At 35.9% G+C, this 68,319-nt stretch overlaps 9 protein-coding genes across 11 annotated transcripts; 5 read left to right on the top strand and 4 right to left on the bottom strand.

The window, feature by feature from the left end:
* The first annotated feature begins 24,085 nt into the window (after positions 1-24,085).
* On the top strand, positions 24,086-28,042 carry LOC149951954 (uncharacterized). Its single transcript, XM_090168403.1, has 10 exons — positions 24,086-24,199; positions 24,270-24,966; positions 25,027-25,316; positions 25,389-25,507; positions 25,578-26,006; positions 26,075-26,305; positions 26,373-26,493; positions 26,544-26,666; positions 26,732-26,944; positions 27,619-28,042. The coding sequence occupies exons 2-10, from the start codon at positions 24,297-24,299 to the stop codon at positions 27,916-27,918; spliced, it is 2,496 nt and encodes an 831-aa protein (XP_090024529.1). The 5' UTR covers positions 24,086-24,199; positions 24,270-24,296; the 3' UTR covers positions 27,919-28,042.
* A 12-nt stretch (positions 28,043-28,054) lies between these two features.
* Positions 28,055-33,664, bottom strand: Klp98A (kinesin-like protein 98A). The gene is made up of 24 exons (XM_090168402.1): positions 33,447-33,664; positions 33,292-33,361; positions 32,953-33,189; positions 32,857-32,889; positions 32,625-32,790; positions 32,497-32,566; positions 32,282-32,422; positions 32,109-32,209; positions 31,930-32,043; positions 31,699-31,868; positions 31,575-31,625; positions 31,268-31,502; positions 30,888-31,025; positions 30,726-30,814; positions 30,586-30,668; positions 30,060-30,523; positions 29,892-30,000; positions 29,672-29,825; positions 29,194-29,357; positions 28,942-29,134; positions 28,749-28,874; positions 28,600-28,692; positions 28,461-28,544; positions 28,055-28,400 (listed from the first exon to the last, which is right to left on the bottom strand). The coding sequence occupies exons 1-24, from the start codon at positions 33,491-33,493 to the stop codon at positions 28,245-28,247; spliced, it is 3,288 nt and encodes a 1,095-aa protein (XP_090024528.1). The 5' UTR covers positions 33,494-33,664; the 3' UTR covers positions 28,055-28,244.
* A 137-nt stretch (positions 33,665-33,801) lies between these two features.
* On the top strand, positions 33,802-35,444 carry LOC149951952 (NAD-dependent protein deacylase sirtuin-5, mitochondrial-like). Its single transcript, XM_090168400.1, has 7 exons — positions 33,802-33,914; positions 33,979-34,117; positions 34,184-34,387; positions 34,449-34,717; positions 34,773-34,890; positions 34,952-35,067; positions 35,191-35,444. The coding sequence occupies exons 2-7, from the start codon at positions 34,007-34,009 to the stop codon at positions 35,255-35,257; spliced, it is 885 nt and encodes a 294-aa protein (XP_090024526.1). The 5' UTR covers positions 33,802-33,914; positions 33,979-34,006; the 3' UTR covers positions 35,258-35,444.
* Positions 35,107-37,304, bottom strand: LOC149951951 (protein IMPACT-like). Its single transcript, XM_090168401.1, has 8 exons — positions 37,166-37,304; positions 36,931-37,053; positions 36,751-36,866; positions 36,543-36,685; positions 36,296-36,482; positions 35,989-36,079; positions 35,556-35,693; positions 35,107-35,492 (listed from the first exon to the last, which is right to left on the bottom strand). The coding sequence occupies exons 1-8, from the start codon at positions 37,199-37,201 to the stop codon at positions 35,445-35,447; spliced, it is 882 nt and encodes a 293-aa protein (XP_090024527.1). The 5' UTR covers positions 37,202-37,304; the 3' UTR covers positions 35,107-35,444.
* A 127-nt stretch (positions 37,305-37,431) lies between these two features.
* Positions 37,432-39,629, top strand: BORCS6 (BLOC-1 related complex subunit 6). Its single transcript, XM_090168397.1, has 9 exons — positions 37,432-37,885; positions 37,967-38,122; positions 38,188-38,330; positions 38,386-38,553; positions 38,616-38,847; positions 38,912-39,087; positions 39,150-39,233; positions 39,293-39,369; positions 39,440-39,629. The coding sequence occupies exons 1-9, from the start codon at positions 37,726-37,728 to the stop codon at positions 39,495-39,497; spliced, it is 1,254 nt and encodes a 417-aa protein (XP_090024523.1). The 5' UTR covers positions 37,432-37,725; the 3' UTR covers positions 39,498-39,629.
* Positions 39,630-39,636: 7 nt separating this feature from the next.
* Positions 39,637-41,634, bottom strand: LOC149951949 (heparan-sulfate 6-O-sulfotransferase 2-like). 2 transcript variants are annotated; one of them, XM_090168396.1, is made up of 3 exons: positions 41,109-41,634; positions 40,553-40,976; positions 39,637-40,492 (listed from the first exon to the last, which is right to left on the bottom strand). In XM_090168396.1, the coding sequence occupies exons 1-3, from the start codon at positions 41,140-41,142 to the stop codon at positions 39,808-39,810; spliced, it is 1,143 nt and encodes a 380-aa protein (XP_090024522.1). In that variant the 5' UTR covers positions 41,143-41,634; the 3' UTR covers positions 39,637-39,807. The 2 variants fall into 2 exon arrangements, with proteins under 2 accessions (XP_090024522.1, XP_090024521.1); XM_090168395.1 differs by having other exon boundaries at positions 40,553-41,632.
* LOC149951948 (heparan-sulfate 6-O-sulfotransferase 2-like) lies at positions 41,606-43,487 on the top strand. Its single transcript, XM_090168393.1, has 3 exons — positions 41,606-42,213; positions 42,366-42,714; positions 42,775-43,487. The coding sequence occupies exons 1-3, from the start codon at positions 41,886-41,888 to the stop codon at positions 43,442-43,444; spliced, it is 1,347 nt and encodes a 448-aa protein (XP_090024519.1). The 5' UTR covers positions 41,606-41,885; the 3' UTR covers positions 43,445-43,487.
* A 2,626-nt stretch (positions 43,488-46,113) lies between these two features.
* Positions 46,114-47,369, bottom strand: LOC149951947 (uncharacterized). Of its 2 annotated transcripts, XM_090168399.1 has the most exons (6): positions 47,249-47,369; positions 47,052-47,149; positions 46,783-46,971; positions 46,620-46,713; positions 46,485-46,548; positions 46,114-46,362 (listed from the first exon to the last, which is right to left on the bottom strand). In XM_090168399.1, the coding sequence occupies exons 3-6, from the start codon at positions 46,947-46,949 to the stop codon at positions 46,202-46,204; spliced, it is 486 nt and encodes a 161-aa protein (XP_090024525.1). In that variant the 5' UTR covers positions 46,950-46,971; positions 47,052-47,149; positions 47,249-47,369; the 3' UTR covers positions 46,114-46,201. The 2 variants fall into 2 exon arrangements, with proteins under 2 accessions (XP_090024525.1, XP_090024524.1); XM_090168398.1 differs by having other exon boundaries at positions 47,052-47,369.
* Positions 47,370-49,194: 1,825 nt separating this feature from the next.
* LOC149951946 (ATP-binding cassette sub-family C member 4-like) lies at positions 49,195-61,456 on the top strand. The gene is made up of 20 exons (XM_090168392.1): positions 49,195-49,462; positions 54,819-54,929; positions 55,958-56,081; positions 56,139-56,357; positions 56,420-56,673; positions 56,754-57,246; positions 57,309-57,398; positions 57,468-57,659; positions 57,724-57,905; positions 57,959-58,055; positions 58,133-58,363; positions 58,421-58,593; positions 58,646-58,956; positions 59,015-59,094; positions 59,155-59,305; positions 59,367-59,597; positions 59,664-59,764; positions 60,237-60,683; positions 60,748-61,026; positions 61,086-61,456. Exons 1-20 carry the CDS (start codon positions 49,386-49,388, stop codon positions 61,329-61,331), a joined length of 4,089 nt encoding a protein of 1,362 aa, XP_090024518.1. The 5' UTR covers positions 49,195-49,385; the 3' UTR covers positions 61,332-61,456.
* Positions 61,457-68,319: the final 6,863 nt, after the last annotated feature.

The following is a 68,319-nucleotide window of genomic DNA, read 5'->3' as shown; positions in this document are numbered from 1 at the left end:
TAGCGGCGCTAAGGTTTTTTCACAGGTGGGCTAATTATTTTGTGGCCCCTAAGAATTTTGTGGCCCTTATACAACTAGTGAGCCCTTAAAAATTTTCCAGGAAGCGAGAAGAGCAAGGTCGTCGCGTTTACTGACCTTGTATCCGACACGTGCATGCCCGGGGTATTTCCCTAAAAGCCTAAATTCCCTTAAGCCCCTTTCTTTTCTTTCTATTGTCCATTCAACTTTCTCTCAATTTCTGCTCCCTTGCTCCCGAATCTATCTGTTTATGGTCTACTATCTTCTTGAGTAAACGGATTGATTTTGAAAGATTTTTTTCCAGAAAAACGTTTCTAGAGATAAAGAAAATTAATAAATTCAAATATGTGGCCTCTTAATTATAAATATGTGGCCCTTTTAATATAAATATGTGGCCCCTCTCAGAAATGCAGGGGGGCTAAAGCCCACTTCAGCCCACCCTTATCGCCGCTACTGGTGATATAGGTTTGGTAGGTGTAGTGGACGTCAACGGGGCTGTGTCAAAAGTGTTGATCACCTATAGATGAATCCGAGACCGTTGATATATCTTGCCACGAGCAGTACGAATCACGTATGATCGAGGTTAAGGTGCATGCGAGAGGACAGGTAGCCAATTTCGAGGTTTTCTAGATATAGTATTGGTTGTCCCGGGTAAAGAGCGGGAAGATCATCAGAATATTTTTCATTGTGACGAAGAACCATCGCATATGTTGTTGTTCTAGCAATGTTTGACGGTCCATTTTAGTAGGATACCTTGGTTGCAATGTGTCGCTATGTGTGGTAATGGGAGTACGGATACGACGTCCCATACACATTTCAGCAGGAGATGGCAATGAGCCCTTGGGAGTCAACCTATATTCCATAAGAACCTAGGAAAGATCCTTGTCACCTTGTTGAGCCTTGATGAGGGCATTTTTGATGGTTTGCATAGTTCGTTCCGTCATCCCATTGGATTGGAGGTAATGGGGAGATGAATAACGCCCCATTGTTCTAAAAAGTGTTTGAAACCCGCAGAATTAAAAGGAGGAGATAAGACGTTGAGGAGTGCCATGACGAGCAAAATGAGGGTTTAACAAGTGGGCCCGGTAGTCCCAAATAATAGTTTCACACGAGCCAAGCTTTACGAACACAACGAATAGCAGTATAAACTGATTAAAGTATGTAAGATAATTTTATTTAGCGTAAGAGGTGTCCCACGTAAGTAGGATGTGCTAACGTCTTCAGGGTTTTTCCATGTAGAGGAACATGTAGGGGTCGGCACCGGAAGTCTCCGCTTCCTTCCCCCTGTGTGTAAACTAGGTTACTTGTGGCAGGTGGCACGGGGGGGTCGACATTTCCTCCCCCTCGGGTCATTGACCCCCGCCGAGTGGCGCGTGTACTGCGCGCTGATTGGCTGGCGCGGGGACCACGTGGTATCTACGCGGCGCGTGTACTGCGCGCTAATTGGCTGACTCGAAATTATTCAAAATGGCGCTGATTGGTTGGCGTTTTGGCGCGAAAAGGGGTCAGTACTCCTTTAAAGGAATTCCCAGGCTCGCTATACTCGGTCCCCGTTTTCCATTGTTAAGGCGGTGACAGGTTTTGATTGATTACGAGTAGGTGTAGAAATAACTTAGCGGCGCAAATACCTTTAGTGACAATACCGAGAGAATCTCAAACACCTATTAATTATGTTATATTTCTCGAATTATTACGAAAATTCACGTGATTTGGCCGCCATCTTTAATGTTGCATATTCAAACGGGTTCTGTAGGGTGGCTATCTTTGTTATTTTTAGGAAATTTACCATATTTACGTAAATTTTTTAACGCTTTTTAAACAAGTTGTTCCTAACGGATTTTTATATCGTTACGTACCTAGATGACTTGAACTTGATTATTATGACATATGCATAAATATTACCGTCACGTAACTTTTAATAACGACGCAAGGGAAAGCTTTCTAATTAATATTGAATACATTGCCACTATACGAAATATTTACATAAATTAAACAAGGTCGGTTCGCGCTCATGAAATTTAAATAAACGTAATAAGTAATTACATTGGTATAATAACAAACAAAACGGGTTTTAGTTCTTTAACAATTAATCTAGTTTACATCTAAAAAACCAACTTATACCGTCAATGTGTTGCTTATTTGAATAAAATTGATAATAAAACTTTTTTACAAAACTCAAAAATGAATAATACAATGTTATAAAATATTTTTTAACTCTGAACCTGAAATTAAATATGTTTGTAAAATTGTTATCATTTTTTTTTAAAATTATCTTACATCCTTCTATGTTTAAAATAAAAAACTCTGATTTAAATTTAAAACTTTATTAATATTTTACAACATTTGTTGTTGACACAAAGGAAATATCGTTATTAACCTTTAACACGCTATCAATAAAAACCACTAACTCGTCTATCGTCTTTAAGAATCCAGTTTTTGGGGCACGTTCCAAAAGAATTTCGTGAGAATTATGCTCTTTTTGAAAATATCTCATTCTTTGTGCAATTAAATCCATTTCAAGTTGACGATTAATTTTTTCAATTCTTTATTTATATGTTTAATCAGTTCATAGTCCTTGTTTTCTTTATAAGTCATTATTCCACAACAAAAACAAAGCGAAACTAGTTTGTATAAAACGCGATGTGGTTGGTTTTTCTCTTACAGGTCGGACACAAAGGAATCTGATTACCGCGAACTATCTCTCTCCACGCCGTTAGCGCTCCTCTGATTACCGCGAACTATCTCTCTCCGCGTTTATCTCCATTGTTAACAGGTTTTGAATGATTAAGAGCAGGTGTTGAGCGGAGAATCCCCCCGTTGCTATGGTGACTTCGGCGCGACGTTTATTTGAGTATCAACAAACTTAGCAAATACCCTTAGATTGTTTCAATATTAAATTCGTTAACCTCGCATGGTTTAAAAGTTCTCCACTTAAATATACGAAGTTTGAGAAAAAACTTTGACCAATTTTGTGTTTATTCACAATCAATTAACATATCATTAGATGTAATTATACTAACTGAAACTTTTCAAATTATGGAAAATTATGAGTTCTACATAAATGGTTATAATTACGGTTTTACAAAAATGTGTTAAAACCGAAACGGTGGCATAGTTATTTCCGTAAAAAATGATTTAAGTTTTGTTGAGAATGTATTTACGATAGCCGAAGCAACTATCAAAAGTATCGCCGTCAAATTAACTAATAATAAAATTTACAGGATTATAGGATGTTACTGATCTCCTAGTAACAGTGCTCTAGAATTTATAAGTGATATGAATTCCAAATTGTCTTATTATACGAATATTGAAAATTTAATTTGGGCTGGAGATATAAATATAGATCTTTTATTGCCACGCTAGAAAATAGTTACTGAGTACCTAAACGTACTACACGAAAACGGCTTTTTTCCATGTATAAATAACCCTACTCGAGTAACTTCCACTACTAAAACGTGTATTGACCACTTTTTCATTAAGCAAAACGTAAAAAATTAAGTGTTATCCACTACTCATATAGTTAATATTACAGACCACTACCCAATTTATATTAGTATCCATAACATACGCGAAACAAATAAACTAAATAATTCAAAAGAAGTTATCGAAATTGATTATGAAATTTTAACCAAAAATATCGAAAAACAAACGTGGAACTCAGTTTTTGAAGAAAACGACCCTAATGAAGCCTCGAAACTATTTGTTGATGTATTAAAAAACATATTGATCTAACGTCAAAAAAACGACATATTTCTTTCTCTCATAAAAATAAATAAAACCTTGGATAACAAATTCAATAATTGTATCGATAAGGAAAAGAGATGCATTAGCTAAGCGTATTAAAAAAGAACCATTTAACGTTGCATTAAAAATTATTTTAAAATATCGAAATAAATTAACCCAGTTAATCAGATCCATAAAAAACGATCACTTTAAAATTAAAATAGAAAATTGTAACCGTAACTCCAAATTAATATGGAAAGCTATAAATGAATCAACAAATAACTCTAAAAAATTCAACCCAATAGACAAAATAAAATATAAAAATAATATTTATATAAGCGATAAACAACCGAAAGAAATAGCGAATTCTTTTAATGAATATTTATCTTCTATTGGTGAAAAATTAGCTAATGATATCCTAACGACTAATGTAAATGCATCCTCTAACACAGACCCAACTGAAAATAATACCAGGTCTTTTTTTTCTCGCCGGTTATTCCGAATGATATAAAAATAATAATTGCATCTTTAAAAAATTCTAATTCTAATGGCCACGACGACATAGATATTAAAACCTTAAAAAACTAAACCCGTACATAGTAACTCCCTTATCTCATATTATAAATTTATCATTAACCTCGGGAATTTTCCCAGATATATTTAAAAAAGCAATAATTATACCAATATTCAAATCAGGAGACAAAACATAAGTGGGAAACTACCGCCCTATTGCCCTTCTTAGTAACATTTCTAAAATATTTGAAAAAGTTATAAAAAATCAGTTAATTAACTTCCTGGAGAGCTCAAAATATTTATCGAAAAATCAATACGGTTTTAGAAAAGGTCTTAGTACTAGCGACGCTATTTTTGAGCTAACAGAAATGCTATATAAAACTATTGATCAAAATGTAAAATCTATTGGCGTGTTTTCGGACTTAAAAAAGGCATTCGATACTGTCTCCCACCCTATATTAATACAGAAATTAGAAAAAGCTTGTATAAGTGGAATTGTATTAGATTGGTTTAGAAGTTATTTACTCGAGAGATATACAATAGTTAAAATAAATAATACCATAAGTAACTCACTAGTAATGAAATTTGGTATACCTCAAGGTACAATTATTGCCCCGATATTGTTTTTAATATACATAAATAATTTATGTAACATCGAAATTGATGAGAAACTCGTATCGTTTGCGGATGATACTGCGGAAGCAGTTGGGCAGAAGTTTTTTCCAAGACACAAAGGGCTCTAAATAGAGTTTATATGAAACTTAAGGAAAATTAATTAACACTCAACATAAATAAAACTAATTACATTTGTTTCTCCTCGAGAACGACTATAGATTTGTTACATTAATTAAAAATTCACGAAAATAATAATTGTAGAAACTGCACTGGAAAATGTTTAAAGTTAGAAAGAGTAAATAAACTAAAATATCTGGGGGTAATAATAGACAGTAATCTAAAGTGGAATGAACATGTGACCTATATCACTAATAAAATTCGACTATGTATAAATTCCGTGAAATTAAAAACTTTCTAGAAATACCGTGGTTATTCAATCAATTATATCATACCGAATAATCGGCTGGGGTGGTACTTATGATACTACAATCGTAACATTAGAAATATTACAAAGAAAAATTCTACGCATATGTACGAAATTATTATTACCCAAATAAATTACTATATGATGAATTTAAAGTTTTTCTGCTAAAGAAATTTTATTATACCCTTTCAAACACAAACAACTTATCGACTTGACTAAAACTTACGACAACAGATATGTAGAAGTAAGAAATTTATTTACGCCAAGATCATATAAAACGATCGGTCAAAAACATGCTCGCTATCTAGGCCCTAAAATATATAAGGCAAAAAGTTTTGATAAAGTGTAACAAAAGATGATAAATTTGACTATTGAATAAACGGGCTGTATTCAATTGATTGCTATTCCAACATTTTTAAATTTTCATGGTTACCTTCTCTGGTTTTATTTAAGAAAATAAGATGTTAAATGGTTGCAGATTGTTAAAATGTTAAGGTGTTGGTTGCACGAAAAATCTTTAGCGATAAAAACGAATGAATGCCCTGGACGTTCTCTTTAAAAAAATGTCATTGTCGAAACAAATTTCAAGTCTAAGTGTACTAGTAAGTGTCACACTTATTTCTTATTTCAGGTCATACGTTGTAAGCATCGCGAGAGATAAGGGAGTGCGTATACCGATAAGGGGGCACCTGCGGGCGGGGGAAACGGGGGTGAAACGGGTCCCTGTGGGGGTAAGCATTCCCCCCCATTTTGCGTACATTTTCGGCAGGTCAAAAGGGTCATATGATTTATCGATAGTTGGAGGATCTCCCCTTTAGCGTCCCTATTCGGTAGGGATGGTGGAATCATCTGACATGATGTTATGCAAACAGCCAGTAGCTATAAACCCTAGTAATGGGCCTATTTACCCATAGGTCAATGGGTCCATCATTATTTCTCAACCACTTGTCAAAAACCTATCCGTCTTAGGGAATGTCCCCCTACGGCATCTGTCAAACACTTTTCTCCACGTGCGAGTGGTGTTATGTAATAAATCCAAATAGTTCAATGGGTCGAGCCTTTTGTGTTTTCGCCGACAAACACTTTCCCCGTGTAACATTATTTTAAAACACTTTCACGATGCGCAAAGTGGGCATGGGGGGTGGGTCCTTTTGGGTATAAAAACCCAGGGATTTGGTCCCTAAGATATCACAACTCTGTTCTTTTTTTGTATCCAACCAAGTCCACTAGAAATCCATCTCCGCTGTTCTCGGATGAGGACGTACCAGGGGTAAGTTTTATCAATTTTTATATTTTTAGCTTGGTGATCTATTCCAAAATTAAATGGTAACCCTGTATGCGTACCAATTTCAATATGCAAGATACTCGAGAATGGTAAAATAGTCTATATTTAAAGTTAAAATGCGAAAACTACATTTGTAGTGTTCAATTTAAAAGAAAATTACTTCAGCTTTTAAATAAGATTTTTTTTGTATCTACCCTATATCATTTACATATTATTTTTTTATTCTAATTTAACAATCACTTTAAAAACTTAGCACGTCTGAATACCTGTGTAGAGTACTATTAACAGATATAAATATTTCTGGGGTCAGTTAATGTGATGATTCGAGCGAAACATTTGCATATGTTAAAGTTATTGGATTGAAGGAAACTTCAGTGTTTTCAGAGTGATAATTAAGGGAAGTTGCCTTACAATATAGTTGAAAATTATCTTTTTAAGTCTGTGTCCACCCATTGATTATGTTAGGAAGTGAAAAAATTTCATTTAGCAAGCTTTTCTTAAATTTCGGTATCCACCCTGTATCATTTAAAAGCTCAACCATTGTTTTTATCAAGTTAATTTTAAACATATCTTAAAACAAGCTTCCCTAAATCCGACTAGCTTTGTAGGGTAATAATAAAATAGCTAAATATTTTTGGGGTTTAATAATTGTGCTTCTTAGTGAAAATTTTGCATATATTACAGTATTAGGTTGGCTAATTATTTTTTTCACCTGCTACCATTCTCAACGGGTGAACATAGAATAACAAAGATAATTTTCCACTATATTTAAAGCCAACTTTCCTTACATTTCACTATGAAAACACTGAAGCTTCTTTCAATGCGATAACTTTATTACACGCAATTTGTTCCACCCCAGAATTACATTTATTGAATCGAAAAAAATATGTAACCCCCCCTTAGAATTAACCCACACAGGTATTCAGAAGAGATGGTGTTCAATTTAAAAAAATTACGTTTTTTTTTTGGAACCACCCCTATATCAGTTAAATAAAACCTGATTTTTTTTTAATTCTAATTTAAACATCACTTTAAAAACCTTATGCAAGTCAGAATAGTTGTGTAGAGTACTAATAACGTAGATAAATATTTATTGGTTCAGTTATTTGTAGGGAAGCTTGTTTGAAGATAAGTTTAAAATTAATTTGGAAAAAAAACTTTAGCTTTTTAAATATATGATACAGGGTGGATACCAAAATTTCAAAATAACATTTAATAAAAAGCTTGCTAAATGAAATTTTTTCACTTCCTAACAAATTCAATAGGTGAACACAGACTTAAAAAGATAATTTTCAACTATAGTTAACGGTAACTTCCCTTAAATTTCACCTTGAAAACACTAAAGTTTCATGCAATCCAATAACTTTGACTTTTGAAGATTTTTCACTCGGAACCATCACATTAAATATGATCCACTCTGTATCGTAAATTTAAAAGCTCAAGCAATTTTTTTTTCCAAATTCATTTTTAACTTAGCTTAAAACAAGCTTCCCTAAGTCTGACTAGCTCTGTAGGTTAATAATAAAATAGCTAAATATATTTTGGATTCAATAATTTTGATTCTGAGTGAAATATTTGCATATATTACAGTATTAGTTGAAAAAATTTCATTTATGTCCATTTTAAATTTTTTTGTTGTATCGCATTATAATATTTTTTGGCTCGTAAAAGAAAAATAATTTTTGTAATATATCATCTTATAAAATTTTTTGTAAAAAAATAAATATTTTTATTATCTTATAGATCAGACTCGTTATTTCTCCTTGATCGCGTCATTTTTGTTTTTAGATTACGTAATTAATAGTTCATTGGGTCCATAATAACGTAGAAAATGTTTTTGGGTTCAATTGACCTGATGAAAAATTTCCATAGGGTAAAGTGACTGGACTGATGGAAGCTTCAGTGCGAAGTCTTAATTACATGTTCTAAGTTTTTTTTTAAAACAAGTTTATTTCTAGAAATGAAAAGGACATGTTTTATCGAGGCAAACTTTTTCCGTGTGAATGGAGAAATGATAATTAAAGAGTTAGCTATTTACGATGCGGAAACGGAGAAGCATAACGTCTGGACCTTTAAACCACCATATCCATATTCCAGTCTTACGGAAGAAGATAAATGGCAGTGTAGATGGTTGTATTGGAACATTTGCGATCTCCGTTGGGACGACGGACGGGAAGACTACAACAGCCTAGGAGCCATCGCAAATTATATAAAAGAACAAGGGTTCACGTTTTTTTTTGTAAAGGTTTAGTAAAGGCCAAAGTTTTATCGGATTTCATAGGAGTTAACGTCAAGAACGTCGAGGATTTAGACTGTCCTAAATTATCTACCATTCTTTGTATAAGTGCGCCTAAACATTGTCATTTTCACCGTGACCCTAATAATTGCGCCGTTGTGAAATCTCACAAAATCGCTGTGTGGTACCGAAAAATCGTGTGCAAGAAAATATAAGTCGTTTTAATATTATTTTTGTTTCATCACATTGTTTTTACGTTATGTCTGTTTTCTAAAATTACGTTTCTTAAATAGCGTAACGTATTAAAGTTGAATAAAGAGTTTTTCATTTAATTTTAATTTTAGTGTTTTTATAATATCTTTCTGACTATAGGTGTATTGTTTAACTTCTTTCATTTTTAAAAATGTAATTGCTTGACTTAAATAAAGCGTGAAAATTATTAGTTTCGAAATGATATTTACAAATCTTATCCACTCTAAAGTCCATCTTTCGGGTATTAGTAAGTATTTCATACAAACTAACTTAAGTAAGTATTTTTAGAAGTGAAGAGAAACACATTGTGAAAAACCAAATGAAAAGAGACTTTAAACGGTTTTATTTAACCATCACTTTAAAAACGGTAACTTCCCTTAAATTTCAAACTGAAAACACTAAAGTTTCATGCAATCCAATAACTTTGACTTTTGAAAATTTTTCACTCAGAACCATCACATTAAATGTGATCCACTCTTTATCGTAAATTTAAAAGCTCAAGCAATTTTTTTTTCCAAATTCATTTTTAACTTAGCTTAAAACAAGCTTCCCTAAGTCTGACTAGCTCTGTAGGTTAATAATAAAATAGCTAAATATTTTTTGGATTCAATAATTTTGATTCTGAGTGAAATATTTGCATATATTACAGTATTAGTTTGACTAATTAATTTTTTTTCATCTGCTACCATACTCAATGGGTGAACATAGAATAACAAAGGTAATTTTCCACTATATTTAAAGCCAACTTCCCTTACATTTCACTATGAAAACACTGAAGCTTCTTTCAATGCGATAGCTTAATTACAGGAAATTTTTTCCCCAGAATTACAATAATTGAATCGAAAAATTATCCAACTCAGCTTATCAGACTTCGGCAAAGTGTTTTTTAAGTGAGGGTGTTAAATAATAAAATATACTTCAGCTTTTGAATTAAATTTACTGTTAATATAACGGTTAATCGACGAACAGGACTATAACTGTTGCGTACAGCAACTATTTAGTAACTCTAACGGTAAAAGTTGGTACTGGAATTTACCTGTTAAAATTTAACAGGAATTTAACAGGAAGCTACAGTAATTTTTCACAGTGTAGCATATGAAAGTATTAATTTTCAGAAAGTGCATTTAAATTGAAGTGAGTCCTATTTTTGGATTCCCCTTGTTCCTCCTTCTTTCATCCCAGCATGTATCCCCTTTTATCATGGTTTCTCTCCAAAAAATACCCAAAAATCTTAAATCAGTAGGTCTCGTTCCTATTTATCTCCCACCATCCCAAATTGTCAGCTTTATTATGTAATAACAAAGAACCAACTACCCTCCTCGACAAGGCCATCATTTATAAAATCTCCCGTGCTTGTGGTGATAATTACATTGGGCAATGCCGTAGCCCATTTCTTCAAAGGCGTAAAGAGCCCCAAAAATATAAACAACCCGTACAATAATTCTCCCCTTAACGAACACCTTCGTGTTTTTGGGGCCATAATGCTAGGTGGGACTCAATAGATATACTAGCTCGACCCAAAATTATATAAAACAAATTTTAATGTACGCGAATCCATCGAAATTTAAAAAAATTAATCTGCGCAATGTTTAAACCGTGACGATGGTCCCTTTAACTTATACACGTTTTCTCCACTTTTTAAATGTTTTTATGGGCCTCACCCTCTCACACAGACAACAAACCAATTCCTCTTCTCGCAGAATCCACCCATTCAGACAATAGTAGTCTCGAGCGCGAACGAAGATATCGAGCCCATATAACACTTCGACGGGGTCGACTCGCCTTTGAGAAAAAACGCTCGCGGCTAAAGAACAGTGGCATCCACTATATGTAGGCATAAATATTTTTTCGTCCCAAAGTTTTACCATCGTACTGTCAGACTTGTAAAAATCCCATGAAGAAGGAGGAACAGTTCCTCCGAAACGTTCGATTTTTTAAATAAATATATTGTGAATTTTAAAAACGGTTAAAGTCTCTTTTCACTAAGTATTTTTAAATATTTGAATATCGGAAATGTATTTCGTTGCGTTAAAAGTAGAGTTTAGATGTATAGTCGTTTTAAGTCAAGTGCCAAGCATATTTAAGTACTACAATGATATTAAAATAAAGTTTAAAAATATTTCCATTCTACGTTACTTTAACAACAAATATTCTATGACGTCAAAACACTCAAATCCATGTTTCAAATTCAAATTAACCGCGAAAAACACTTAAATCTATGTTTTCATTTGATTTTTAAATTAACCGCGACGCGCCCCCAGACCGCGTCCCCCCGAGAAATCCGCGCCCCAGACCGCGTCCCCCCAGGGGAAATCAGCGCACGCGCACCGCCCCTGGCTACGGCGAGGTGGGGAGGGCTTCGTATATCAACATATTGTGTTCAGGCCAACTTTTTCACTATGTTATATTGTTTTACTAGTCACTATATAATGTCTGAGTTTTACGCACACTGTGATTTTCGCAACTTACCATTAATATATTAGCATCTCTGTATAATGTATATAAACAAGGTATTTAACAATGCGTCGGTTAACGCCTTGCATCGCTGCAAAATATCGCTCTAATCATTCAATCAATCAGCTAAAGCACATATCGTGATGACTACATGTAAGTAGTTCCGGCATCGTAGGTATGTCTCTTAAATAAATAACTTAATAAATAAATCTAACCGTCATAAAAACATTTGTACCTACACATATTGCACTTTCATTACTTGAAACTTCAGATTAGTTAGATTGGGGCGCGGATTTCTCGGGGGGACGCGGTCTGGGGGCGCGTCGCGGTTAATTTAAAAATCAAATGAAAACATAGATTTAAGTGTTTTTCGCGGTTAATTTGAATTTGAAACATGGATTTGAGTGTTTTGACGTCATAGAATATTTGTTGTTAAAGTAACGTAGAATGGAAATATTTTTAAACTTTATTTTAATATCATTGTAGTACTTAAATATGCTTGGCACTTGACTTAAAACGACTATACATCTAAACTCTACTTTTAACGCAACGAAATACATTTCCGATATTCAAATATTTAAAAATACTTAGTGAAAAGAGACTTTAACCGTTTTTAAAATTCACAATATATTTATTTAAAAAATCGAACGTTTCGGAGGAACTGTTCCTCCTTCTTCATGGGATTTTTACAAGTCTGACAGTACGATGGTAAAACTTTGGGACGAAAAAATATTTATGCCTACATATAGTGGATGCCACTGTTCTTTAGCCGCGAGCGTTTTTTCTCAAAGGCGAGTCGACCCCGTCGAAGTGTTATATGGGCTCGATATCTTCGTTCGCGCTCGAGACTACTATTGTCTGAATGGGTGGATTCTGCGAGAAGAGGAATTGGTTTGTTGTCTGTGTGAGAGGGTGAGGCCCATAAAAACATTTAAAAAGTGGAGAAAACGTGTATAAGTTAAAGGGACCATCGTCACGGTTTAAACATTGCGCAGATTAATTTTTTTAAATTTCGATGGATTCGCGTACATTAAAATTTGTTTTATATAATTTTGGGTCGAGCTAGTATATCTATTGAGTCCCACCTAGCATTATGGCCCCAAAAACACGAAGGTGTTCGTTAAGGGGAGAATTATTGTACGGGTTGTTTATATTTTTGGGGCTCTTTACGCCTTTGAAGAAATGGGCTACGGCATTGCCCAATGTAATTATCACCACAAGCACGGGAGATTTTATAAATGATGGCCTTGTCGAGGAGGGTAGTTGGTTCTTTGTTATTACATAATAAAGCTGACAATTTGGGATGGTGGGAGATAAATAGGAACGAGACCTACTGATTTAAGATTTTTGGGTATTTTTTGGAGAGAAACCATGATAAAAGGGGATACATGCTGGGATGAAAGAAGGAGGAACAAGGGGAATCCAAAAATAGGACTCACTTCAATTTAAATGCACTTTCTGAAAATTAATACTTTCATATGCTACACTGTGAAAAATTACTGTAGCTTCCTGTTAAATTCCTGTTAAATTTTAACAGGTAAATTCCAGTACCAACTTTTACCGTTAGAGTTACTAAATAGTTGCTGTACGCAACAGTTATAGTCCTGTTCGTCGATTAACCGTTATATTAACAGTAAATTTAATTCAAAAGCTGAAGTATATTTTATTATTTAACACCCTCACTTAAAAAACACTTTGCCGAAGTCTGATAAGCTGAGTTGGATAATTTTTCGATTCAATTATTGTAATTCTGGGGAAAAAATTTCCTGTAATTAAGCTATCGCATTGAAAGAAGCTTCAGTGTTTTCATAGTGAAATGTAAGGGAAGTTGGCTTTAAATATAGTGGAAAATTACCTTTGTTATTCTATGTTCACCCATTGAGTATGGTAGCAGATGAAAAAAAATTAATTAGTCAAACTAATACTGTAATATATGCAAATATTTCACTCAGAATCAAAATTATTGAATCCAAAAAATATTTAGCTATTTTATTATTAACCTACAGAGCTAGTCAGACTTAGGGAAGCTTGTTTTAAGCTAAGTTAAAAATGAATTTGGAAAAAAAAATTGCTTGAGCTTTTAAATTTACGATAAAGAGTGGATCACATTTAATGTGATGGTTCTGAGTGAAAAATTTTCAAAAGTCAAAGTTATTGGATTGCATGAAACTTTAGTGTTTTCAGTTTGAAATTTAAGGGAAGTTACCGTTTTTAAAGTGATGGTTAAATAAAACCGTTTAAAGTCTCTTTTCATTTGGTTTTTCACAATGTGTTTCTCTTCACTTCTAAAAATACTTACTTAAGTTAGTTTGTATGAAATACTTACTAATACCCGAAAGATGGACTTTAGAGTGGATAAGATTTGTAAATATCATTTCGAAACTAATAATTTTCACGCTTTATTTAAGTCAAGCAATTACATTTTTAAAAATGAAAGAAGTTAAACAATACACCTATAGTCAGAAAGATATTATAAAAACACTAAAATTAAAATTAAATGAAAAACTCTTTATTCAACTTTAATACGTTACGCTATTTAAGAAACGTAATTTTAGAAAACAGACATAACGTAAAAACAATGTGATGAAACAAAAATAATATTAAAACGACTTATATTTTCTTGCACACGATTTTTCGGTACCACACAGCGATTTTGTGAGATTTCACAACGGCGCAATTATTAGGGTCACGGTGAAAATGACAATGTTTAGGCGCACTTATACAAAGAATGGTAGATAATTTAGGACAGTCTAAATCCTCGACGTTCTTGACGTTAACTCCTATGAAATCCGATAAAACTTTGGCCTTTACTAAACCTTTACAAAAAAAAACGTGAACCCTTGTTCTTTTATATAATTTGCGATGGCTCCTAGGCTGTTGTAGTCTTCCCGTCCGTCGTCCCAACGGAGATCGCAAATGTTCCAATACAACCATCTACACTGCCATTTATCTTCTTCCGTAAGACTGGAATATGGATATGGTGGTTTAAAGGTCCAGACGTTATGCTTCTCCGTTTCCGCATCGTAAATAGCTAACTCTTTAATTATCATTTCTCCATTCACACGGAAAAAGTTTGCCTCGATAAAACATGTCCTTTTCATTTCTAGAAATAAACTTGTTTTAAAAAAAAACTTAGAACATGTAATTAAGACTTCGCACTGAAGCTTCCATCAGTCCAGTCACTTTACCCTATGGAAATTTTTCATCAGGTCAATTGAACCCAAAAACATTTTCTACGTTATTATGGACCCAATGAACTATTAATTACGTAATCTAAAAACAAAAATGACGCGATCAAGGAGAAATAACGAGTCTGATCTATAAGATAATAAAAATATTTATTTTTTTACAAAAAATTTTATAAGATGATATATTACAAAAATTATTTTTCTTTTACGAGCCAAAAAATATTATAATGCGATACAACAAAAAAATTTAAAATGGACATAAATGAAATTTTTTCAACTAATACTGTAATATATGCAAATATTTCACTCAGAATCAAAATTATTGAATCCAAAATATATTTAGCTATTTTATTATTAACCTACAGAGCTAGTCAGACTTAGGGAAGCTTGTTTTAAGCTAAGTTAAAAATGAATTTGGAAAAAAAAATTGCTTGAGCTTTTAAATTTACGATACAGAGTGGATCATATTTAATGTGATGGTTCCGAGTGAAAAATCTTCAAAAGTCAAAGTTATTGGATTGCATGAAACTTTAGTGTTTTCAAGGTGAAATTTAAGGGAAGTTACCGTTAACTATAGTTGAAAATTATCTTTTTAAGTCTGTGTTCACCTATTGAATTTGTTAGGAAGTGAAAAAATTTCATTTAGCAAGCTTTTTATTAAATGTTATTTTGAAATTTTGGTATCCACCCTGTATCATATATTTAAAAAGCTAAAGTTTTTTTTCCAAATTAATTTTAAACTTATCTTCAAACAAGCTTCCCTACAAATAACTGAACCAATAAATATTTATCTACGTTATTAGTACTCTACACAACTATTCTGACTTGCATAAGGTTTTTAAAGTGATGTTTAAATTAGAATTAAAAAAAATTCAGGTTTTATTTAACTGATATAGGGGTGGTTCCAAAAAAAAAACGTAATTTTTTTAAATTGAACACCATCTCTTCTGAATACCTGTGTGGGTTAATTCTAAGGGGGGGTTACATATTTTTTTCGATTCAATAAATGTAATTCTGGGGTGGAAAAAATTGCGTGTAATAAAGTTATCGCATTGAAAGAAGCTTCAGTGTTTTCATAGTGAAATGTAAGGAAAGTTGGCTTTAAATATAGTGGAAAATTATCTTTGTTATTCTATGTTCACCCGTTGAGAATGGTAGCAGGTGAAAAAAATAATTAGCCAACCTAATACTGTAATATATGCAAAATTTTCACTAAGAAGCACAATTATTAAACCCCAAAAATATTTAGCTATTTTATTATTACCCTACAAAGCTAGTCGGATTTAGGGAAGCTTGTTTTAAGATATGTTTAAAATTAACTTGATAAAAACAATGGTTGAGCTTTTAAATGATACAGGGTGGATACCGAAATTTAAGAAAAGCTTGCTAAATGAAATTTTTTCACTTCCTAACATAATCAATGGGTGGACACAGACTTAAAAAGATAATTTTCAACTATATTGTAAGGCAACTTCCCTTAATTATCACTCTGAAAACACTGAAGTTTCCTTCAATCCAATAACTTTAACATATGCAAATGTTTCGCTCGAATCATCACATTAACTGACCCCAGAAATATTTATATCTGTTAATAGTACTCTACACAGGTATTCAGACGTGCTAAGTTTTTAAAGTGATTGTTAAATTAGAATAAAAAAATAATATGTAAATGATATAGGGTAGATACAAAAAAAATCTTATTTAAAAGCTGAAGTAATTTTCTTTTAAATTGAACACTACAAATGTAGTTTTCGCATTTTAACTTTAAATATAGACTATTTTACCATTCTCGAGTATCTTGCATATTGAAATTGGTACGCATACAGGGTTACCATTTAATTTTGGAATAGATCACCAAGCTAAAAATATAAAAATTGATAAAACTTACCCCTGGTACGTCCTCATCCGAGAACAGCGGAGATGGATTTCTAGTGGACTTGGTTGGATACAAAAAAAGAACAGAGTTGTGATATCTTAGGGACCAAATCCCTGGGTTTTTATACCCAAAAGGACCCACCCCCCATGCCCACTTTGCGCATCGTGAAAGTGTTTTAAAATAATGTTACACGGGGAAAGTGTTTGTCGGCGAAAACACAAAAGGCTCGACCCATTGAACTATTTGGATTTATTACATAACACCACTCGCACGTGGAGAAAAGTGTTTGACAGATGCCGTAGGGGGACATTCCCTAAGACGGATAGGTTTTTGACAAGTGGTTGAGAAATAATGATGGACCCATTGACCTATGGGTAAATAGGCCCATTACTAGGGTTTATAGCTACTGGCTGTTTGCATAACATCATGTCAGATGATTCCACCATCCCTACCGAATAGGGACGCTAAAGGGGAGATCCTCCAACTATCGATAAATCATATGACCCTATTGACCTACCGAAAATGAACGCAAATGGGGGGTCTATATATAAGGCATTCACCCCCGTCATCCATCGGCAGTACACTACAAACCGTTTCTCGAGCATCATGTCTAAACGAAGCTGTGTAGATAACGTTCCTGGGCCTACTAAAATGTCTTAATTTGATCCGACTCAGCGGAAAGTTAACCCTCGGTATTCACTTTCATCCGAGCTTTTCGTTACTACGGGGTTCACGTCTGAACTCGATATATCTGTAGCTCTATGCAATAAAATCACACACCAGGTCTTTGAAATGTCTTCGCGCGCCTGGGATGATTTATACGGCCACTGGGAACAAATATAAAATAGCTTAATATAGAAGTAAACACATTACGTAAAGCATATAAAGCATAATTATTTATATGTCTTATTAATTAACTATTAATAAGGTTATTTTTTTACTTTATAAAAATTAATTATGCAGAGAGTTCTTAGTTAAAGAAGATTCGAATGCGACTGTGGGGTGTGGTGGGGTGGGAAGTCGCTGTCCCTCGTATGTCAGACGATACTGCGGCTAGACACTACAAATACGTGAGTTAGAACTTTTAATTAAATTATTTATACAAGTTGCAGAAGGTAGTTCGTTTCAACCCTTTAAAATGTCGAATTAATTACAATTGTATAGATAAATTACGATTTAAACGGATTATATATCATATCGGATTAGTCGTAATCATGTAAACAAAAGTTCTAAATTAAATTTAAATAACTTGTCCTTATTAATTATATTCTAGGGTTCGCCAGCGATAAATAAATTATAGCAATAAATTTAAGGAGTTTAGGGATGGGTGGAACAAATTACGGCTCTTCGTTTTTCCAATTGCAATTCGGATGTACCCAAAAATGGACCCAAATGGACCAAATGTACCCTAAAAACGACCAAAGTCACCATTTTCGCCCCTATGTACCCCATTTTGGACCAAATGTACCCCAAACTGGACCTTTTAGCTTTATTGTAATGTTAAACGCCCATAGAGATCCCCCTAAAAAGAATAATAAACTGGCGGTCCAATTTTGGGTACATTAATTATTTCGGAGAGATAAAACTAATTCTGGCAAACTGCTGCGATTTATAGTGAATGGGAAAAAAAGCCAATTTCTAGCGATTGGGAGCAATAATAAAACCTTATAATTTGTATACACTCTGCTCTTTTTTTCCAAAACACTTTTACCGATGACCACCCGCTATTTTACGGTACCCTTTTACAACCCTTAGGGGCCCGAAAGTGTTTGAAAGTGTTTGTCGGCGAAAACCCATTGAACTATTTATTACCAGCTCGAAAGACAGGTGCCCTAGGCCCGACATTCACTATGACTGAAACTATTTAACGGCTGTTTGCATAACATCGTTGTCCACACCGTCTGCCGAATAGGGGCAGATAACCTATTGACCTAAAATGGGTTAACACCTGGGTTTTATGGGTTATAACATCGTAAATCATCTAACCTCGTAAATCAGCTAACCTTTTGACCTAAAATGTGTTACCACGCCAGATATTAACTATGACGGGCCCATTTAACGGGCTGTTTGCATAACATCGTTGTCCACACCGCCATAGATAACCTATTGACCCAGGGTAACATCGTAAATCATCTAACCTATTGACCTAACCTTTTGACCTGCCGAAAATGTACGCAAAATGGGGGGGAATGCTTACCCCCACAGGGACCCGTTTCACCCCCGTTTCCCCCGCCCGCAGGTGCCCCCTTATCGGTATACGCACTCCCTTATCTCTCGCTATGCTTACAACGTATGACCTGAAATAAGAAATAAGTGTGACACTTACTAGTACACTTAGACTTGAAATTTGTTTCGACAATGACATTTTTTTAAAGAGAACGTCCAGGGCATTCATTCGTTTTTATCGCTAAAGATTTTTCGTGCAACCAACACCTTAACATTTTAACAATCTGCAACCATTTAACATCTTATTTTCTTAAATAAAACCAGAGAAGGTAACCATGAAAATTTAAAAATGTTGGAATAGCAATCAATTGAATACAGCCCGTTTATTCAATAGTCAAATTTATCATCTTTTGTTACACTTTATCAAAACTTTTTGCCTTATATATTTTAGGGCCTAGATAGCGAGCATGTTTTTGACCGATCGTTTTATATGATCTTGGCGTAAATAAATTTCTCACTTCTACATATCTGTTGTCGTAAGTTTTAGTCAAGTCGATAAGTTGTTTGTGTTTGAAAGGGTATAATAAAATTTCTTTAGCAGAAAAACTTTAAATTCATCATATAGTAATTTATTTGGGTAATAATAATTTCGTACATATGCGTAGAATTTTTCTTTGTAATATTTCTAATGTTACGATTGTAGTATCATAAGTACCACCCCAGCCGATTATTCGGTATGATATAATTGATTGAATTAGGGCGTAATATACTGTTTTTAACCACGGTATTTCTAGAAAGTTTTTAATTTCACGGAATTTATACATAGTCGAATTTTATTAGTGATATAGGTCACATGTTCATTCCACTTTAGATTACTGTCTATTATTACCCCCAGATATTTTAGTTTATTTACTCTTTCTAACTTTAAACATTTTCCAGTGCAGTTTCTACAATTATTATTTTCGTGAATTTTTAATTAATGTAACAAATCTATAGTCGTTCTCGAGGAGAAACAAATGTAATTAGTTTTATTTATGTTGAGTGTTAATTAATTTTCCTTAAGTTTCATATAAACTCTATTTAGAGCCCTTTGTGTCTTGGAAAAAACTTCTGCCCAACTGCTTCCGCAGTATCATCCGCAAACGATACGAGTTTCTCATCAATTTCGATGTTACATAAATTATTTATGTATATTAAAAACAATATCGGGGCAATAATTGTACCTTGAGGTATACCAAATTTCATTACTAGTGAGTTACTTATGGTATTATTTATTTTAACTATTGTATATCTCTCGAGTAAATAACTTCTAAACCAATCTAATACAATTCCACTTATACAAGCTTTTTCTAATTTCTGTATTAATATAGGGTGGGAGACAGTATCGAATGCCTTTTTTAAGTCCGAAAACACGCCAATAGATTTTACATTTTGATCAATAGTTTTATATAGCATTTCTGTTAGCTCAAAAATAGCGTCGCTAGTACTAAGACCTTTTCTAAAACCGTATTGATTTTTCGATAAATATTTTGAGCTCTCCAGGAAGTTAATTAACTGATTTTTTATAACTTTTTCAAATATTTTAGAAATGTTACTAAGAAGGGCAATAGGGCGGTAGTTTCCCACTTATGTTTTGTCTCCTGATTTGAATATTGGTATAATTATTGCTTTTTTAAATATATCTGGGAAAATTCCCGAGGTTAATGATAAATTTATAATATGAGATAAGGGAGTTACTATGTACGGGTTTAGTTTTTTAAGGTTTTAATATCTATGTCGTCGTGGCCATTAGAATTAGAATTTTTTAAAGATGCAATTATTATTTTTATATCATTCGGAATAACCGGCGAGAAAAAAAAGACCTGGTATTATTTTCAGTTGGGTCTGTGTTAGAGGATGCATTTACATTAGTCGTTAGGATATCATTAGCTAATTTTTCACCAATAGAAGATAAATATTCATTAAAAGAATTCGCTATTTCTTTCGGTTGTTTATCGCTTATATAAATATTATTTTTATATTTTATTTTGTCTATTGGGTTGAATTTTTTAGAGTTATTTGTTGATTCATTTATAGCTTTCCATATTAATTTGGAGTTACGGTTACAATTTTCTATTTTAATTTTAAAGTGATCGTTTTTTATGGATCTGATTAACTGGGTTAATTTATTTCGATATTTTAAAATAATTTTTAATGCAACGTTAAATGGTTCTTTTTTAATACGCTTAGCTAATGCATCTCTTTTCCTTATCGATACAATTATTGAATTTGTTATCCAAGGTTTTATTTATTTTTATGAGAGAAAGAAATATGTCGTTTTTTTGACGTTAGATCAATATGTTTTTTAATACATCAACAAATAGTTTCGAGGCTTCATTAGGGTCGTTTTCTTCAAAAACTGAGTTCCACGTTTGTTTTTCGATATTTTTGGTTAAAATTTCATAATCAATTTCGATAACTTCTTTTGAATTATTTAGTTTATTTGTTTCGCGTATGTTATGGATACTAATATAAATTGGGTAGTGGTCTGTAATATTAACTATATGAGTAGTGGATAACACTTAATTTTTTACGTTTTGCTTAATGAAAAAGTGGTCAATACACGTTTTAGTAGTGGAAGTTACTCGAGTAGGGTTATTTATACATGGAAAAAAGCCGTTTTCGTGTAGTACGTTTAGGTACTCAGTAACTATTTTCTAGCGTGGCAATAAAAGATCTATATTTATATCTCCAGCCCAAATTAAATTTTCAATATTCGTATAATAAGACAATTTGGAATTCATATCACTTATAAATTCTAGAGCACTGTTACTAGGAGATCAGTAACATCCTATAATCCTGTAAATTTTATTATTAGTTAATTTGACGGCGATACTTTTGATAGTTGCTTCGGCTATCGTAAATACATTCTCAACAAAACTTAAATCATTTTTTACGGAAATAACTATGCCACCGTTTCGGTTTTAACACATTTTTGTAAAACAGTAATTATAACCATTTATGTAGAACTCATAATTTTCCATAATTTTAAAAGTTTCAGTTAGTATAATTACATCTAATGATATGTTAATTGATTGTGAATAAACACAAAATTGGTCAAAGTTTTTTCTCAAACTTCGTATATTTAAGTGGAGAACTTTTAAACCATGCGAGGTTAACGAATTTAATATTGAAACAATCTAAGGGTATTTGCTAAGTTTGTTGATACTCAAATAAACGTCGCGCCGAAGTCACCATAGCAACGGGGGGATTCTCCGCTCAACACCTGCTCTTAATCATTCAAAACCTGTTAACAATGGAGATAAACGCGGAGAGAGATAGTTCGCGGTAATCAGAGGAGCGCTAACGGCGTGGAGAGAGATAGTTCGCGGTAGTCAGATTCCTTTGTGTCCGACCTGTAAGAGAAAAACCAACCACATCGCGTTTTATACAAACTAGTTTCGCTTTGTTTTTGTTGTGGAATAATGACTTATAAAGAAAACAAGGACTATGAACTGATTAAACATATAAATAAAGAATTGAAAAAATTAATCGTCAACTTGAAATGGATTTAATTGCACAAAGAATGAGATATTTTCAAAAAGAGCATAATTCTCACGAAATTCTTTTGGGTCTGCTAGAGTCTAAATTACGTAAATCTGGAAGTCTATGCTGTTCTGTATTGTATTCTAATACTAAAAAAAGTAACTCTAAAGGGGAATAACAACTTTTCATAAAGTTCGTCGTCGGTTTTAAAACTTTGATTGTCAGTAACGTCTGCTTATACGCCACCTCTTACTGTTTTCGCTTGTCGCTAAAAGAGGGCGTACCCATAGTTTTCGGTCCCCTATACATTCTGAAATAAAAAACTAACTGAAATATGAATAATTTCTTTATTAAAACAAGAATTTGAAAGAGCTCCCAAAAATATCTATTCCAGAACAAAGCATATTTACATCTTCTAGAGTATGCCAATTTATTGATTTTAGTAATTGTTATTTAGTTTCCCTATTTATCAGAGGTTATTTCAGAAAACTTACGGAAAAAGTGAACCACCGGAAACCACTCAATTTGACTTGACTAATACTGATGATAGTTTAAAAGACACTGAAACCAAGATTTTGGAATCTCATGTAGGCATATTTTAAACCACACTGAAATAATTAAAATTTAGTTAAACTGTGATGATTTGTGGTATTTCAGACTTACAATGATGGCGCGAAGTTAACGTGTGACTTTAATGGTGACACGGTAGTTAATAATAGTAGATTCTTGAGATTTTTATGATTTTCCTAAAGCTGTTTAAATAACTTAATATAATGTCAGATAAATAAAAAAAAGGTTTTAATACGTTGCCTACGATCTGTTTTACGTTATTCCACATGACCATATTTACCTATTTAGTTTAATTTTTTTCTATGAGATGGCGCGACTATCGCGATTCCACTCTGATGGCAACCTTCTAGCTGGTACGTCCCCGCCCCAATCCCATCGTGCTTCTAGTCTAATTTCTATTTCTATGGTTCAAACTGGTTTGTTTACTAAAAAAAGTCTGTCGGTTTATCAGACGTAGAGCTAATTGGGCGACGGCATTTATATCGGCATTTGAGATTTGATGACGTCAAATATTACGTAGGGTACGGATGATGCAATATCAGTGAAACAAACCGTTAGTGAAGAAATAGAGCTAGTGGCATACTTATGAGTAATTATGTTACATATGCTTGTACGTTATGCAACAAGTATTTTCTTTTAACCAGGTAGCTTTTTCTGACTTTTTAAACCATAGCAAATCACGACGTTCTGTTTACAGGTGAAAAGTTTCCATTTTTCCAACAAGCTGTAATTGGCAGTTCCTGGTTCTCAGATATATTACTTCTTGGAGATTTCCTTGAAGATGTTTTATTTAAGCGCCTATTCGCCTATTAGATGAATTATATTTTTAATTTGGAACTGATTAGTTTCTTCTAGTGTTGTTAATTTTCCGGAAAAATTAAATGCGGAAAAATTTCCAGAAACTAGTTTCTTAATTAGTAAGCTTTTCTTTGTCTTTCTTTATAATTTTCAATATTTTTTCCGTTTTACACTAATAAATTATTAGTCTTGCTTGGACATTGGTTTTGATTCTTCGTGTTGGTGTCTAAGGCTACTAGTTGGCACCATCGGTTCATTAAAAAACGCTCTTATCGAAAGTTCGAAACAACCTCGATAAAACTTGCATAAAAAAAATAAAGCTTTATATCTCCAAGGATTAAATTAAAAAGTCCACGGTGGTCCTTTTTTTTGTTCCAATTTGACGCTTAAGTGCAATATGGAATTAGGGAAACTATATTATTTAGGCACGACCAAATTATACCTAAAGGAATAAAACCGTACTTGTAAAACAATCATGTAATTATGTGTAAACGCAAAACGCTATGTAAACTCCGCCACCGTTGTTTCAATTCTAGGTTAAAGCTATGATTATTCGGTAAAAAATAACTTCGCGTAAATCCTTGATAATTTTGAAATATTTACATCTGTCTTTGTTTTCTTTCCAGATAAATGCAAACACACCACATAAAATCATGAATACCCTTAATGTACAACAAAATTCAATAACCAACAATATGGTTTCGACAACCAATATGATCCCCGTGAATAATCAGGCTTTAAATTTGTTCTCTAACATGGGAAATAATTACGATCGTACTGAAATGATCTACTTAAACAATGCTTCAGATCCTTCAAACTCTGATATGTGGATGGACCCTAATTTTTGCAATTCAATTGTTGCAAAAAATAATTCTATTAATTCATTCCCTAACTCTAATTTAGATTTGTTAGGCTTGCTAAGTTCCGGAATGGAAATCAATGGTAACAGTGATAATTTCGTTGACTACCCATTAACAAACTCTTCAATTCTAAACCCTAAAAATGGCCTAACAATGCCCAAAACCAATTTTCCACTCGCGATAAATAATGATCAATCTATGCCTTCATCATTGGTACAAAATGTTAATAGGCCTGTGATAAATCAAATTATTTTAAATCGTAATATCACGCTGCAAGAACATGAGAATAATACCATGCCCACAATGAACAATCTTACACATTTGTCTCCGGGTAACCTTTTACACGAAAACAATATTAACAACGCTAATGATCTACAGTTTCCCGATAATTTAATCAACTCTACTACAGATTTAAGTGGTTTAGAATGCCTAAATGTCTTAGGAAACTCTGGTTGTGACAGAGGTGATTCCAATTTTTTTTTCAATGTAAATTTTAGCACTAAATGCAACTTACAAATTTTAGATGTGCCTGAAAGTGGACATTGGGAGAATATCAGCTTGATTGCTCAATCGGGTCTTCCGTCAGTGCCTGAAATGATATCCCAAGTTGATAATCTTCAATCCAGTCCTTTTACCAGTCAAAGTTCTAGTCTCGAAGACTTACCCGATGCCATTTTTGCTCAAATGGTTGATGAACTTGTAACTTACAAGTGTAAATTTTGTTCTTCCATTTATGTCACCTTCAGTCGAGATGAAATGGTGTCTCATCTTAAAACTATTCATGACAAGGAATTCATGATAAGCCTTAAACAAGTAAAATCAAACTAACACTCATTATTTGTTAAAAGGCTTTAGTACGGTGTATTAATTATTAATAATTTTCAGACTTCAATGCCGGTTATTAGTCAAAGTACGCCTTTACCACCCTGGAATACCGTGACAAATTGCAATACAAATTTTATGAGTAAAGAATCTAATCAGAATATTCAGTCTAATCATCCCAAGTAATTTAATAAAAGAATGGTCTACGAGTATATAGTAAATGTCTCTAAACAATTTTATTTTATCTTCCAGTCCAGGTAACCCAAATGTTAGTCAACCAACTGCGAATTTATTGTGTAATAAGTGCCCCAAGGCGTTCTGTGTGATGGATGATCTGGAGAAACACTCCCTCCAATGTCATACAATCGCAACCACTCAAGTATCTATTCCTGCATCAAAATCTCAAAGCATATTACACAAACCAACTACCCAGCCCCCAGTGAATCTTCCTTTAAACACAATTGACGCAATTCCTCCCAATCAACGAAGACCAAATAATAAGAAACTCCCAACAATAGCCGCTAAAGCAGTAAATAACAGCCCTTTACCACCCATTGCTCCCAAAAATGGGTCTCTGGTGAAACAACCAACCCAACCTATTTCCGTAAAACGAAAACGTCCAATGACTCCTCTTAAAAAAAGCTCTCGTGACCGTCAAAATGCCCAACAAGGGTGCTATATGTAAGCTATCACGCTTGGCAATTTTAATTTCTATTTTAGTTATAAGAAAAAACAATGTGCACTTACAGATGTGAATTTAAAGGCTGTAATGTTCGATTCCGTTCCATCGAGAATCTGGAGTATCATCGTAAATGCCATACTAATGGGAAGATAAGTACGACTAATAGCAGTTCCAACGCCTCATTTGCGTGTCCCGAGTGCAATTTCGAATGTTTGACTTGGAATTCCATGTCTGGCCATGTTTGGAGAAGACATTTCATTGATTTAGAGCTCCACGCCTGCGATCAGTGTTCATTCAGGTTGATCATAATACCCCGCTACAGGTGAACACTAACTTGTATTTTCATTAAATCTTTTTTTAAACAGGACATACAGCTTAAGCAAACTTGAAAATCTACATAAAAGAACGCACAGTACTAAAAGGCCCTATGTTTGCCCTAAATGCAACATGAATTTCAAAACTTATAAACTTCTCTGGGGTCATAAGGTAAGAAAATTTAATCCAGCAAAGGCAAAATTATAACTAAAAACTTGCAGAAAAAGTGTATGGACATACCGTCAACCAAACCAAAACGAAAACCAGTTAATTGTGGTATTTGCAATAGTCAATTTGCTCGTGAATATTTGCTGACAATTCACCTGGAAACCGTTCATTATAAAGTGAGGCTAATCGTTTATTTTTGGATTTGTGTATTTACGGAATTAAAATTCTATTTGTGCATTAGGTTAGACCATATCTGTGCCAAGTTTGTGGCTACTCTGCAAACCGTCCAACAACGCTTAAAATGCATATGAGACAACATAGTGGAGAAAAACCATTTGCTTGCGACTTGTGTACGTTTAGAACAGCGGATCATAATACTCTGCGACGACATAATATGACACATTCGGGCGAATACAAATACAAGTGTTTATATTGCCCTTACACCTGTATACAGGTATATACAGATAATTATATTCCAAGCAACAAAAGAAGAGGTACAAAAAATTCGCTCATGGTTCAAATTAATCTTTTAAATTGTTTAGTCACTTAATTTTTGTCTTCAGCCATTTAACATTGACTTTAAAATTTACGTACCTTTCACTTAAGGTTAGGTTGGCATAAAAAAAAACAATTTTAATCTAGATAGAAACGTTCACTGTTTTATGGTCAATTTTAAATATTATTGAAGAATGGGATAACCTAGCTATAAACAAAATAATATTTAACTAAGTTTAAAATTGTACAGAAAATATTTTGGCTGCTTTTAACAACCAAAATCTGAAAATAAGTATATACTTCTGATTGTGGTACCATTCATTCCAATTGACGTAAAATGATATTTAATGTCGAAACATCAAAAATTAATTCAAAATCTACAAGGTAAATACCTGCTCATCTTGCTAGTTAATTTGCACAACTGAAAAGTATTTTTGTATGAATCGGACAGTTCTTGAACATGCCCTTGATTTTTCCATGTTAATGATAAAATAGTTTCGCAGAATGAATGCAGACAAAAAATTAACATTAATTTCTATCATGTTGATGCTAATTTTGGAAGATATTTTTCTGGCTCTCATTTTGTTGCTATAGTTTAGAAACCAAGTTCAGTCTCTAAAACCATCTTTGTAGTCCACAACTTACAGGTCTCATTTGAGGAAAAAACATCCCCGGGAAAAAGATGGACTGATGTTTACGTGTAAACTTTGCAATTTCCAAACAGTCAATGAACAACTGTTGAACGTTCACACTGCCAGTCATAAACCAGAGGAAAATAATTCTTCCTCCAGCAGCGGAACAACAGCCTTGCACAGTCAAACTGAATCTCAATCAAGTCATACAAATCAGTCCCACGATTCGTTGGCTGATAATCAAATTATTTCTCTAGTCCAGGCTGTACAATTCAGTATTCACGATCGGGAAATTACTTAAAATTGTTAAAAAACCTCCTTTTTTATGTTTCTTGTTGGAAAATGGAATTTTTTATATTATACTGATGAGATTTAAATTAAATTGATAACTCTTTTTGCACATTTTAACAATATTTTTGATACTAAGTGTGACGCAGTTATTTCATCCTAAAAAAATTTATTAAAAATTTCAACTGTCAATAATATCAAATATATAAATGCTTTTCTGGACTAAGTTAATATATATATAGACACTAAAATTAACACTAGGGTAAAATATATTACAAAATTATCTTTACATATAAATGAAACAAAATATCTTTTAAAGAATTGGCAGTTGGCACCTTTTCACCCTGTACCGTGTTTGGTAACTTCAAAGCAGCCTTTTTGGAAGAATGGTGAAAAATGACAAAGCTCCTGCTTTTTCAAACCACCCAACATAACATTGTAGTTTGATTTGGGACTTTGCATGCCAAGTATTATTACTAATTCTTGCAAGTAAATCTGCCAAAAAACCATTTAATTTAAAATTTTATTTTAAAAGAGGGATTAACAAATTCATACTTCCAAATATTTCCTTCGTTCCTTAACCACTTTCTCAGAGCAGCTTCCAAAAAACTTTTTTGGGGGGAAATAGGGCAATATAACCTAAATTTAAAAAAATTAATTTCCATATTCAATAAGTAGTTAAGAAAAGTCTTACATCTTTGCCAAATTTCTGTTTCATATGATGATGTAATTCTCTGAATCTTTTATAACGCCTGAAGATAGTCCATTGCTCATCTACAGTTTGTATCTGAAAATAAACCACAGATAAAATAGGCTAACATCAAAATTAAAGAAAAAACATACTTTGATTTCATATTCATAATGCTTAGCCGCTCCGCTTCCTCTGATCATATAGGAAGGAATGACGATGCAACAACCACAGCCCATCAATTTCTCATCTAAATCTAAGCTTTTAGTTCGAGATTGGGTCTGATAAATACATGTAAAATATATAGTAGGCAAAATTTTAGGGTAAAACTGAGCACTTTTGACATACATTCAAAGAAGTCATAGATTTTTGTTTTAATATATTTTCCTGAGATTTCCAGTCATTAAATTGAGGTTGGGAGAAGGATCGGGAGCGTTGACAAGTTGATAAGGCACTATTGTTAGGGATTACATCAACAGATCTGCAACTAAGTTCCTCTTGGATTCTCCTTTGAACTTCCAGTTCAACCAAAAACCTTAACCTATAAAAAAAATTAAATCTATATTTAATTATAATTACTAAAAAAATTGCAACCATTACCTTTTCCTGTGTTCCTCTTCCTCGTGAAAAACTGCATTGGGATCAGTTCCAATCAATGATGATGCTGGAGATAATGTACCACCTTCACTTTGCTCCAAATGAATTCTTCTCAACTCTATCTCTGCCTCAATTTCCATAAATTTCCTCTCCAGATCTTTCATATCCTAAAATGGATACATGAGGTGTAACCCCTACTATAACTCGGCTGCCCCATGGCAAAACCTTGTAACCAACTTTAAAAATTAGATTTTAACTCATCAGTATTACTAAGGCATGTACAAAAGTACTGTAAAAGTCATAAATATTTTACTATTTATGACTTAAAAAATGGTTTTTGATTTTATAATTTTTGCATTAAAAACCACGTTAAAATCTTACAACTTAGGTTTCGAAAAAGTCAAATATCTCAAAATTTTGTTCGTGTTGGTTAAAAGGTTTTGCCATGGGACAGCCGAACTGTTTTTAATAATTTCTGTACCTTTAAGCGTTTTTCTATAGCATCATCGCTATTGGGAGACATAGACAAGTTTTTCATATTTTGTAAAATCTGGGACTCCAAATTTTTAACAGTTTTAGCAGTCCAAACATGGTTATCTTCCTCGCAACAAGGTAAAATATTATCACGGTAATCACTAAGTTCAAAATAAAATTAATGAGAACCATACATCCAGAATTGACTGGAAAAATATAAGATCTACCTTCCAAAAAAGCTAGCTGTGGAGAAACTCTTTCTCCGATCATCTTCATTGAAGTCAGAGTCAGCAGCAGAGCGCCGATGATTTATATCGGGTACATATTTCAAATTCCCTTCATAACAGCTTTGTATTAACTTATGAAAATGAAAAAGGTTAACTCCAAAGAATTACTTTTTTTAACTTCAAATTCTTCGGGTAGTGGTCCAGGGTTAGACGCAGTACGATCGAGCCAAGAATTGCACCTAGATATCACATCTTCCTCTTTTTCTTCTAATTTAGTTAATTTTACTGATTTATTTTCATCCTCTTGATTTTTGACAATATCTGTTTCTTCTTTTAAATCATCTTTATAAGTGGACTCTGAGCTTAATACTATCGTGGACTCCAAATATTCCGGTTCCGAACCAACTCCAGGTTGTCTTGCATTTATTTCATCATTTTCGTCAGTGCATAGCGCATTCTCTAAGGCTTGCATTCGTGAGATTTCTTCCCTCAACATCATTAAATGCTTTTTACGATCTTGAATATAACAAAGTTCTTCCTGAGATTTGCCTTTTCTCAATAATGCCTCTCGTTTTAAGGTATTGAAACTATGTTTACGACCAGAAGAATCGGGGTACTCTTTCCAAGCTTGGCTGGAAAAAAATTATAAATTTATAGTTCCAAAATTCCTCAATTTTGCAAGTTGAGCATGTACCCAGATGAATGATGGCTTATGTCCAAAGACATTGCAGAGACAGAGCGACTAAGGAGAGAGAGTTTCGAACGGAAAGGTGATGGCTATGAAATGACAGATAAAAATTATGGTTGAATAATATTCATTTATCAATAACATACCACAAAATCTCTATTACGCCTGAGCCTTTCAACTTCAGCAGGATCATTGAATCGAAACATATTTGTTGCTCCAAGTAGAATAACACAGCCTTAATGAAAATAAAATGGAAATTATAAAAATAATATTATCATGAAGAACAAAGTATAAAATATAAAAATTACCTTGAGATAGCCTTGTTGGTGAATAAATTGGAATTGTATTTAGGACACACTGAGCTTGACCAAGAGGAATTAATTTAGAAATTCCATCTTTAAGTTCAATAAGGCAGTGTTCAGCTTCTATTCCATCTCCGTTCAATTCTTAAAAAAAAAATTATAATTCTATAAAGTAGAGTGATCTTCTTGATTTAATGTAGCACTCTTAATATTAGCAGCCTCAGAGTCACAAGGAATTTAGTATTTTCTAACACATGTGCCAAGATTATCATAATAAAACTCCATGACATAAGAGCAACATTTTATATATCTTTTTTTTATTAATTTTATTTCTTTAAAATGAAATAAAATTATAATATAAAAGTATATAAACGTGTTAGTAGTACCTATGTCTTGTTTAGTTTGGGCTTCAGACGTCCCTATAGCGGTACAGCCCTCTTTCAAGTGATAAAGAGTTATTCCTGTGCTCAAAACATCACCATCTAAGCCAATTAAATGTGGTTGAGCCGAATCTAACACGACACCCGAACTGGCTTTTCTCAAATTTAAAGTTCTTTGTTCTTCAAGAATTTTTTGGATATCTTTCCATTTTTCCGCCCATTCTTCAGTCAGAACTTTAACCTTTTAATGATACAAATAGTTAAAATTGTATTCCATATAAATTTTGTATAGAAAATCTTGTACAAAACTTACTCGAGCTTCATTAATTTGTAGTTTTTCAATGACTTTAGGAGAGGAATTGACCTAAATTAATTTTAAACTTAAATTATACACTCTATTGTAAAAGTACTCTTAGAATTTATTAAAATATATGTACGCTGTTATCCAAAAGGGATTTGAGGTAAGCAATTTCAGCACGGAGTTCACGAATAAGTTTAACGTTGGAATCCTCGTTGATTGTGGGTCGGTTAATAATATTCTTAGCCCGACTGGCATATCTCAACGTACTTAAGGATTCTCCATAATTGCATTCAGCGGGTGATATTGCTGAAAAGGGGTAGGAGATACATTATTCTTACTGATAACACTAAATTGAAAAATCCCTTACTTGCTATCATAACGGTTTTGGAATTACCACCCAGACTGTCTTTAAGTAGCCATGTCAGAACTGAGTCACGATACGGAATGAATACTGTCCTTTTAGGATTGCATGTCAAATCGGCTAAATGTTTGAATCATTTTTAATATAATTACCTTGTACTAAAATAATATTAAAGTATATCGAACCTAGAGCGGATATGACATTTCCAAGAGTCACCAATGATTTATTTATATGACCACCTTCTTTTAACCTAATACCCGTTGCACCAGTGGCATCCGCTCTCTCACTTAAAAGAAAAATAACTGAAATGTTACATTATCTCAAGAAAATAGGCTAAGTCATAGAATATTCATATTACCTCCCTGCTAAATCCACCAAATTGATTTTACTGACAGTTTCACTTGGCATATCACCTTCCAGCTTAGCCTGGGTAAAAGTAAGTCTGAATATTGCGTGGGATCGACTACTGGCATCATTCATGGCTGTAGTGGCCGTGGTTCTGGATTTCAAGTATATCAAAATTAAGTAAAATATTTAGAAAATATTGGAGGAATTATATAATCCAATTCGCACCTTAAAACATTTCCCCTGGTCATAAAGTCCCTTACATCACCATAATCCATTACATAATGATGAGACAAGTCTAAAAAGACATTTATGCTAAGTAAAGGAAGTAAGACATTGATTTCAAAAACTTATACCCTGAACATAAGGTCCTAATTTTGGGTGTTCTCGAACTTTTAAATTAGGTTGACTGCCAACGGTTAACAAATCTTTCACTCTTTCATTATAAATTTCCAAATAGCTGACTTCAGTTCGAAATGTTGTTCCACTATTTTGCAGAGATTTCATCCGTTTAAATAACGCCTATTTTAAAATATGAAAAAATTGAATTTCTTAAAATGATAAAATTTATAATAATTTCTGATTTACTTGGCAAATTCGAGGTATAAGCCCTTCAGATTCCTATAAGAAAATGTACTCTTTTCAAATATACTCATCAATTATTGTTATTTCGATCACACTTACTGGAGTTCCCATCATGGTGTAGGTTTTTCCTGACCCAGTCTGTCCATAAGCAAAAATGCACGAATTGTACCCTTCAAAAGCATTGTCAACCACTTCTCTACCCAAATCTTCAAACACTTGTTCTTGCGAAGTGAAATAAGGATCACTCGCATCACAAGACCAATACGAATAATCATAGGTAAACTCTTTCACTCTCTCACGACCAATATCACTCAGGTCAGTTATATTGCTTGGAAGCTACGCAAAGTTATTTTTAAATATTAATACTCAAATTTGTCTATATATGGTTACGGGTGTTAATTCCATAAACCCACACATGACCCAAATTAAGTTTCTTACTTTAGCATTAAGAATGCTTGTTTTGTTCTCTTGCATTTGCACAATTATCTTACTTTGCATATCAATTTCTCTGTGAAAAACGAAATACGTTGAAACATAATGATTTCTAATTGATCTAGAAGTATAATTATGTAAAAATTGACCAAGGGCCATACCTTTGACTCAAAGGGCGAGCCCTCACAGCCACTTTTACTGAAGCCATTACTTTAAATAAACTTTATAACTTAATTAAAATAAAGATCAAACTAAAAATTTACAACAAAGTCAAAATTACATATTTCTCATATTAAACATTTTAAAGCTCATTCTTCGGGAAGCCATTTAGACAGCAGCCAGCTGTGTTTGTTGTCCATAAGAAGTAGGAGTAAAACACTAAAATTAGAAGAAGCCACGCCTCACTTAAATCTTCGCTTTAATGAGCATGCAGGGGAAGGCCCCATGCGTGCGGTACAGTCTGTAGTATAAGAAAATGTTAGTAGCGTTTATTTTAGTAGTACTATCCTGGTAAAACATCCTACTAAGTCATTTAATAAAAATCTGTCAACTTCATCTAATCAAAGATCGAAGGTTATCAATGATTATTGTTTTTTTGATAGATTTCTCAAGGTTTATTTGAAAACTTGGTAATTTTGCAGGTTTTGAATATTATACCATACATTTGATACTCGAAAATACAATTTCTTACAGAATTTACTTCAGTGCATTTAAGTTCTAAATGGCTCTTCATGCCTTGAGAGGTTCATTAAATAAGATGGCATTGTTGCCTGGTACAAAAACAGCTAAAAGGCCAAGTTCTGACTTTGCTCTTTTCAAAGAGTCTTTCCAAGTATATTCATTTAAGATACTTTTTATACATCTGCCCCCATTCTCTTATAAACTTAAAATATTATAGAAAGCTAAACACATTGTTGCTTTGACTGGTGCCGGTATCAGTGCTGAAAGTGGTGTTCCTACATTTAGAGGAGAAGGTGGTTTGTGGAGACGATACCAAGCCCAGAATCTTGCCACACCTCAAGCATTCCTGTCAAATCCATCTTTGGTTTGGGAATTTTACAACTACCGAAGAGATCTCGTTCTGAGCAAAAGGCCAAATCCTGTAAATGCAAAATAGTATAAGATTAAGAGTTATCTTAATAATAATTTACTATGAAAAACAGGCTCACATGGTGTTAGCTGAGGTAGAACAACAGCTCGCTCAAGAAGGTCGGAGATTAGCTGTAATAACTCAAAACATTGACGAGCTACATAGGGCAGCGGGAACGAAAAACCTATTGGAACTCCATGGAACTTTGTTTAAAACCCGATGTGTAAAATGTGGGGATATTGCAGAGAATACAGACAGTCCTATTTGTCCCGCTTTAGCTGGAAAGGGTGAACCTGATCCTGATGTGCCAGATGCCCGCATTCCAGAATCAGAGCTTCCCAGGTTTACAATTTAAGGCTGGGAAGCGTACATTTAATCTAAAGTAATTATTTCACAGGTGCAAAAAATGCACGGGATTATTACGACCACACGTAGTATGGTTTGGAGAGTCATTGGATCCTGATGTATTGAATGCAGCGCAAAAAGAACTAGAAGATTGTGATTTGTGTTTAGTGGTAAGAACAATTTCGTAGAAAGGGTAAAAATGGTGTTTTTAAACTATTAATTATTTTCAAGATTGGAACATCATCAGTGGTTTATCCCGCTGCAATGTTTGCACCAGAGGTTGCCAACAGAGGAGTCCCTGTTGCAGAATTTAATTTAGAGAATACTGCGGGAACAGATCATTTTGGGTAAGGCCTGTCATAGTTTGTAAATTTTCCATCAAAATATATGAAAAATATAAATTCTTTTATATAATATTCAATTCAATATTTGTCTTTAAGTACAATATAGGCCATTTTTTTCATTTACAGATTTTACTTTGAAGGTCGGTGTGGTAGTACCTTACCAAAAGCATTGTCACTTTCAAACTATGCATAATTATTTTTGTTAGTAGTTTCTGGTAATATTTCTCAGAGTTTAAAATATACATTTTGTTTGATGTTAATATTTTTTGGCATAAATTGTATAAGTTACTATAAAATATTTTTTTTTACTTTTTTTTGTACATTTAGTTTATCCATCACAGGCTGTATAGCACTTGAGAATTAAAAGTTAAATATTTGAATCACTTTCCCTTTTTCTTCCTGCTTTTACCTCCTATAGATTCTTCTTTCTAGATGCAAGAAAATTTTATTTTCCAGCCATATTCATGAACTGTTAGTTTTTAACCACTTACTGATGGTTCAGGCAGTAGACTGTGTTGTTTTAAAATATCTCTAGCCACATTATTTATGTGTTTAAATCTATCTGGCCCAAGTTGTATGCCCCCATACCACCGTGAAACAACAACTAGAACATTTTTGACATCTAAAATCTAAGAAAATTTATTAGTCTTTCAAACAAAATAGTTTTGGGTAGATAAACCGCTTTTTATATGGCACTAAAACATCTAAACTGCGTGTCCTACAATTTTTTTGTCTCAGATAATCCAAATTTCTTCAACAGGTAAAGGTGCCTATGCAATCCCATTTTCTGTGTTTCTTTATTGGGAAAGCATAGCTCCACAACCCATGCACTGATAAAACGGTGGTGATGGATAAGGCTTTTTAATTTACATCCATTTTTAGGCGAGTGGAATATCTACCCAAAATTAAGGTAAATATATTTACTTGTAAAAGATGTAAAAGACGGGACCCAGCGTGAGTTTCTCCATCATCATCACAATCTTGCACAAATGTTTTCCTGGATTCAACATATATTCTAAACAATAATATTTTTATTATACAATGCTGCACACTAAATAATGATCCAGGGCCAAAAATAAAAAATTTAGATAATTTTTGCAGGTTATTTGAATATTCATTTAGAATGAAATTCATAGAAAAAACCGACTTTGAATTATTCATCTTACATCATTATGTGTTGGGCGCCCAGAATTGGTTGAAAAAATGATTTTCATATTTTAGTAAATTTTACCTATAAGCTGAAATATTATGAGTAGCCGAAGCAATTTTTCGGTTATCTGACAGCCTTTTCATAATTTCCTTAACCTGTTCAACAGAAATTACTAGAGCTAGGTGAGCTTGAAATGTACTTTTCCTATCTCTAACTGGTTCTCCATGATAAATCGGTATTAAATCATTTGATAAGTTGTCCTCAATGCCTAAAATAAAGGCAAATTAAACCAAATACAATTATTTCAATAGTATAAGAATTTAATTACTTAAAGTATCCATATCAGTGCTAATTTCACTAATTAAGTTTGAGCTTTGAGGTTCAGTTTCATTTTTGACATTCATGTAAGTCTCAATAAATTCTTTTATTCGTCCTATCCATAAAAATATCACACTTTCTCCAAGATGTTCACTTTATGAAAGAAATATTTTATTAAAAAACCAATTTAACCTGTTAATTAATTTCACAAACTTTACCTATATATTACTTCCAATGAATTACACAATGACACTTTTTCTTCCCGTTTAAGCCAAGGAGCACTGATTTCATAATATGGAGGTTCTATTAAAGGATAACCCGGACTGAATGTTACCTGTTAGTAATATTATAAAATTAAGCATTGAAAGGTTTGACATTTTAGCCTTACATTAATTTACTTGAAGTTTTATGACTCTTTCCCGATCTTCACCCATAATAATAATGCTAAATATATTGCCATTTTCATTTTCAATCTTCCAGTCAGGCCCATAAATTGCAGCCAGGGCTTCAATTTCATCCGCCTACATTAATTATAAAAAAAAAATACGCAACATATTTTTTATAAATAAAAGCTGATATTGGATAAAAGCGATAAACAATATGTAAAATTATAATAATTGTTATAAGTAACACCTGTAGGGCTTGTATTTCTGCAGAAGTATTTGACATATTATGAAAGTTCTGATTGTTTCATTGGTAAATCTTCGCTTAATTAATTCGCGATGTTGTTATTTACAACAACCAATAATCAGAAACATAAAAAATGTCATTGAAATAGTTATAATTATGAATTAAACGAATTATCTCTTATTCTTCTTAAAAAGCTCCATCTATAGGGGTGTTCATTTATAAAAATAAGGGGGCAGCCATTAAAAATTTGTATGCTTTCAATAGTGCTTTTTAGAGGAAATGGCACTCCTAATAAAATGGCAAATTAAACTGGTCTATATAACCAAAATTTCACGCCGCATTCAGTAATTCAGTTAAAAGCGTTTCGCACTCCTATCTTCCATTAAGAGTTTAAATTTTAGTGTTAAATTTAACTATAGAATTTTACTTTGTAATCAAATATTTAGTTATAAAAAAAATAAATATTAGATAAGGTAAAATAATGGTGAGAAAACCTTGTTTGTGAGAAATGACAAGTAGAAAGAGATCAATGTCACCAAAACTATAAACTCGTTTAAAATAACATGGATACAGCCAGTGGTGGTGAAAAGATAACATCTATTTGTGATCCTTCCCTGGATAACTTAAAATTCGATGAAAGACCATCTAGAAATTTAAGAAACTACAACTCTGAAAATACAGAAAGTATGTCAGGTGCAACATCGTTACCCATTCTTGAAAAATGTAATCAATTTTGATTTTCATTTGAATTATGTTAAAAATTTATCGAGAAATAAATAAATCTTTTAAACTTTAATAATGAAGGTGGCCCAACGAGCACCACCACAACTGATACCAAAGATGGTTTGAAAAAAGAACGATTAGATCATGAAGAAAATGAAGATTATGTACCTGATATAATGACAAGTTCGTACACAGAAATATCATATGAGCAAGAGTCATTAGCTATGGCGAGTGCTGGTAATAACTTCTATTGATAAAATTTTCTTACTTAAAAAATACATTATATTTATCATTTATCACAGGTGAACCATCGTTGCAAGACGAAATACATGCCACAGCTAAACATGAAGAAACTTTGCCTAATAGCACAGAAAATAGCAGAATGACAGAAAAAAGAAGACCTAATAGCCTAATTCTTAATAGCAATTCAGATGGCAGTAGCACAGTACGAATACACCCAAAAAAGGAACTCCTAACCCAAACTAACATCCCTTTATTAGTTCACAACGTTAGAATCTGGAATTCAAAATGAAGATTTGACGTCTCCATTATTAACTACACCATCCGCTAGTGGCATGCGCAATTTGAGATGTTGCGAGTTAGATGATACTTTTTCATGGTCAAGAATTATGGAAGATAGGGGGCAACAAACTTCCGCAAGTAGTCAGGTATAAGACTGGGGCTTGCGAATTTAAATAAAGGAATAGAAACTAAACTCTTAATATTCTAGATTAGCATCGATGGTTCTCCATCACCAAGCTCTGAAGAACTGCTTTCAGAATCTCAAGCATCCCGTAGTCACGGACATTGTAAACATCATAGACTACACCGCAGAACGGGCAGTGATACCAGTGGTCTTTCGGAGCTGGCTGGAACATTAATAGTAGAAGGAGATGTACTCTCATTTGTGGCTGATGACCTGCAAGAAAAAATTAGATTGAGCAGCCCATTATCTCGAAGAGGTTGGGGGGAAAAAAAATAATGGGCAGAATACAATTACAATAAACAAACAATTATCACCAACAGATAGCCCTTCATTTCCAAGTTCTCGAGTTTCCACTCCTAGTCTATATAAACAGGCATTACAGCCTCAAGTTCCACTTGTTGATGCTGGGGCATTGGCTGATTTAGAAGCGCACGCGTTGAGGGTGGCTTCTGGAGTTGATCATATGCTTGAAAATCTGTCAGGAACTGTACAAAGTGTAAGACTAACTTAATGCAAATTTTTGTCAATTTGTATGTATAAAATGCGCATTATTTGTAGATTTCATCATTAACTGTTGACTGTATGGAAACGTTTGAGAAATCAGTTTGCAAAACATGTGATTTGGTAGATAGTAATATAAAGGTAAAAATTTTTTTCCAAGTAGTAAGGTGATACTACTAAATTTTTTCCTCATTTTGTAGTCAATGTATCAATTAATGGCGAAATGCGAAGAATTGTCTAATTCAATGCGACCTTTGTATAGAGTAGCTGATGAAATGTATCCTTTATATTATCAGATAATTTTGAAAATGTAATCAAGTTAATAATCGTTAACCTTACTCTTACAGCAAAGAAATAAAAAGGCTGGTGGATCATTTTGAAAATGTTATGGAACATAAAAGCTGATATTCAGTTGCTTTAAAAATTTCCATTTTTATTTTAAATTAAATTTTGTAAAATTAAATTATTTCATTTTATAATTAACAGAAATAGTGGCCATAAATTAAAACCTCCACAATATGTAAATTTCTTTGATAATACATGTACATTTTAATAGTTAATCTTCTCTAATTCTATTAATTAAAAAAAAAAGTACCAAAAAATTGAGAAAGCAATTAAAATACTTTTAAAATAGGAATTATTACTTTGGTTCATTTTGTACTTGTAATACCGGTATTGCAAAATGACTTAACTTGGTAATATTACATTTACACATCTAAGAATTATCTATTATATCTTCACTTTCAGCCCAATTTGCTGTAGCTACCCTATCCTTGTCTAAAAGGTCAAAATTGTCCCTAAATTCAGGATCAACGTTCTTCACTTTTTCAAATCTATAGCTTAAAAGCTGCCTTGCGTAATGATAGAGTTCCACATCCAAACGATTGATTTCAGTGATTTTACCGATTAATCTTTGCGATATGCCATTTAAAAATTCCTTCCTCTCCATGTTGCGACCTCCTCCACTATGTAATTTTTGTTCTTTATCAAGAAAACTCATGCCAAATGTCAATTCAAACATATAAGAGGATTTCTTCGGAAGTTCAGCCACCCCAAAAAAAGCCATTTTATGCAAATTAGTTTTGGCACTGTTGAGTATAATTAAGTCCCTCTCCTCTTTTGGCATTGAAGTTTGATTATAGCAATTGACAAGAGTAAGATCCGCGAGCATTCTCGCTTGGCGATTTATGGCAACATTATAAGAGCAGGATAAATATTCTTCCAGAGAAGCATTAGTGATATCTTCTTCGTCAAAACAAAGGGGTAATTCCTTCCTAGTAATTTCTCTACCACCGCACCAATGACGGGATGATTTCCAGCTACTAATTCTTTGTTTAAAATGCCAATACTCGCTTAAAAACCTCTTGATTGGGTCTCTAAGTACTGTAATGAAGAAATATCTAAAAACAATGATGTACAATTAAAACAATGCTTTTGAACAATAAATAAGTAAATCTTACCTTCTTTTTAAAGGTCTGCCTTCTTCTTCATCTAATGCACTATCAACGCAATTTGTTAGCTCAGTCCAATCTGGATGCACCCCACATTTCCAACCGGAAGTGTATCGACTAAACAACCATGAGCTGCCTTTGTGACCAGGGCGATAACAGTGACATAGTCTCCTTTTACGTTTACACGTACATGGTCTTTCCAAGTCCAAGTCTTCAATTAAATGCTTTAAAAACACACTGGCACCGGTATTTTGAATTTGCAAGACAACAATAACATCTAACTTTTTAACATTAAAATCTGACAGTTTATCGGAAGAGTTCAAATTCTGTAGCTTGAATGAAAGATCATTTTGATTTTTTCCTTTGAACATAGCTGAAGACATGGAAAACTTATCAAAATAACTTGAATTTGGCCATTTAATAGCTGTCGAGCCTATAACGCACATTTCCACAGAGCAAAAATACCATAGAAACAAAATCACCGACAAACTCATTAAAAATAAACAGACCAAAAATAACTTAAAACATTTACAAAGTGCAACTTTGTATTTTTTTTTCTCTTTACCCGAAGGTAACAGTGCTGTATTTATAGACTCCATTTCGCAATATTATGCGCGATAGCTTTCAAACTGAAGAAGGGAACACATCTTGTTTAATTGATTAGCTTGTTTTTCACGATTAATCATATCAAAATTGTTAGAATTCCTTAAATTTGGGGTCAAGGGCAGATGCATGTCAAAGGCCCTTGTAAACTAAGAAGATTTTTCCATTTAAATAGAACTTATTCCGCTTCCTAATTTGGCGATTGATGGCTCTTAAGCTTCAAATTTCCAGCAACAACCTAACTAAACGAGAGAGCTATTGTTGTTGTCATCGTAGGATACTAGTCACCAAGACTGGTTGACAGTTTGTGGAATTTGGGACGAATTTGCTCCGAGCCCCTTTGAAGATGCGCCTTTTTTATAATACGCCTGGCAACATTCCTGAGACCCCTATTGGTTAAAAGATGAACTTTTTCTTTGATTTGTAAAAAATATAGCATTTTTTTGAAGCCATTTTCAGAAGTGTTCTTCTGGTCGAGAAGTTTATAACACGGACGTGATGATTTAAGAAATATTATAAAGTAATACTTTTTTTTTACGGAAATGCGTTTAAAGTAATTTAGCTCAATTATTTTGTTAGTTGCAAATTCTGCTGAAACAGGGTTAGGAAAGTAAAAAAATGAGGGCAGAAATGGCAACGTATTTAAAGAAATAGATTTCTTAATGAAGCCAAGTTCTTCAATAAATTATTAGAAGAAAGAAGTACTTAGGTCAAAAGGGGTTGGCAGTGAAGTGCATGTATGAAATGCGGAAGAGAAAGCGGATGGATACGAGGGGTATCATCCCACAAATTTAAAAATATATCAAAATTTTCCAACCGAAGTCGAGGGATGGATTGCGGAAAAAAGGGATTTTGGTACAAATCACTTCTGGCAATATGTGTCATTGTTACAGTACTTGGATTTGTGTTCGTTGGGTACTTATGCCCAGAACGTGTCTGCGCATTCAATGGTCTAACATATTCCCAAGATCGCTATCAGAGTTGGAGCAAACTAAATTTAAAACACATCGCTTCTGCAGATAATATGGGAAAACCCGTATCTTTCCTTTCCCACCCATCCGATTCCGGTAATTTATACTCGCTAAAGGTAAAGCATATGGCATTCATCTAACTTGGTCATAGTATAACAATATTCGTTCAACTCTGTTACATAATGCCACATGTATTTACCATATTCAACTTAAAAGAAATGTATTCCAATTTCCACAAAATCTTGCAGGATCAAGCACTGATACTCGTAATAAGTTGTCATTTGATGACATGGTCAAAGAAGATTTTGAATTTGACATCAAAGGCTCCGATGTTATGGTCTTCCTACACATCCAAAAAACTGGAGGAACGGCATTTGGACGACACTTAGTTAGAGATCTGGATCTTGAACAGCCTTGCAAATGCAAGAAAGGCAGAAAAAAATGTCGATGTATGAGACCTGACTCGGATGGTAGTTTTTGGCTCTTTAGTCGTTATTCCACCGGATGGAAATGTGGCTTGCATGCTGACTGGACCGAATTAACAAATTGCGTTGATAGTGCCATGGACCAACAAGAAAAATCATCATCTAAAAGAAGGTAATATCGGTTTGAAAAACACTGCTGATGAAATAGTTCCTAAGGATTAATTTTTTGTAGGTATTTTTACATAACACTTCTACGTGACCCTGTTTCCCGTTTCTTAAGCGAATTTCGCCATGTGCAACGAGGAGCAACGTGGAAAACCTCTAGGCATTGGTGTGGAGGAAGAAATGCAAACTCGGAAGAGCTTCCAACTTGTTTTCAAGGGCCCAACTGGGCAAAAGTAACATTGTCAGAGTTCATGTCTTGCAATCATAACCTGGCCATCAATCGTCAAACCCGTATGTTGGCTGACCTTACTTTAGTAGGTTGTTATAATGGTAGCGCAATGAGTGCCAAGGAACGTGACATAATCATGCTAGCCAGTGCCAAAGAGAATTTGCGTAAAATGGCATTTTTTGGTCTTTGCGAAAAGCAAAGAATATCTCAGTATTTGTTCGAGAGTACTTTTAAGCTGCATTTCTTAAAGCCATTTGCGCAGCTAAACGAAACTCATAGCAGCTTGGCACTGAGCGAGATAACTCCCGAAGAGCTGCAAAGCATACGCCAACTGAACCGTTTAGATATTCAACTATACGAATTTGCTAGAAACCTTTTAATAGAACGTTTTGAGAAATTGAAACGCGAAGATCCGAATTTTGCATACGATTTTAATAATTTGGGTAAACGGAAAACCAACCATATTGAGAGCATGTTTGGTTCAGGCTCTAAAGAACTTTTCCCTTAATATTTAAACATTAAGCTAGTTTTTAAATTGTTCAACTTTAAAACCAAGTATATTAGTTATATAATCTGATAAAGGCCATAATTTTTTTTAAATTCGCATTTGAAAACTCATAATTTTACAATTAAACCTGGTGAAGTTCAATTTATTTTTTTTCAGCTGTAAGGTACAAAAGCAGGTGTTTTTACGTGCAATTCTGTTAGGTTTGAAGTTTGAATATCAACCTGACTTATTTTTAGAGTAGAGTGGCTCAATGAAATTGAGTTTTGTTCTAGTTTCAAGCCTGTATCCCTTACATGCTCAACAGATATTCTCATTCAATCTCATAAAAATGCGCAATTTAAGCTATCAATTTGTCTAATATTGCCATAATAGAAGAAAAGGCTATAAAATTATTACTAAGCTTAACGGGGCACGGATCATTCCATTTTTGATTAAATCATTTTGTACGTTACTTTATAAAGCAGGCTTTTAAATATTAAAGTCTATTTAATTAAAGAGGTGAGTTTCTAAAGCAAAATTATTACGGGGTTAACCGAAAAATTGCGGCAGCTGCACTAGCTCAAAACTAGTCATATCTTTTTAATTTGTAAGACGCTGGTGGCTTCTTTACAACTCAGTAATTCATATATTCTGCCTTAAAATAAGTTATTTTAAATAAGCTCTTACATTTCCAAACTGTAGGTAACTCACTCCAATATTATTATTTGTATGCTCGTTATAATATCATGTGGTAGACTACTTATTTCTATAGAAGTTAGTAATTTAAAAAAAAAGGCCATTACTGGTTGATAAATTAATTTTTTTCTCAGTAGTTCGCTATTTACAAAATTTTCAGCCTCTTTGTTAAAAATAATGGAAGTTATTGTATATGCTTTAAGTGTAAACAAAAATGTCGTTATATAGCAAATAGAACTATGCACACGCTTGAATCCTTTATAGTTGGGAAACTTAAATATTTTTAAGGCCTTAAGATAAATTTTATAGATGGAATTTGGTCATATTTTGGAACACAAATTGAACTCAAAATCGCGTTAAAAATATATATCAATCATAACAAAAAAATAATAAAAAATAATATCCGTAAATCTTCCAAGTTAAAATATTTCAAAAATAAAGTCCTAAGAAAATAGTTTTGAATAAGAACTGAATTTACATTTCACTCAAACCATTGTTATAATAAACAATGGGGTCTACGGGGTAGTTGTATTTTAAGAATGAGGAAAATTATCAGTACTTTAATATTTAATAGATGTTCATTAGCAAAAACCAGTTTTTAATTCCTCCCCTTAGGAAAGAGCAAAAAAATGTTTGATAAGATATTTGAAGATTCTGAGGATGATAGTTGGTTTATCATAGTTATCTTGATTTCTTTTAAATGTAGGCGTGAAAAAAGTATTTCCTTAAAGGGTCACACTGGCGTTTGAATTTTACTAGTTTCCTATGCGAGCTTCAGAATTAGGGCTAGAAAATCTCAGAAATGATTGGTCAGATTTACTATACTGTGGTAGGGAAGATCAGGAGCTACTTGATTTTAACCCAGATTTTTCCAAAGCTGGTGTGGCCCTTTATTAAAAACAAATGTGATTTTTCTTCAGAAATTTAATTCCCCTTTTTGTTTGTGCCATAAACTTAATTCAAACAGTATATATATATGTATCGCATATTTGTTGAAAGGTTCGAAGGCTCATAAAATATTATTTTACAAACATTAACATTTAATTTCGCCATAAAAATATATATTTGGCTAAATAATAGAAATCGCAGCAAAAAAAATGTAAATGTACATTTTATGATGCCTTTATGTAATGAACCTAATCACTATTGTTTTGTGGCAGTATTAGTTTAGCTTCTTTAGTGAATGAGAGAAATACTAGCCTATTTGCAATCAACATATCCATTAACTGTTCGTATATATTTTACTAGGTTTAGAAATAAGAAATTAAATGGATATCTAATGTTTAAAAAATTAATGAAATGTTAAAAATTATTGAAATTTTGAAGTTGGAAAGTGAATTTGATAAAAGTATTTGCTCATGGAAAAGTAAATAAAGGTTCATACAGTCTTGATCTCAAAAACTGACAGTTTGACGAAGGGCTTTGATAGTCTTGACAATTATTCATAACGGTAAAGTGTGAATATTTCTAGGCTATGATTTTAATAAGATTTTTGTCCTTCAAAATTACTTTCCAACTTCTTTAAGTGGTATAAATTAGATTATTATTATTTTTAGACAAATAAAATACCAGTTATTTTGAACGATGTAATAAAATGAACCGAATATCAACTCTGGTTTTGTCTTTCAAAAACGCGTTTAAATAATTTCTTTTTAAGAACTGGTACGCATTCAATGAGAAATGGATGTAATTTTGCCTTTTACGTAAATTGTATATCGCAGGCCTCTGATCAAAAGGCAGCCTAAACAAATCGAGACAATCAATTTTATAAAAATTAATGTATGGAATAATCTCGCTCTAGTGGCGCTGAAATTTAAATATGTTTTCTCAGCTGTTATAACATTAGTGTAGTAACATTTGTTGTACTTGTATTTTTTGTTACGATTTACCGTAATATGAAAAAGCCCATACCTTCATATGAGGCTGTATACAATAGGTGTACATTTTTATTCTTTATAAGATTAAAAATTAAACTGTATGAAATAATGCGTATAATTTCATTTATTTTCTTCACACAAATTTTTCTGTACTTCATATAAATTTTATGTATTCTCTATATTTTTGGTACGATAACTTCAAATTTCAATTCACACGCCTATTTTCAAGTTTCGAATGATGCATACAGTTTAAGCTAAAACCAGATTTATAAGTTCCACATTTAACCGATTTAGTTTTCACGCACTTAGTTTGAGAGCCAGTGGTTTCCAAACTTATCCATTTAGTGGTATCATTTTCAGTATTTTCTATCGGTGGCAACATGTAGTTAAAGATAAAGACATTGATAATTATATTTAAATTGTTGGTAATACCTTTATCTCTACGAGTTGATGGAAGAGCTATAAATATATAGGAAATATTATCTTACCATAGTATCGTGCACAGCTTTCATTCATTTTATCGTGAATTTCTACTGATTGAGTTTCAACAACCTGTAATGTATCAATACAAAAATTACAATCAACAAAAACCTTTTGAAATGCAGACATGTTCCAAATTGTACATTTAGGTTAGAGATATTTGAAGTAGTCAAGTCAGAGTCAGTATCTATTTCTGGGCAGTCAGGCATCGACACTTCAAACAAGTTCTCTTCATACCTTTTAAATACACAGTAGGACTAATTTGAATCAGTCCCAAATTTTGAACCTAAAACTGTAATAACTAACCACTCGTCTATTTCATATTTAAACTTATCATCACTAGAACTAACAGGCATGGTATCCACAAATGGAGACAAATATAAATAGTTCACTATCACTTGTCTATATTTAACAGTTTCTGAATTAGATTTAGGCAGAACACTGCTGTCAGATAGGTCATTTAACTCTGACATTTAACTTCTAACGAAAAAGATCCTATTTAAATAAGAAGTTTTGAAGTTCATTATAAATTGCAAATAAGCATATAATATTACGAGGTTGTAAATATTATCTACCTTAACAATCCAAAAATATTATTTTAGAATTTTGGATCCTGATTAAACCAGTTAAGCCTTAGATAAGCACGGCTATCTTTATCACACCACCACAGCCTGAAAAATGATTTATACCTCTTTAGGTATAATTTATAATCACAATAAATTATGACCAAAGATTTTGATCAGGATATCTTTCAATAATAAACTACTTAACTTAAACCTAAATTTTAAAATTTTCACGTGAACAAAAGTGATTTGGAAAAACCGCGCGACTCAAAAAGTATTTTTTAAAGGTTTATTAGTTGCCAACAGATGGCGAAACGTGAGTCGTTATGGTCCATCTAGCTGATGCATGCACTTTTTTTAAAAACCTTGGCTTGGATGGATGAAGCTCTAAATTCAAGATAATAATAATTTTAAAGGGAGGACGATAATAACGCCACAAAATTATAAACAAATAATAGATGGATCAAGGATCAGTATAAACAGAAGTATACTCTAAATTTTGATTATTTATTTTCCCTCAATTTCTCCCAAACTAGAGGTCATTTCTCATACTTTCCAAGCCCCGAGTTTATTCCACAATCTCGCGAGAGATATATTATTAACGTCTTACACGCCGTATTAAATGATTAAACACGGGAAATGCAAACACTTAAGGTGGATGCACACATAGCCTTCGCGTGCGAAATTTCGCGGGTAAATAGCGTCGCGTCGCGTGACTTAAATAGAATGGAAGTCATGGCGCATGGGCGCGTGCGCGAAAATTCGCAAGGGAAATCGCTTGCGAACCGTATGTGTGTTTGGGGCTTTAGAATGTCTAAGCTAGGAACAACAAACACAAGGAGAACGCAGCTAGCCTTAAAACACGCTAACGCAGTGTTGTGTACAAATTTCATTGGACTAACCTTTAGGCTGCACGTTTTATGGGCTGGGGGGAGACAATTTCCAAATTTTCCCATTCCGACGGCAGCAGGCGCTAAAGCGTCTAGCCAATGAAAACTGTACGCAAGAAAATGCTCGACTTTTGACAGGGTACGATCTCCTTGCGCGGGGTGCTGTGTTTGTTGCTCCTAGGTCCAAAGCTCCATTGCCATTCACACCTCAGGAGACGATACGGCTAGGGACTTCCGGTAATGTGATGTAAATGTACTGAAAATTTAAGTAATGGCTTTCAAAACTACGGTGCGTTACGTTAACTAGAAAGTTTCTTTATTTTAATCACAATTCTTAAAGCAAGGACACTTTAAAATCTTCTCAATGTGGCAAGTCAAACCAGGCCCGACAAGAGAGGGGGGAAGCCGGTAGAAATTACCAGGGCCCGTGCAGCCTCGGGGCCCCGATTAGGAACAAACGAGGTGTACTTATCCCTTAAATATATAATTATCTCCAATAGTTACCGCTCTATTGGGGCCCGACATTAATATTTTACCTGGGCCCTGGCCCGTTCTCTGCGGCCTTGAGTCAAACATCCACGTTCACAATCTGAAATATTATAATTTTTCCTAAATAAAACTAAACTATAAATTAATTTGAGAAACCCCTTATCGTTTTCACACTGAAGATTTTAAATAATATATCATGTTCTAAACGAAACTGTTCTAGTTAGGCGTATATATATTATCGTATTTTGATTGTTAAAAAAAAGGAAATGGGGTAAGTGAACTCTTTTTCCAGACGAGCTACCGTTAAACGAGATTAAATAATGATACGTGTCTTAAAGAGTTAAATATAGGCATTATCCATGTACGAGCGGTGCAATTATGCCATTGACGAATTATTATTATCCGGAGGAGACCGAAATGAAACTAAATTACAAGAACGTTACATCTACGGCGCAATTAAACGATTTATTACGGCGTAAAGTAATCAATTTCTCGAAGAAAATTACCAATTTAAAAATGTTTTGTCGAAATGAAGGGCGTGGAAACAGACGCGCTATAAATGAAGAAACTACAGACCCTGAACTAAGACTTCGATATGTGCGCTCGTTAAAGTCATAAAAAAGAGAACTTACAGTGCCGCGAGTGGCCCGTTATCACACCTAATTGGCTTCGTCATCTCGCTTTGAAATTATTGAAAACTCTCAATTTATCAGCTAATAAAAGGTGCTTATCTACTCTCTGGCCTTTCGAGAGGAGAGAAAGGTTTTAAGCTTTAATCATTGTCGAAAGGGATTATCAACTAGAAGCAGGGACGAGATCGGCAACAGTCGTGTGAAAAACAAATCGGCCACCTTTGATATATAAACAGTTCCTAATATTGTTTAACCTAGTTTTACAGTTAAATTAACTAACCGTAGTTTTAAATTATTGTACAATCAGTCGAAATTTAAAATAAAATTTATACAAAATGATGAACGTGAGACCACAGGGGAAAAACCCCTCGCCGTGGGAGAGTATCAACTACCTGACCAAATACATGTTCTGGTGAGGCATTATTTTTCAATCTGTAATAGGGAGTTTTTCAAGTGGCCCGACGCTCTTCTAGGTTGAATAGGTGTTAGGGCTAAAACCGCCGTGGCGGCGAGCGCCGACGCCAAAAATCCAATAAATATTTTTTGGGCACCGACGCTCTCCATCGCGGCGTTTTTGCCCTAGTGAAAACCACCCTTTAGGCCTAATGCATTTTTTTTGCGTCGACGCTAACTATCGTGGCGTTTTTGCCCTAGTGAAAACCACCCTTTAGGCTTAATACATTTTTTTTGCGTTGACACTCATCATCGCGGCGTTTTTGCCCTAGTAGAAACCAGACTTTAGGCCTAATACATTTTTTTTTGCGTCGACGCTCACTATCGCGGCGTTTTCGCCCTAGTGAAAACCAGCCTTTAGGCTTAATAATTTTTTTTGCGTTGACACTCATCATCGCGGCGTTTTTGCCCTAGTAGAAACTAGACTTTAAGCCTAATACATTTTTTTGGGCACCGACGCTCGCCATCGCGGCGTTTTTGCCCTAGTAAAAACCAGCCTTTAGGCCTAATGCATTTTTATTTGCGTCGACGCTCGCCATCGTGGCGTTTTTGCCCTAGTGGAAACCAGCCTTTAGGCCTAATACATTTTTTTTGCGTCGACGCTCTCCATCGCGGCCTTTTCGCCCTAGTGAAAACCACCCTTTAGGCCTAATGCATTTTTTTTTGCGTCGACGCTAACTATCGTGGCGTTTTTGCCCTAGTGAAAACCACCCTTTAGGCTTAATACATTTTTTTTGCGTTGACACTCATCATCGCGGCGTTTTTGCCCTAGTAGAAACCAGACTTTAGGCCTAATACATTTTTTTTGCGTCGACGCTCACTATCGCGGCGTTTTCGCCCTAGTGAAAACCACCCTTTAGGCTTAATACATTTTTTTTGCGTTGACACTCATCATCGCGGCGTTTTTGCCCTAGTAGAAACCATACTTTAGGCCTAATACATTTTTTTGGGCACCGACGCTCGCCATCGCGGCGTTTTTGCCCTAGTAAAAACCAGCCTTTAGGCCTAATGTATTTTTATTTGCGTCGACGCTCGCCATCGTGGTGTTTTTGCCCTAGTGGAAACCAGGCTTTAGGCCTAATACATTTTTTTTGCGTTGACACTCATCATCGCGGCGTTTTTGCCCTAGTAGAAACCAGACTTTAGGCCTAATACATTTTTTTGGGCACCGACGCTCGCCATCGCGGCGTTTTTGCCCTAGTAAAAACCAGCCTTTAGGCCTAATGCATTTTTATTGGCGTCGACGCTCGCCATCGTGGCGTTTTTGCCCTAGTGAAAACCACCCTTTAGGCTTAATACATTTTTTTTGCGTTGACACTCATCATCGCGGCGTTTTTGCCCTAGTAGAAACCAGACTTTAGGCCTAATACATTTTTTTTTGCGTCGACGCTCACTATCGCGGCGTTTTCGCCCTAGTGAAAACCAGCCTTTAGGCTTAATAATTTTTTTTGCGTTGACACTCATCATCGCGGCGTTTTTGCCCTAGTAGAAACTAGACTTTAAGCCTAATACATTTTTTGGGCACCGACGCTCGCCATCGCGGCGTTTTTGCCCTAGTGGAAACCAGGCTTTAGGCCTAATACATTTTTTTTGCGTTGACGCTCACCATCGCGGCGTTTTTGCCCTAGTGGAAACCAGCCTTTAGGCCTAATACATTTTTTTTCCGTCGACGCTCTCCATCGCGGCGTTTTTGCCCTAGTGAAAACCACCCTTTAGGCCTAATGCATTTTTTTTGCGTCGACGCTAACTATCGTGGCGTTTTTGCCCTAGTGAAAACCACCCTTTAGGCTTAATACATTTTTTTTGCGTTGACACTCATCATCGCGGCGTTTTTGCCCTAGTAGAAACCAGACTTTAGGCCTAATACATTTTTTTTGCGTCGACGCTCACTATCGCGGCGTTTTCGCCCTAGTGAAAACCACCCTTTAGGCTTAATACATTTTTTTGCGTTGACACTCATCATCGCGGCGTTTTTGCCCTAGTAGAAACCATACTTTAGGCCTAATACATTTTTTTGGGCACCGACGCTCGCCATCGCGGCGTTTTTGCCCTAGTAAAAACCAGCCTTTAGGCCTAATGTATTTTTATTTGCGTCGACGCTCGCCATCGTGGTGTTTTTGCCCTAGTGGAAACCAGGCTTTAGGCCTAATACATTTTTTTTGCGTTGACACTCATCATCGCGGCGTTTTTGCCCTAGTAGAAACCAGACTTTAGGCCTAATACATTTTTTTGGGCACCGACGCTCGCCATCGCGGCGTTTTTGCCCTAGTAAAAACCAGCCTTTAGGCCTAATGCATTTTTATTGGCGTCGACGCTCGCCATCGTGGTGTTTTTGCCCTAGTGGAAACCAGGCTTTAGGCCTAATACATTTTTTTTGCGTTGACGCTCACCATCGCGGCGTTTTTGCCCTAGTGGAAACCAGCCTTTAGGCCTAATACATTTTTTTTCCGTCGACGCTCTCCATCGCGGCGTTTTTGCCCTAGTGAAAACCACCCTTTAGGCCTAATGCATTTTTTTTGCGTCGACGCTAACTATCGTGGCGTTTTTGCCCTAGTGAAAACCACCCTTTAGGCTTAATACATTTTTTTTGCGTTGACACTCATCATCGCGGCGTTTTTGCCCTAGTAGAAACCAGACTTTAGGCCTAATACATTTTTTTTGCGTCGACGCTCACTATCGCGGCGTTTTCGCCCTAGTGAAAACCAGCCTTTAGGCTTAATAATTTTTTTTGCGTTGACACTCATCATCGCGGCGTTTTTGCCCTAGTAGAAACTAGACTTTAAGCCTAATACATTTTTTGGGCACCGACGCTCGCCATCGCGGCGTTTTTGCCCTAGTAAAAACCAGCCTTTAGGCCTAATGCATTTTTATTTGCGTCGACGCTCGCCATCGCGGCGTTTTTGCCCTAGTAAAAACCAGCCTTTAGGCCTAATGCATTTTTATTGGCGTCGACGCTCGCCATCGTGGTGTTTTTGCCCTAGTGGAAACCAGCCTTTAGGCCTAATACATTTTTTTTCCGTCGACGCTCTCCATCGCGGCGTTTTTGCCCTAGTGAAAACCACCCTTTAGGCCTAATGCATTTTTTTTGCGTCGACGCTAACTATCGTGGCGTTTTTGCCCTAGTGAAAACCACCCTTTAGGCTTAATAAATTTTTTTTGCGTTGACACTCATCATCGCGGCGTTTTTGCCCTTGTAGAAACCAGACTTTAGGCCTAATACATTTTTTTTGCGTCGACGCTCACTATCGCGGCGTTTTCGCCCTAGTGAAAACCAGCCTTTAGGCTTAATAATTTTTTTTGCGTTGACACTCATCATCGCGGCGTTTTTGCCCTAGTAGAAACTAGACTTTAAGCCTAATACATTTTTTGGGCACCGACGCTCGCCATCGCGGCGTTTTTGCCCTAGTAAAAACCAGCCTTTAGGCCTAATGCATTTTTATTTGCGTCGACGCTCGCCATCGTGGCGTTTTTGCCCTAGTGGAAACCAGCCTTTAGGCCTAATACATTTTTTTTCCGTCGACGCTCTCCATCGCGGCGTTTTTGCCCTAGTGAAAATCACCCTTTAGGCCTAATGCATTTTTTTTGCGTCGACGCTAACTATCGTGGCGTTTTTGCCCTAGTGGAAACCAGCCTTTAGGCCTAATACATTTTTTTTGCGTCGACGCTCTCCATCGCGGCGTTTTCGCCCTAGTGAAAACCACCCTTTAGGCCTAATGCATTTTTTTTGCGTCGACGCTAACTATCGTGGCGTTTTTGCCCTAGTGAAAACCACCCTTTAGGCTTAATACATTTTTTTTGCGTTGACACTCATCATCGCGGCGTTTTTGCCCTAGTAGAAACCAGACTTTAGGCCTAATACATTTTTTTTGCGTCGACGCTCACTATCGCGGCGTTTTCGCCCTAGTGAAAACCACCCTTTAGGCTTAATACATTTTTTTTGCGTTGACACTCATCATCGCGGCGTTTTTGCCCTAGTAGAAACCATACTTTAGGCCTAATACATTTTTTTGGGCACCGACGCTCGCCATCGCGGCGTTTTTGCCCTAGTAAAAACCAGCCTTTAGGCCCAATGCATTTTTATTTGCGTCGACGCTCGCCATCGTGGTGTTTTTGCCCTAGTGGAAACCAGGCTTTAGGCCTAATACATTTTTTTTTGCGTTGACGCTCACCATCGCGGCGTTTTTGCCCTAGTGGAAACCAGGCTTTAGGCCTAATACATTTTTTTTGCGTCAACGCTCTCCATCGCGGCGTTTTTGCCCTAGTGAAAACCAGCCTTTAGGCCTAATACTTTTTTTTGCGTCGACGCTCACTATCGCGGCGTTTTCGCCCTAGTGAAAACCACCCTTTAGGCTTAATACATTTTTTTTGCGTTGACACTCATCATCGCGGCGTTTTTGCCCTAGTAGAAACCAGACTTTAGGCCTAATACATTTTTTTGGGCACCGACGCTCGCCATCGCGGCGTTTTTGCCCTAGTAAAAACCAGCCTTTAGGCCTAATGTATTTTTATTTGCGTCGACGCTCGCCATCGTGGTGTTTTTGCCCTAGTGGAAACCAGGCTTTAGGCCTAATACATTTTTTTTGCGTTGACACTCATCATCGCGGCGTTTTTGCCCTAGTAGAAACCAGACTTTAGGCCTAATACATTTTTTGGGCACCGACGCTCGCCATCGCGGCGTTTTTGCCCTAGTAAAAACCAGCCTTTAGGCCTAATACTTTTTTTTGCGTCGACGCTCACTATCGCGGCGTTTTCGCCCTAGTGAAAACCACCCTTTAGGCTTAATACATTTTTTTTGCGTTGACACTCATCATCGCGGCGTTTTTGCCCTAGTAGAAACCAGACTTTAGGCCTAATACATTTTTTTGGGCACCGACGCTCGCCATCGCGGCGTTTTTGCCCTAGTAAAAACCAGCCTTTAGGCCTAATACATTTTTTTTCCGTCGACGCTCTCCATCGCGGCGTTTTTGCCCTAGTGAAAACCACCCTTTAGGCCTAATGCATTTTTTTTGCGTCGACGCTAACTATCGTGGCGTTTTTGCCCTAGTGGAAACCAGCCTTTAGCCCTAATGCATTTTTTTACGACGACGCTCACCATCGCGGCATTTTTGTCCTAGTGGAAACCAGCCTTTAGCCCTAATGCATTTTTTTTACGACGACGCTCACCATCGCGGCGTTTTTGCCCTAGTGAAAACCAGCCTTTAGGCCTAATACTTTTTTTTACGACGACGCTCACCATCGCGGCGTTTTTGCCCTAGTGGAAACCAGCCCATAATCTAGCAGCGTTGATAGATTCGTCTTAACATTTTAATTGTTAGCTGGACGTTGCCGTACTTCAGAATGGGATATAAGAAAGAACTGGGGGAAGAAGATCTGTACGATTGCCCTAGCGACGATGGCTCAGTTCATTTGGGCGACAAACTGGAACGGTAAGTATCTTTCACGCACATTGCGGCCTCCTAAATATATCACAAGCACGCATGACAAAAACATGTACTTTTTGTTTGGAAAAAGTCGCAGTTGGAGACACGAAAATGCTTCTGAAACTGATAGTATTACAAATCTTGTCAGAAGTTTATAAACCAGACCCCTTTCTTGGAGAGTATCTAACTGCTAAAACGTAGTGCGTTGATAAAAAAGCGTTTTCCGTTTTCTCAACGCGTGCGCCATAACAAAATGAAGGATACCTTTAAAATTGTAATTAAGATAATAGGATTAGGGTAAGAAGTGTAGCCCTATGACTTCATTTTACTTTGATTTTGTGGCAGAGGCGTAGCGAGGGGGGCAAGGGGGGCATCCGCCCTGGGCGCCACTCATAAGGGTGCGCCAAAAACTGTTTGACGACCTTTTTGTCAACGGAAAACGTTGCATTTTGGGGATTTTATATGCTAAAAGGGTGCCAATTAAGAGACTTGCCCAGGGCGCCACAAACCCTCGCTATGCCACTGTTTTGTGGTGACGAATAGTTCGACTCAAGGTGGAAATGTTACCCAAAAAGGGCTGCCGGTGGACATTTTGGCAGATAAATTCTGGATAAGTAGACGATGGTATCAGTTTACTCTCTTTACTGCCGCTTTTGAGGAGGACTAGAAAGTGTAGCTCCGGTACTCTGACCTTGACGAATACTTCACGGTGAAGAGTAATTAATTCTTTCCACCAGAACCAGCGAATAGTTTAATTTATCGTAAAAGTAGTTAATTATAAACTTCTGGTAGTGGTAATAAATTATGGGAACATATAAAGAAGGAAATGGACGACTAATATTAAATGTTAATTTAACAAAGCTAAATTATTCAGCCATTTAAAATCAAATGGCAACTGAATTTGCCAATTGATTAACAGAAAAATATCTTGACAATAATATGAACGATGTTTGGTTGAAAATTCAACACGTGGTTCTCGCTGTTGAAATTCCAAAATTCGCCGAATAATCAAACGCACTTGTTGACACTTACAGAGAATGGGAGGAAGAATTACGACGTCAGAAGACTAGAAAAAAATACCGAGCCAGTTTGAGGTTGGCGGTTATACGAGCCTTTGGTAAAGCGTACTTTATTCAATCCTTCTTTTGTCTCGTGGAGGTAATTATGACGAATTGAGTGGCAGTTGAGATACGTAATACCAACTTTCGCTTTCAGGAATGCGTCACGCGAGTCTTGCAACCCATATGTCTGGGTTGGCTGATCAGGTACTTCAGCGAACCCGGCTCTCTGACAGATTTGGAGTGTTACTTATCAGCGGCGGGCGTCTGTTTCTTCGCCTTCGCTTACGTCTGCTCGCACCATCCGCTTTTCTTCGGGATGCTTCGATCCGGAATGAGGATACGTGTAGCGGCTTGCACTCTCATTTACCGAAAGGTTGAATTTATGACCTCTAATAATTATTATTATAATTATACTAACGTCCTAAAACCCAACAGTCGCTGAAACTAAGTCAAAGATCCTTGGGTAAAACGACGGTGGGTCAGATGGTAAATTTGCTGTCCAACGACGTCAACCGATTTGACCAGGCTGTAGTTTATCTGCCGTTCTTTATCGTTGGACCCATTCAAACCATCATCGTCTTGTCCATTCTATGGGACCATTTGGGAGTGTCCTGTCTCTTCGGACTGGTGGTCTTGCTGCTCTTTATCCCCTTCCAAACCTACATGGGGAAAATCTTCTCCAAACTCAGGTTACCTCCGCGGCTTCCTACGCTTAGAAACGCCAGCGCGGACCCGATTAACTTGGAGCAAATATTTTTTACTTGAACAGATCTCACACCGCAATCCTAACAGACGAGCGAGTTCGACTCATGAACGAAATCGTGACCGGGATGCGGGTAATTAAAATGTATACTTGGGAGTACCCGTTCGCGCGACTGGTTGCGACGGCTAGAGAGAAAGAGATCAGCCGTATCCGATACACGTCCATCCTACGAGGAATCAACATCGCGGTTTATTTTGCCGCTTCCAAAGTCATAGTCTTCGTCTGTTTCGTGGCCTATATGCTGATGGGAAACCACTTAACGGCCGAGATCGTGTTCGTCAGTATGAGTCTGTACAACAACCTGCGTCTTTCCATGACTTTCTTCTTCCCTATGGCCATTTCGCAATGGGCCGAGTCCAGCATCTCGCTGGAACGAATTCAGAAATTCATGGAACTGGGCGAGCAAGAAGAGTCTTCGACGGTCGACCAAAGTAATTTGAAGGTCGAACCGGACAAGTGCGGAATTTGGTTGAATAAAGTCTCCGCCAAGTGGAACGAAGTGAGTTTGTCCTTATAAATAAACAATCGACGAGGCAGGCCGTCTAATAGGAGTTTTTTCAGGAATCTGAAGAAATGACCTTGAGTGACCTTAATATGAATGTACAACCGGGAGAATTATGGGCCATCGTTGGTCCCGTTGGATCCGGAAAGGTAATAAAGTTTTCGTTTAATTACCTAATTAATTTTCACGAATCTTTAAATTTTCTGTATATTAAACAGTCATCATTGCTCATGACTATCTTGGGCGAGCTCCCAGCCAGTAAAGGAGAAATTAAAATACGCGGAAAGATGGCCTACTCGTCTCAAGAACCTTGGGTCTTTGCGGGAACGATACAGCAAAATGTCCTCTTTGGATTACCTATGGAGAAGTACAAGTACCAAAGAGTTCTTCACGTATGCGCGCTCGACAAGGTAATTCGAAATTATTTTCAAAAGTACTAAGATTGCAATTCACAAGTTTACGAACCGTTCCCAGGACATTAAACTCTTACCGTACGGTGACCAAACTTTGGTTGGTGAACGAGGGGTATCCCTTAGCGGTGGTCAAAAGGCGAGAGTCAACTTAGCCCGCTCAATCTATATGGATGGCGACGTGTACTTAATGGACGACCCCCTCAGCGCCGTCGACGTTTCGGTGGCCAAGCATTTATTCGACAAGTAAATACAGTCTCAGTCAACGAAATGACTCGAGTAACAAACTTAATGTTTAGATGCATTAACGGATACATTAAAAAGAAGGCTCGTATTCTCGTCACTCATCAAGTACAGTTTTTAAAGTCGGCCCATAGAATAATCATCTTAAAACACGTAAGAATCAACACTATAATTAACTTTGATTATACAACGGTAAGGGTATTCTCAAGAATTCAGCGTTAAATACACAGGGTAAAGTATTAGCTATAGGCGGTTTCCACGACCTGATCAACCAAGGATACGACCTTTTGGCCATAGTGGACGAAGAAACGGCACGAAAGACCAGCGAATCGCAGAGTATACAAAAGGACGAACTACTTACCCCGCTGCCCACCCCGGACCCAACGACATCCATGTACTCGTCCCTAACTTCATTGGCGTCCATGGGCTTCGTGCAAGACGATGACATCGATAAACTAAACGTAAGATCACTAAATTTGACCATATTCGTTTAACTAAATGAAGGTTCTTCGCTATAGAAAGATGCCCCCAAGCAAGCCGCCGAGCAGAAAGGCGAGGGATCAGTGAGGGCTTCCACCTACTTCAATTACGTCAAGGCGGGTGGAGGTTTTCTCTTCATTGTATTCGTCATTTTAAGTAATCTCTTGGCGCAGTTGATATATAGCTACAGCGATTACTGGTTGTCCTTGTGGTAAGTGAAAGATTGATCGAAAGGAAGCGCCAATTCAAAATATTTCTTCAAGGACCAACTACGAGGAAATGAAAAATAAGGAAATTCCATCAAACTCAACAAACGATATCGATCTGGTGTTTCCAAACGACACGACCCCGTCTTCCAGGGGAATTACGTGGGGCGACATCACCGGGGACTTCACGGACATCTACACCAACATCTACATATATTCCGGGTTGATGGTGGCCCTGTTTGTACTATCTTTAACCCGAACAGTAGCTTCGTTCTTCGTTTGTATGGAGGCATCCATAAACATGCACAATACCATGTTTCAATGCGTTAGTCGAGCTCCAATAGCCTTTTTCGATAAAAATCCCGTTGGTGAGTAACGCTTACTTGGAAGTTATTAAAAGTCATTAACAAAACACCAACCTCGCAGGTAGAATTCTAAACCGTTTCACCAAAGACTTGGGTCTAATCGATGACTTCCTACCGTTCACTGTCGTTGATATGTTGACTGTAAATACTTTTACTAAAGACATATCTTGAGTTTGAAAATAACACGTAGGCCTGTTTCAGAACGTTTTAACTTTACTGGGAATCGTGGCCGTGGTCATCTACGTCAGCCCCTACGTCTCCATTCCAACTGTAATACTCATCTTCGTCTTCGTTTATATTCGGAGGTTTTACATCCATACCGCGAGGGACGTCAAGAGACTCGAGGGAACAAGTGAGACATCTAATGGATTTATGTAGTTGCATTATTGGTAATCTATTTTTCCCGGGGACAGCGAGGAGTCCCGTTTTCTCCCATTTATCGACGTCATTATACGGCATCACGACCATCAGGTCCTTCGGCGTTCAACGAAAGTTCGAAAGGGATTTTTGCGCTTTCCAGGACATGCATACGTCGTCCTGGTTCACTCTCTTGTGCATAGCTCGGTGGTTCGCCATTATGCTTGACTTACTGACGGTGCTTTACATCACTTTCCTTACGGTATTTCTCATAGCCGTGGACACAGGTTGGTGGCGCTTGTTGTACATCATGTATCGTAAGCCATATTAACTATATCGTTCTAATACTCCAGGAACAACCGGTGGTAACGTTGGTTTGGCTATTTCCTCGGCCTTGGTGTTAACAGGAACCTTCCAATGGGGAGTAAGGCAGTCTGCCGAATTGGAGAGTCAAGTAAGTACTTGACACTTCAGGGTTGCCACCAAATTTTCAGATTCAAATTCCCTGACTATTCCCTGTTTTCCCTGACCATTTTAACAGATTTTCCCTGACTTATTAAGGCCAAAATTTTTCTTTTATATTTTACTTTTATCAGAAGTTAATAAATTAAGATGAACTTATATTTTAGTAAAAAGGTTATTGCAATGTTGAAAAAATTTGCAAAACATTCAAGGAAATAAATGATAATCATAGAATTTGTCATAGATCTAGAGTTGAATTACCTTCAACAAGTGCCAAGATAAAATTGAATTCCCTGACTTTTCCCTGAATTTGTACCAATTCTTAAAATTCCCTGACATTTCCCTGACTTTTTAGGCCCATTTTTAAATTCCCTGACTTTTCCCTGATTTCGCTGTTTTCCCTGACGTGTGGCAACCCTGCACTTGATTATAAAGTGGAGAATAAAAATGGTTGTTCGTTGCAGATGACAGCGGTCGAAAGAGTTCTTGAATATAGTAAACTGAAACCGGAAGCCGAACTGGAAGCTCCCCCGGATAAGAAACCACCTCCGGATTGGCCGAAACAAGGATCCATAGATATGATAAACTTCAGTTTGACTTACCCGGATACCGGGGACGTACCGGTGCTGAAGAACCTCAACTGTCACATCAAGGGAGGTGATAAGGTGGGTATAGTGGGGCGAACTGGGGCGGGGAAAAGTTCCATCATCGCCGCCCTCTTTCGAATGACTGAGCCGCAAGGAACGCTGACCATCGACGGGGTCAACAGCCAGGAGATAGGCCTTCACGACCTCAGAAGCAAAATCTCCATCATCCCGCAAGATCCGATCCTATTCACGGGTCCCGTGAGACGCAATATTGACCCGTTCAATGATAAAAAAGACGAAGAATTGTGGGCAGTTCTCGAGGAAGTAAGCGCGACTATATGAATAAGTTATTTCTTACCAAGTATTTAATGTCATTCGATGGTCGAAGGTTCAACTGAAAGAAGCGGTTATGGAACTGCCCGGAGGACTGGACAACCAAATGTCCGAAGGTGGTAGCAACTTCAGCGTTGGACAACGACAACTTATCTGTCTGGCGAGAGCTTTACTGAGGCGGAATAAGATATTGGTTCTGGACGAAGCCACGGCTAACGTCGACCACAAGACGGACGCATTGATACAAAACACAATTAGGGATAAATTCGGTCATTGCACAGTTCTGACCATTGCTCATCGTCTTAATACCATCATGGACTCTGACAAAATACTTGTAAGGGCCTTGAAAAAACGGTACTTGGAATGTAAATTTACAGTCGCTTCTTAATTTAGGTATTGGACGCTGGGAAAATCGTGGAGTTTGACGAACCGTTGGCGCTCTTGGACCGAGAATCTTCTCAATTGACCGATATGGTCAAGCAAACTGGACCGGTCATGTCCAAGCAGTTGTACGAAATCGCCAAAGCGGCCAAAAGAAAAAACGACGTCGGACAACATAGCGTCCAAAGAAGCAACAGCGGTATAAACGGAATAGGCTCCAACAGTGTCAAATCATTAGACACGTCGAGAATAGTTTAAAATGTGAAAATATAGTATAACTATTTTTTTATTTAATCAGCATTTATTTTAATTTCTTTTAATTTCTTTCATAGTTTTTTTAAGATGTATATAACTCGTGTCTTAATAAAATAAAATTATTCCTACGTTTTCTAAAAATGAGGTCCGGCGAATTGGCCAGAAATCTCCCTTAAAGGCCGACTACATAAATCTTCGGTTTACTCTGTCTTTCACTGGAAGTAGGCCGACTGCATGGCACACGTGTATTGCAGTAAGCCTACTTCCAGTGAAAGACAGAGTAAACCATAGATTTATGTAGTCGGCCTTTAACTTACAAATTTCTTAATGCAACCAAGAATGCATTTATTTATACTCAGGGAGAATGAATATGTCGAGATTATTTTTAGGGTTTCTCCAATTCCACCCGTTGGGGCCCCCGGTATGCTCCTCCGCTTTAATAAAATCAAATAATACTGCAATCTCATTGGTTCTTAAAAATTACGTTTTTCGACGCGATTAACTCTGCTGCGAGGACGCAAAAAAATAAGACCACCTTCTTTCCCCCCCCCCCCCCTAGCGTGACGGGGTTAAGGCCTCAACGTGTCCGTCGATAGTCTCGACATATTCATTCTCCCTGAGTATAAATAAATACATTCTTGATGCAACCGAAAACGTAGTTCAGAAATGATCAGTACAAACTTGGTCTTAACTACTTTACATTTTTATCGTTCATTTTATCATGGGTTTTCCGAAAATGTCACTCACTTGATGAAATACCGTCGTTAAGTTTATTTAATATAAAAATGAAATTTACGTGCAGCGCCCCGCTGCGGATTTTATTCTGAACGATAATTTTATTGCGCCTATTTTGTGACGTCACGGACTATGGTCCTGGCTTATGTTTCTCCACTGCATCGGGTAGATTATATAGTCCCCACTATCCTACCAAGATGATTCTTGTAATATCTTTACTAGATAATATGGCGATGCCAATTCAGCGCGCGCTCTAAAGGATAAGCGTGAGCGTGTTTTTAAAACCATGTAAGCACCCACGTACAAAATTCAGTGTAGAATCGCATAATTCTATAGGAGGTTTTTCGTATTTGACCACGAAATCAGTAGCATCTACATTTTGTATCCAAGCCTAAACTCTGTGTTGGGGATAGCGGCCAATGAGAAACAACGATTAGTCAATGAAGTCAATAACCACGCCAAAATTAGAATTGTTTTGGCGTTCTACTAATTATTTATATTTAACTACGAAGCGGAAAGCAACGAAACTTTATATTTGAGTACTTAAACAAAATTAAGATGGTAACTAATAATTTGCGTTCATGACGTGCTACCACCGGCATGATACAGTGGCGCAGAAAAGGGGGGGGGTTTCCGGGTTCAGACCCCCCTTTGGGCATACCTTTGACTGTACTAAATTTCCACCCCCTTCTCGACCCCCATCTTCACATTCACAAACTTCGACCCCCCCCCCCTTGACGAATTTCTGGCTACGCCACTGGCATGATATACCCTTTCAATTGAGATATCACTGGCCCTTCCAAGCCTAATTCTGGGAGAGTTATGTGGAATACGGCGGCATCGGCTACACTGTACGTGGGCCCCAGTTCACACAAATCCCTTAGGAATGTGTGTAAAAATGAGCGCGCTCAATAACTTTAACAGTGCGTAGGAAAACAGCGAAAATTTTATTTTTCGAAAGATTATTACATTATCGTTTGTTTTGGAAATAAGGTATTGATTTCTGTTTATTGATAATTAAATTCCTTATACATAAAACAATTATATGATATTATAAAAGTAAGAATTTTGATTCCAATGTGGTAATAGTGTTCTCCATAAGGGTTAAAATGATTTTTGAAAATCCCAAATCTCATCAATTAAATGATCCCTTGTGACAGCTATGCGATCCGAAAATATTAAATTCCTAGCAAAAATTGATTTTGAATTATTAGCAGTGGATAAGTTTTTAGTGGACATCCTGTATAACATATATACAGCAGATATTCACAGTTGTTTAGAATCTATCACATCATATCATATCATATGAGTATGCAGATGATAATTATCTCCTTCAATCTTTATTCAACATATCGGGTTTAATAAGCAATATTGAAACAGACATAACAAATCTTAAAAATAAATTGGCAGACAGGAAACTAATATTAAACGAAAAGAAAACAAAATTTATGATACTGTCACCACAGTTAAAGCGTGTCTTCCCCAGGCATTAAAGTCCTACCCGTACACGCGGGTTTTTTTTGGGTACGACCCACTTAAACCCGGCATTGTAACCCGGTCACTTGAATTAATGGCTTTAAAAGTCGCTTGATGACTTAGGCCTAAGGTCATGCCTCGGGTATTAGCCTAGCTGATTATTATTATTAAAAACCCACTATAAAACCCACTTAAAAAAACTTACTTTTTTTAGAAATTTTGTTGTTTTTTATATAGAATAGAATAGAATTGTTTATTGTTCGTCAAAACAGTAAGAGGTATACCAGCAGGTTGGCGAACATCGTCCAGAATTACGTTTACATTAAATTAAGTTAAAATGTAATTCTTAAAAAAAATTAAGAAGATGTATACAATAAATACATAAGAAAGACTCAGTTCACACTTATTTTAGTTTTAACACATGTTTATTCGTATTTAGTTAAAAATGTATAAACATTTTTACTAGAAATGTCTTAAATTTTATTAATATCGCGAGTCGAAATATATAAATTTTTGTAATGTTAACTTGCTAGCCTAAACTTTAATAAAACCCGATGGGTCTGGGTTTTTTTTAAACTGGGTTTTTTAACCCTGGCTGATGGCAATGCTTTGGCTGCTCAACGTCTCTACCAGGAAAGGTACCCGAACCGGCGCATCCCCGTCTCACGGACTTTTACCAATGTCCATCGTCGATTACGTGAGACAGGCACATTCTGGGTACGTTACTTAATTTTTTACTTGAACTTCTCCGCGACTGGTTCGTCACAAACGTAGTGTTCGTTTTACAGAACAGGAACGAAGTAGGTCCACCACGGGGTGCCCGCGATGTTTAGTTCGAAGAAGAGGTGCTAGAGGCTTTCAACGACAACCCGTCAACAAGCACAAGTGCTGTAGGACATAAAATGGGAGCCAGTCATTCGTCCGATTGGCGGATCATGCACGAGAATCTTCAGTACCCTTTTCACAGACAGAGAGTACAAGCGTTAAATCCGGGGAATTGGCCATTGCGAGTGGACTTCGCACGGTGGTTCTTGGAGCGTTCAGAAACAGATGTCTTGTTTCTTAAAAGGGTCCTTTTCACTGACGAAGCTACTTTCGGAAGGGAAGGCCCATTCAACACCCACAACCAGCACGAGTGGGCGCTCGAAAACCCGCGTGACACGTTTACACGTGGTTTTTATTAGCGATTCTCGGTTAACATGTGGGCTGGAATAGTTGGAGACGTCTTGGTTGGCGTCGTACCTGCTTTTCCTGCAAGATGTCTTGCCTAATCTTCTGGACGACGTACCACTAGCGACTCTGCGATGAATGTGGTTGCAGCACGGCGGGGCGACTGCTCACTATGCCTTGGTGGTCCGGGAAGAATTGAACCAGCGATTTCCACGCAGATGGATAGGGAGAGGAGGTCCAGTCTTATGGCCTTCGAAATCACCCCACCTAACTCCGCTGGACTTTTTCTTGTGGGGATGGATGAAGGATCCGGTATACGCCACGCCAGTAGATTCTGACATTGATTTGGTAGTAAGGATCCAAGCTGATTCCGAACAGATTCGGAACACACCGGGAGTATTTCAACATGTACGCGATTCCCTCCTTCGACGCTTTCATCTTTGTGTAAGAGTTGAAGGAAGAAACTTCGAACGCTTATTGTAACTTGTACAAAATACACATTTTTCTACTTTGTTCTTCTGTGTTTAATTAAACTCATTGCAAATTTCTTATTTACTCATTTGTTTTTTGTTATTTATCTCAATTCCCACGCATTCGCAAATTCATCGTACCTCTGAAATCGCATTTCCCTGCTGTTTGGTTTTGCGCTCGTTGCAGCCTACTTCCAGGGGCTAGTAGGCCACACTTTGAAGCTCTCTGGCGCTGCTTTCACTCATCGTAGGAAAATGGGGGAAAACAGGCATACTTCTCAACTCGCCCCCTACAACTCCTTTAAATTTTTGCAAAACCTTTTGAAACACCCTGTATAGCCGGTGGGCATTGGTAACTTACTAGTATGTGGGTTTCCACGTATAATACCAACTAAACTGGGTCATCTTTAGAGCTTCAAGCAATGCATTCGGTAGCTATATTCACTCAGGCAGTGGCGTAGACGAGGGGAGGGTTTCCGTGTCCCAACCCTCTTCCCCTTGCATATAATTTGGGCTGTATCAAAATTTCGCCCCCTTCTCAACCCCTCTCGGGTATTTTACATGGAACCCCTCCCTTAAACTATTTCTGGCTACGCCACTGTACTCAAGGGCCTATTTGATAACCCAAGATATTGGGCATTGCCCCGTTAGGCCATATGACGGCATAGAATGAGTGCTTTTTTTTAGAACTTATGGTGTCGATATTATAGGTATTTTTAGTAAAGCAAGACAATACTACAGAACTCAGAAAAAATTCAGTTAGCAAAAAACTTAAGCCATCGTCACAAATCAGTTTTAATGGAGAGTTTACCTCGAAACTGGCATTATGGGATTTTATATCTAATGTGATCGAAACCACCTCTGAAATTAATAGGGGAGGCACCTTGAACCGCCCCGTACGTTTCTGAAAGAGCTGAGGCCTAACCCGTGGTTTTTTTTTGGTTTTTTTTTAAACTCGTTATGAGCGATTGTGACGGATGGGACAATTCAGTCCGCTCGTCCATCTGATTAATCAGGGGTGAGATCTGTGTAACAGCCACGCCAATGGGGGGATACGTGGGGACAGGAGTGGGGACACCCGTGGCGGAAGTATTCCGACCACCCGTTGGTAGTCGTCCTCAAACGGCCATCCACAAACTCTGCCTCCCAGGCGCTTGGGATTATAGGAGTACGCCACTACTCCCGGCTATACCTATGGTCTTCGCCTTCGCTCGAAATATTATTTTCTATTTAGGGGGGTTCGGAATAATGTAGAAGGGAATTTGGTGTATACAGGGTGTTTTTATTTGCTCGAAAAAGTGATTTTTTCAAAAACTATGTTTTCTAGAAAGTTGAAATTTGTACTGTACATTATACGTGCTGGGGGACACTTTCTACCAAAATTGCATCTAAATCCAAAAATATTTTCACGTTTTTTTTAAATTTAAATTTTAACCGCTAGGTGCTATAAGAAAATTGTCAATGAGAAAATTTTAGAGCGTCACCGAAAACGTGCAAATAGCGTTGGTGCGAAAAAAATATACTTCTTTTTCACTGACAAAATACGACTTGAAAAAGTGACAAGTTGGGCAAGATAAAATAACTTTTTTTGAATTCCATTGGGAGAGTAGTGTAACTTTATGAAAGTCAGAAATTTGTTTGAAACGAATGGGATTTTCACGTTAGGCTATAATGACTGGCCAAAATGGCTACATTAATCCATCTGGTGGTGAAAAATTGAGACATATGCACGAGGGGGGGTTGGTAGGATTTGCTCTTCTTCTCCGCCAGGTAGCGTAGATTCTATTATTTTTTATCACGAGCCTGTCAAGTGCTGAATACACGCGCCTTTATGCCCAGTTCAAACTTAGGGGGCCTTGATTGTCATATGGTCTTACTAAATAGAGCGGAGTTTTTATATTGTGTAGCACTTGTTGTAAGTCGTTTTAGACTCATTTTTAGTGAACCTAGACCAAGTTGTAACCAGAGTAGCTTGATAATTATCAATTGATTATTATCATTGATAATTATCGATAATTATCCGATTGAAAAACTCATGATAATTATGAAAAAACGCCGATTTTTATGGTTTTTATATAAGTTCAATATCTAAATGAAGTGGGCGACACAGGTTGAGCTGGGTTTGGCAGTACGAGTAAATTCAAAGCCATATTTACAGGTTGTAGGCAACATGTAAATGAGCAGGCGCATAGAAGGCTTCACGCATTTTCGAAGCTTCTACTGGAAAACTCCTATATTAATACTTCTTGGCGTCAGGGGCGCAACAACAGGGGGTGTCCAAGGTGTCCGGATACCCCCCCCCCCCCAAGGTGTCCACGCAAATGTCTTATGTGGGGTTTCTTTTGTCATTAATTTAGCAACTGGTTGGACACCCCCAGCTTTTGGAGGTTGTAGCGCCTCTGCTTGGCGTCGAAGAATCATTGAACAGGTTTCATTGACGGGTCTATTCTGGTTACGAAAATAAATGAAGATGAATTTCGTACATAAATGCGGTTAAAAAGACACCGATTTTGGTTGTTTTTGAAAAAATCATGATTTTTTGCAACCCTGGTTGTAACACAAGGTTTCTCAACGTTTTTTGAGTGAAACAAACCAGGATTCCAAATTAGTGAGGAAGTGTTTTACTCCAACTATGCTGAAGATAGCGTTGCGCCGCAATAGGGGGTTTCCCCGTTCTATTTAATAGAAGCCGCGAAGGCTCTATTTTTGTGTAAATATTATACTCGCTGTCCCGTTACCTTGATATCTTGTTTTCAGAGCTTTTAAACGCTCTGGAATCAACGATGACGTTTATTACCTTTTCTAGTGCAAATATGGAATGTATTTTAAATGTTTCTGAAAACAATAAGCCTTTTTATAAAGTCATTACGCTCAGGGCCGTGCTTAGAGATCTCGCGGCCCCGGACTAAATGCATGGACGACACTGAGTGTAGCGGCCCTCCGGTATATACATCCCTATGATAAATTTTAGCGGCCCTGGGCGACCGCCCTGCTCGCCTCCCCCTAAGCACGGCCCTGATTACGCTTGCCGAACTGTTTTAATGTATCGCTTTCGTCACGAGATACGTAGGAGTTCACTTCAGTTTCGAAGTTTAGATCTTTTTAAAAGTGCGACTCGTCGATATTTAATTCGTGTCTTG

This window comes from Leiobunum rupestre, chromosome 3 (assembly GCF_980474605.1).
Source record: "Leiobunum rupestre chromosome 3, qqLeiRupe1.1.hap1, whole genome shotgun sequence".
NCBI lineage: Eukaryota > Metazoa > Arthropoda > Arachnida > Opiliones > Sclerosomatidae > Leiobunum > Leiobunum rupestre.
Note: the sequence above shows the minus strand (reverse complement) of the source record. Positions and strands in the feature narration are given on the sequence as shown.

Excerpts from the sequence above, each read along its gene's own strand:
- LOC149951954 (XM_090168403.1), top strand. The coding sequence starts at position 24,297 with ATGAATACCCTTAATGTACAACAAAATTCAATAACCAACAATATGGTT. Across the intron at positions 25,508-25,577 it reads ATTCAGTCTAATCATCCCAA|TCCAGGTAACCCAAATGTTA; the intron begins GTAATTTAATAA and ends TTTATCTTCCAG. Across the intron at positions 26,945-27,618 it reads GCCCTTACACCTGTATACAG|TCCACAACTTACAGGTCTCA; the intron begins GTATATACAGAT and ends CCATCTTTGTAG.
- Klp98A (XM_090168402.1), bottom strand. The coding sequence starts at position 33,493 with ATGGCTTCAGTAAAAGTGGCTGTGAGGGCTCGCCCTTTGAGTCAAAG. Across the intron at positions 32,044-32,108 it reads AAATGTCATATCCGCTCTAG|CCGATTTGACATGCAATCCT; the intron begins GTTCGATATACT and ends TCAAACATTTAG. Across the intron at positions 28,545-28,599 it reads AACAGAAATTTGGCAAAGAT|GTTATATTGCCCTATTTCCC; the intron begins GTAAGACTTTTC and ends TTTTAAATTTAG.
- LOC149951952 (XM_090168400.1), top strand. The coding sequence starts at position 34,007 with ATGGCTCTTCATGCCTTGAGAGGTTCATTAAATAAGATGGCATTGTTG. Across the intron at positions 34,118-34,183 it reads TTTTCAAAGAGTCTTTCCAA|AAAGCTAAACACATTGTTGC; the intron begins GTATATTCATTT and ends AAAATATTATAG. Across the intron at positions 34,891-34,951 it reads ATTGTGATTTGTGTTTAGTG|ATTGGAACATCATCAGTGGT; the intron begins GTAAGAACAATT and ends ATTATTTTCAAG.
- LOC149951951 (XM_090168401.1), bottom strand. The coding sequence starts at position 37,201 with ATGTCAAATACTTCTGCAGAAATACAAGCCCTACAG. Across the intron at positions 35,694-35,988 it reads GTCTTTTACATCTTTTACAA|ATTTTAGATGTCAAAAATGT; the intron begins GTAAATATATTT and ends AAATTTTCTTAG. Across the intron at positions 35,493-35,555 it reads GTCTACTGCCTGAACCATCA|AAAGAAGAATCTATAGGAGG; the intron begins GTAAGTGGTTAA and ends TCTTGCATCTAG.
- BORCS6 (XM_090168397.1), top strand. The coding sequence starts at position 37,726 with ATGGATACAGCCAGTGGTGGTGAAAAGATAACATCTATTTGTGATCCT. Across the intron at positions 38,331-38,385 it reads ATTCAGATGGCAGTAGCACA|TTCACAACGTTAGAATCTGG; the intron begins GTACGAATACAC and ends TCCCTTTATTAG. Across the intron at positions 39,370-39,439 it reads TATAGAGTAGCTGATGAAAT|CAAAGAAATAAAAAGGCTGG; the intron begins GTATCCTTTATA and ends TTACTCTTACAG.
- LOC149951949 (XM_090168395.1), bottom strand. The coding sequence starts at position 41,142 with ATGGAGTCTATAAATACAGCACTGTTACCTTCGGGTAAAGAGAAAAAA. Across the intron at positions 40,493-40,552 it reads GGCAGACCTTTAAAAAGAAG|ATATTTCTTCATTACAGTAC; the intron begins GTAAGATTTACT and ends CATTGTTTTTAG.
- LOC149951948 (XM_090168393.1), top strand. The coding sequence starts at position 41,886 with ATGAAATGCGGAAGAGAAAGCGGATGGATACGAGGGGTATCATCCCAC. Across the intron at positions 42,214-42,365 it reads TTCCCACCCATCCGATTCCG|GATCAAGCACTGATACTCGT; the intron begins GTAATTTATACT and ends AAAATCTTGCAG. Across the intron at positions 42,715-42,774 it reads AAATCATCATCTAAAAGAAG|GTATTTTTACATAACACTTC; the intron begins GTAATATCGGTT and ends AATTTTTTGTAG.
- LOC149951947 (XM_090168398.1), bottom strand. The coding sequence starts at position 46,949 with ATGTCAGAGTTAAATGACCTATCTGACAGCAGTGTTCTGCCTAAATCT. Across the intron at positions 46,549-46,619 it reads CAAATATCTCTAACCTAAAT|GTTGTTGAAACTCAATCAGT; the intron begins GTACAATTTGGA and ends GATACATTACAG. Across the intron at positions 46,363-46,484 it reads AAGCTGTGCACGATACTATG|AAAATACTGAAAATGATACC; the intron begins GTAAGATAATAT and ends TGCCACCGATAG.
- LOC149951946 (XM_090168392.1), top strand. The coding sequence starts at position 49,386 with ATGATGAACGTGAGACCACAGGGGAAAAACCCCTCGCCGTGGGAGAGT. Across the intron at positions 57,247-57,308 it reads TCTCCGCCAAGTGGAACGAA|GAATCTGAAGAAATGACCTT; the intron begins GTGAGTTTGTCC and ends GAGTTTTTTCAG. Across the intron at positions 58,364-58,420 it reads ATGACATCGATAAACTAAAC|AAAGATGCCCCCAAGCAAGC; the intron begins GTAAGATCACTA and ends TCTTCGCTATAG.